The sequence below is a fragment of the Varanus komodoensis genome, unplaced genomic scaffold (assembly GCF_004798865.1).
Source record: "Varanus komodoensis strain SLA01 unplaced genomic scaffold, ASM479886v1 scaffold22, whole genome shotgun sequence".
Classification (NCBI taxonomy): domain Eukaryota; kingdom Metazoa; phylum Chordata; class Lepidosauria; order Squamata; family Varanidae; genus Varanus; species Varanus komodoensis.
Window position 1 is genome coordinate 18159418 of NW_025335606.1, and position 66766 is coordinate 18226183.

Consider the following 66766-nt stretch of genomic DNA (forward strand, 5'->3'; position numbering starts at 1 on the left):
AGATAAGAATGCCTTCTTAAATGAACAGTGCAAAGAAACAGAAGAAAACAATAGAATAGGGAGGACCAGAGATCTCTTCAAGAAAATTGGAAATATGAAGGGAACATTTCATGCAAAGATGGTCATGATAAACGACCAAAATGGCACGAACCTAACAGAGACAGAAGAGATTAAGAAGAGGTGGCAAGATTACACAGAGGAACCATACAAGAAAGAGCTTAATGTCCCTGATAACCACGATGGGGTGGTCACTGACCTCAAGCCAGACATCCTGGAATGTGAAGTCAAATGGGCCTTAGGAAGTCTGAGCAACAACAAGCTAGTGGAGGTGACAGTATTCCAGCTAAGCTATTCAAAATCTTAAAAGATGATGCAGTAAAAGTGCTACACTCAATATGCCAGCAAATTTGGAAAACTCAACAGTGGCCACAGGATTGCAAAAGGTCAGTTTACATTACATTGCCCAAACAACGGCAATGCCAAAGAATGTTCAAACTACTGCCTCATTGCATTCATTTCACAAGCTAGCAAAGTGATGCTCAAAATCCTACAAGCTAGACTCCAGCAGTATGTGGACCGAGAACTACCAGAAGTACAGGCAGGATTTCGAAGAGGGAGAGGAACTAGAGATCAAATTGCCAACATCTGCTGGATCATGGAGAAAGCTAGGGAGTTCCAGAAAAACATCTACTTTTGCTTCATTGATTATGCTAAAGTCTTTGATTGTGTGGATCACAACAGATTATGGCAAGTTCTTAAAGAGATGGGAGTATCAGACCATCTTATTTGTCTCTTGAGAAACCTATATGCGGGTCAAGAAGCAACAGTGAAAACTGGACACGGAACCACTGATTGGTTCAAAATTGAGAAAGGAGTTCAGTAAGACTGTATACTGTCTCCCTGCCTATTTAACTTATATGCAGAGCACATCATGAGAAAGGCAGGGCTAGATGAATCACAAGTTGGAATTAAGATTGTAGAGAGAGATATCAACAACCTCAGATATGCAGATGATACCACTCTCATGGCAGAAAGTGAAGAGGAACTAAAGAGCCTCTTGATGCGGGTGAAGGAGGGGAGCATAAAAGTTGGCTTGAAACTCAACATTAAGAAAACTAAGATCATAGCATCCAGTCCTATCACTTCCTGGCAAATAGATGTGGGAGAAATGGAGGTAGCAACAGATTTTATTTTCCTGGACTCCAAGATCACTGCAGATGGGGACTGCAGCCAAGAAATTAAAAGATGCTTGCTCCTGGGGAGGAAAGCTATGGCAAATCTAGACAACATACTAAAAAGCAGAGACATCACCCTGCCGACAAAAGTGCGTATAGTCAAGGCTATGGTATTCCCAGTTGCAATGTATGGCTGTGAAAGTTGGACCATAAGGAAGGTTGAGCGCCAAAGAATTGAGGTCTTTGAATTGTGGTGCTGGAGAAGACTCCTGTGAGGCCCTTGGACTGCAAGGTGATCAAACTGGTCAGTCCTAGAGGAGATCAACCCTGACTGCTCTTTAGAAGGCCAGATACTGAAGATGAAACTCAAATACTTTGGTCACCTAATGAGAAGGAAGGACTCCCTGGAGATGAGCCTAATGCTGGGAACAATAGATGGCAAGAGAAGAAGGGGACAGCAGAGGATGAGGTGGCTAGATGGAGTCACTGAAGCAGTCGGCATGAGCCTAAGTGGGCTCCGGGGGATGGTGGAGGACAGGAAGGCCTGGTGGAATGTTGTTCATGGGGTGGCGATGGATCGGACATGACTTCACGACTAACAACAACAACAAATGTTCGGAGTACAGCGGATTGACTCCTCTTTTGCATCTAGATCTCAAGTTTACCTCCACAACTTTGTGTTCTCTTGAGTTTTACAGCTGCAGTAAAAGAAAGGAAAGGGAAATGGATCATGTTGCCCCCTGCATGAAATTATCATTGGATTTGTCATACAGGAGAATGTCTGGGATTCATATTTAAATCTTGTTAGGCTACCCCCAAAAAACATTAGTTAAGATGATAGCTACGACGCTGATATACGCCAAAGATCAATGTAAGATGATGCACGCATGCCTCTCCAGTCATGATGACTCATCTCTCATTTTCAACACTTGCTGGAATCAGCCTATGCTCAGAGACATCAAATACAAGTTAAGCTCCTAAAGTGTTGAAAATCCTGTGCCAAGATAATTCAGGCAGAGAATGGAATCTTATTCAGCCTCTCTGCTATTGAATAAACAGACTATGCGGGTGGGGGGCAAGGAGATATATGTTCCCCTTCTGGAGTAAGGGAAAAAATGAATTTTCCCTGTAATCCCTTTTTGTCATGTATTTATTTCTTTATTTACCTTATTATTACTCTGCTTTTTGCCAAAACACTTGCCCAGACAGTCTTACAAAAATTAATAATGAGATACAGCTTCTGCCCTCCAGCTTATTATCTAAATGATATGACACAAAAGCCAGTGTGGTATAGTGACACAGAGTGTGGGACAGGGACTCAGGAGATCTAATCCTCACTCAGCCATGGAGCAAACTGGGTGACACTGGGCCAGTCATGGACTCTCAGCCCACCCCACCCCACCAGCTGAATGTTGTGAGGATAAAATCAAAAGGAGTTGAATTATGTAAGTTGCCTTGAGTTCCTTGGTAGGAAGAAAGGTGGGTTATAAATAAATAAATAAATAAATAAATATATATATATATATATATATATATATAAAAAATAAATGGAAAAGGGATTGGGATGGCAGAGGGAAAAAGCCAAACTCAGGCACCAGTTCTCAGATTCAAAGTTCTTACAGGTGTCCTTTCCAGCAGCAAGAACCAAATCAAGCTCCCTGCAACGGTCCCTTCTCTGGCCAGTGGAAGGGGCTATACCAGTCTTCCCCTGGTCTTCCTGAAAGACAGGAGCCCTTGTTTGTTCTGCTTAATTAATTACACCAGAGTCTGCAGTCTCAACACAGTATATTGTGTCTCCCCCTGCTCCACAGGCTCTTACACAAACTTTTTTTAAAGCATGGCACGTGAAAAGCCAAGGTCATGAAATGTCTGAACCTGCCATGGTTTTGTGTCTAAAAGAAAGTGGATGTTGACAGTAAATTCAGCTGCATCGCCCACAGGCCCTGTGGGAATACTCTCCTGTTCTCGCATTGTATCCACCCTCCTTGCTAAGTGCTGTAATTGCACGTCTCTGTTCCAGACCTACCAGGGGTTCTTTAGGTGTTAATAATACACTTGACTGGTTGTGTGTCTGCCAGGCCTGACTGTACTTTAAATTACCTCTCCTTGTGCTTTTACGGTTTCACGGAACTTAATTTTGTTTTCTTGGAGGAGGATTAGAATGAAGAGGGTAATTCTTCACATGCCAAAGGTGGGGGGGGGGGGAATGCATATCTTTGCATCATCGGCTGCAAATGGAAACCCCTCATGGCGTTCTGAATGTGGCAATCCACTTACCAGGTATATGAAGCCAGACACATCAGCATTTCAGTAGGCCAGACCTGTTTCAGGATTTATGAGAAAGTGTGTGTGTGTGCAGGTTGCTGTTTGCACGCCTTTATTGTGCATTGAGATTTATGTTTAGCTGTCTTGGCCATTCCAACCTGCAAAGACAGGACATAAGTTTAACAACTCCTAACAAAAAGCATCTGCCATTCAGGTACACACTTGTATGTATAACAGGGCATTTTTCATGTGTTCCTGAGCAAGAATTAATAATACCAACAGTAACCATGTATTTCTGCTTTTAGCAAGTCAGCTTACAGTAACTGACTATGTGGACTTATGCCAGAATAAATTGGTTAGTCTTCAAGGTGCCTGACATCTGTTGTTTTTGCTACAAACCAACTAACACAGCTACTGTTCTGGACAGTATTAGTGTATTTATACAAAATGTTCATCAAAGCAGGATTGCCTATGTGCCTGGATGCCGGCCTTCTGGCCCGCTAGCCTGCCTACTACTTGGTTTTGCAGACCCCTGGCTTTCACATCTCCTGATTTTAGGAGGCACAAGTACACGAGCTGCCTTGGAGACAGTGAGGACTGCTGCAGTGGCAGGGATTTGGGGGCAGGGGAGAGGAATTTTCTGCTCAGGCATCACCATGACAACCACACAGAAAGAACACTCAAAATCCAATTCTCTCAACTAGGCCAATCCTGGCCTTTTGCAGCCATGAAAGGTAGAGCCAGAGGTGGCGATATCTAGAGAAGAGAAGTGCAGGGCCTAAAGACAGGCTTTTTGTTTTGGCTTCGTCCTTGTCTCCAAGGACAAATTCGGCAGGCATAAGGGTAGATTTCCCCCGTCGTCCTATCCTCCACAGGGCCCTAATTTAGCTAAGTGTGTCCCACTAGATGTCGCTGCTGTCCTAATTTCATTTTATTCCTCAAGAGGGAAAGGAAATACCCCCACCAATATCTTATTTAAACCTGGCTCCATAGCCTCTGAAAAGGTGAGGCATAGGTCCTGAACATAATGTATGTTCGTCCACTGCTTGCGGCTACTTCCTTCGCTTTTATGTTCCCACCGTTTTTCTCACAGGACTTGGGCCTTCAAAAGCCACATGACAGGCAGAAATCAAACAGGTATAAGCACTAGCTCAGAGGTACTGAAATTGGGAGGTTTTTCCTGTTGAATTTCCATCAGTTGCAACAGTGAGTAAGACTCAAGAGCACCATAATGGAGCAAAGTGGGGGAGTCAGGATGCATCTAGAAGGCACGCTGACCTGCTCCGGTATATTTGATTTGTTGAGACAGGAATTTAGCTGAGATGGTCATTTTCAAAATAGCTTGCACACCATGCCCTCAGTGCTGTGTTTTTGTCTTTCCTCCCCCACTGCAACCTCCCTGCTGCATCACAATTGGGCTTAGATCAGTTGGACTGGGGCTAAGCCCGATTGCCATGTGGATGGCAGGGAGGTCATTGAGGGGTGGCAGGCTGCAGTCAGATCCAAGGACACGCTGGGCCACATTTGCCTTGTGGGCCAGAAGTTCCCCAGCCCTGCTCTATGAGCTCCCTCACATGGCTATCTACACCTGCGTCAATCTGTAGCACCACATCATTCAGTTTGTTATCCAGGGTCTGTTTGGCCATCTATACAGCCAGAAGCTTTGAACTTCTATCCCATCAGTCCCAGCCAACATGGTCAATAATCAGGAATGCTGGGATGTAGTCCAAGTGATCCAAAAGGCACAAGTTAGGATGGGGAAGACCAGAAAAATCTAAGAGCACTCTTGCATGGTTTGAATCCTTCCGGATTTATACCCAGGACCACTCCCCGAGTCCCTTCTGCATTACATATTGTTGGAGGCACTTCTTCACATGCATTTTAATCCAGATCATTTGAACAAGAGCTCCTATAATCCACAGTCAGTGGTTAGGTGCTGCAGTACAAGGCATATGGGAGGGACACAAGGTTGCCTTCTCTTATTTTTATGTGATGATTTGACATTTGCAAATGCTCTTCATAGTTAGCTGCTCTAGAAACCCTTTGAAGGTTGAATAGCAAGGTAGTATATATGTAAAGGAGTATGAATATTAATTAATTCTGCATTAGCCTTTCCAGCACTGGCTTCTGAAGCAGGGTACAATAGTAAAGGAATCATTTTCTTTTGCCAAAATTAAGAGAGAGAGATAAACAAACAGCACAAACCTATACATGTGTAGTTGGACATAAGGCCCATTGAATGTAGTCAAGGTTACTTCTAGGTTTATAAGATTGTAGTTTTAAGATTGCTTAAGCTACAGTCCTACATACCAGCCTTTCCAAACCTGATGCCTTCCAGACATTTTGGACTTCAACTCCAATAAGTCCTACTGTTATAAACACTCCTTTCCGTCAGAAAAGAAAAATATTCCAGGCTTGCAGAGAATTCTTTTTAAAACTTTATTGCAATGAAGGGAACAGAAAAGAATGGTTTTCTTCCCATTTTTCTGTTCACCTGAGCACATGTTCACACACCCCTTTTAAACCCTGCTCCCAGCTGCTTGTTCCCTCCTCCTTTCCCCTAATTGGCTAATAGGGTACTGAGAGTTTACAATCTTTCCGCCTGCCTACTCCATGCTGCTCCAACACCGGCCCTTCTTCCCAATCCAGCCCTGCCCCTGGTGGGCTACAATAGGCTCATTTTGTCATGCCCAGCTTGTCAATAAACAATCAGGAAGTATTTGGCTCTCCTGCCTACATGCCTGTTTCCCCATACCTTGTGCTATCTGATTTTAGCCCCTCCCCTCCTTTGGGCTAAGTAATTTTCTTTGTTACCTTTTTAAATCTCTTTACTCCCTTGTTTCAAATCATCCTTTCACACTTATCACTACCAGCATGTCCAATGGTATAGAATGCTAGGAGTCGTAATCCAAGGAAGCATGCTGAGAAAGTACTTCTCTGGGAGTAAGTCCCATTGAACAGAATGCTTACTTCCAGGCAAACATACATTAGACTGCTATTAAAACCACAATGGATCAGATTATGGTTCTGTATAAGCATGTCAGATTTGTCAGGATTTGCTATGTGAAATGCTGATGGTGAATGGTGTTGGGAAAATTTGGGTAAATCCTGTCTGAAAAGCATTACTTTTGTGTGTGCTTTTGAACTGTGGGATCAAATCCTGTCTTCCTTCTCAAAAACCAAACTGTCACTGTTTAAAATGGCATTCCCCGCACCTTTCTCTCACCTTTAGCTGTGGGCTACAGTAGACAGGCCATTTAGTCCAAATATATATTGTAAATAGTCATTGTTGGAATTCAAGGAAGTCTCTTCCTAGCCCAGAGGCTCCATGTGCCCTGGCCAATTCAGAATGTTTAGAGTCTAGATAGGAGTCTTGAGCTTATCATGCATAGTTTCTCAGTAGCTTGAATTTACATGTCTTAAGCAGACCTGGAGATGGGTTCAAGCTACTGAACTAAAGTGTCAATACAGGCCATTAGAAATATTGTAATCTCATTGTTACTGTGTGATTGACTGATATTTCTTTATCTGTTCTGTATGTGATGACCTCAGAATCTTATTGTAATCTCTGCATTCTGTCATCAATTGCCTTGTACCTGTGTACCTATAAATGCCCTGTAATGGTATTGAAGCTCGGCAGCAGAGTTCATCTCTGCCTGCCCGGTAATGCAGCATGCATTATTGTGAGAGTACCGCAGGAACCTTGGGGTAAATACAATAAAGCCTCAGATGGTCTAGATGCTTGGTCTTTCCCACGAAGTTTTATTCCCTCTTCTCAAACAAATTCTGGGATTCTGACAATGGGTGGAGAGGAGCTATTTATTTGCCTAGTTATATCAATGGATCATTCATTACCCTGAGAATGAATGAATAAATGAATGAATCATAATAAATACCTTGCTACTCTTCTGGTACAGCCCATCCAATACACATTTCATCACTTGGGACAGACACCCAAGCCACACCTGGGCAGTTTGTATTCAGATGTGTAAGAACCAGACTCTCAGCCCAACCTACCTCACAGGGTTGTTGTTGTGGGGATAAGATGGAGGAGAATGGTGTAAGCTGCCTTGAGCCCTTTGTAGGAAAAAGTAAGGATATAAATCGAAAAATAAATAAATAAATAAATAAATAAGATGCATTTTTCATTGCAAGGGGTGCTTTATGAGTAGACCTCTCCAGCACATGTCAAGCATATTCGCTCCTATCTTAAAAAGGCACTCTCAACTTTGTAATTGCTTTATTTTTGTGCTGTTCGATAGCTGAAGCTCTCTTGTTGGTTTACTTATCTTCAAGAAATAATATTGGAGCAGAAGGCTTACTAAAAACAAGACACCCCAACATAGGTACAACCTAGATCATATGTAATTGTTATGGAACCTCCTTCCCAAAGTATGACCTCTGGATGGGTTCACCAGATGAGCTTAGGAAGATGAGATTTATAGTCCAATTGATCTGGAGGATAGCCATTTGGAGAAGGCTGATATGGAATAAAACAAGATTTAAGTTAAGTGGCCAAGGGAATTTGCTCCTACACGTTTGATAGTTACGTAGAAGAGGGCATTTGGGCAGCAGAAGCTTGCATGACAAACTTGAGCTGCTGAAATTCTCTTTCCTACAAAAACTTTTAAAGACAGCAGATAATCCTATTTTGCATCTGAATGTTCTAGATCTACGATTGCCAACTTTATTTCTGGCATTGTTAGTGTGTTGAGAGTGCTGATAATTCTTTGGATTCCTAACATTTTTAAATAAAAGTTATACTCATGTTCAGTAATTCATAATATAATAATATTATACTAGTCAATAATTGCTTACATTGCCTCATAACTTTGCTTTGTCCTATACTTTATTATTCCAAATAAAAATAGAGCACTTAAAAAACAACTATTCCTTATTTGCCCTCTCTATGTTAATCATACTCATGAAAATCTGCTTTAAAGTACAAACAGATATCCCTCTGGTGAAACTTTTCCCAGCATGGCAAAGCAGTGGTGGGGAAACCCCCTTGCTGGATGCCTGCCCGTCACACAGCTTTCTAAGGAGACCTGGTCCTACATTGGGGAGAGGGGAGGAAAGAAGCCACCTTTAGCAATCCAAATGTGGCCCTGCTAAAAGGCAGCATCTGTCATTCCAACCAACACCTCTTCTTGCGGGTTCCCTTTTGCTTTTCGTGCTTCCACCTGGGCAGAGCCAAGGCAGGCCTCAACGCAGACCACTGGAGCACGCTCCGGGCAGGTTCCAACAGGCCCCATTTGAACTTCTGGCCCAGACACTCCAAGGCCTTCTTGCCAGATGCTCCGGCTGCATGTCTCAGCACCAGCTGCTGTGGAGAAGCTGGTAGCTGCCTCCAGGCAATGTTTGTGCATGGGGTGGGGGTCAGGGAATTTCCCTTGGTGTGGGGAGAATTCAAAGGGAGGAGTGTAGGAGACCATTGTTTTTTCCAAAGGAGGAAGCTTGTGAGAGGATAAGAGAATAGCAGACTGGCTTTCCCCTTGGGGACAGTCCCACATCCTGGGTTGGAGTCAGGCTTAGTCATGCTTACAGTAGACCCACTGGAAGCAAAGTAGCAACTTCTGCCTCCAGTCCCCTAAAGCCCAGTCTCCATTGCTGCTCCAAAATGCATTTGGAATGAAGTCTCCTCTCCACCCATATATACCCGGCCACCCCTTGAGATCTGTGGGAGAGGCTCTTCTTTGGGAACCCTCCATGAAAGAAATTAGGAGGGTAGGCACTCGGAGGAGGGCTTTCTCTGCGGTGGCGCCCAATCTATGGAATGCGCTCCCTAGAGAGGTCCGCCTGGCGCCGTCGTTATTTGTTTTTCGGCGCCAGGCAAAGACCTTTTTATTTAAACGACATTTTAATTATTAACAATATTTGCTTATTTATCTGGCCAGGGCAACTTCTTTTATATTGTTATTTATTTTATATTGTTAATTTTATATTGTTATTTTTGTATTTTATTGTATTTTATTGTGTTGTAAGCTGCCCCGAGGCTTCGGCAAGGGGCGGCATAGAAATGTTTTAAGAAAGAAAGAAAGAAAGAAAGAAAGAAAGAAAGAAAGGAAGGAAGGAAGGAAGGAAGGAAAGCTAGTGTGGTGTGGTAGCAACAGTGTTGGGAAATCCAGGTTCTAGTCCTCACTCAGCCAGGAAGATCACGGGGTGAATTGCAGCCAGTCATTCAAGCTCAGTCCAACTTAGCTTCCAGGGTTGTTGTTGTGAGAATAAGGAGTGGAGAAGGTCCATGTGACCCACCATGTGCTCCTCTCAAGAGGAAAAAAGACAGAATATAAATGCAGTGTAAGAATAATGATGATAATGTCCTTGACTCTCCCCTCTTGTTCATGTGCCAGAGCACTCCTCTCAAGAGTTCTTCCAGACTGGCCACTTGGAGCATGACCTGGAGAACTGTCAGGCAGGGGATCTGCCAGCAGAAACTGCTCTGTGTTCCATCCATATGGAAAGCAAAGAGTGGCACAGTGCTGAGAATGTCACAGGCCATATTTGGCATGACTGGATATTCCAGTGTCTCCCTCCTCTGTTATGAAAAGCTGTCCTGCTACTCACTTCATTCATAGAGTTGAGATTGTAGTCTTTTAGATGTACTTAGCCAGATAATTATTTAGAAGTAGCTTGGTTCACCCCAGAACCCTTTGCTTCATATTTGCATTTCCTGTGCTAACTGTTCACATCAGCATTAGCACCTTCTCTGAATTTATAACTCAAAGCAGGCAAAGGAGACCCAGAGACAGGACGCTTTTGAAACAAGTATTTTAAACAAGGGCTGTGATTATAAGGGGAAGGTCACATCCAGAGATTTAGGGCAGAATCTACTTAACACATTTCAGAGGTATTTTGAGTAACAGGTTACAACAACCTGGAGGTCAGAGGAGAATGTAATAGAAAAATGTTTATAGGCTTTAGCAAAGCAAATATAGATGTAAAGCAAAGAGTTCTGGGGTGAACCAAACTGCTTCTAAACTATTAAGTGTTCTAATGCCTTTAAAATTCTACAATTTAAAATTCTACAATTTTACAATTCTTTCATTTAAAGAAAAATGAAAGCAACAGAAGTAAGCAACACGAATGCTTATCATAAGGGGGGCAGAGGGGATATCCAATAAAACAAAATCTGGTCCTTGGCAAGTGTTGGGCTGAGACTCAGGAAATCTGGGTTTTAGTCCCCAGTTGGCCATAAAGTTCACTGGGTGCTTTGGGACCAGTGACTCAAAGGTTATTGTGAGTGTAAAATGGAGAGAAAGAACATGTAGCCCCCTTGAGTTCCTTACAAGAGGATTTATTAAAAAGGTAGAATATAAATAAATAAGTCATTTTTAGGAAACTCTGTGCTTGGGGAAGGGACAATTAACCTAAGCATGCCATTTCTAAAACTGTTTTTTTAATTGATTTTAACGTATTTTTAAAAGATTGATTCCATTAAAGGATCTTTTTAATTTATGTTCTATTGCACATTTACTTCAATTGTTTAATCTTTTAAAATGAGCTCGAGCAAATTAGAAAACTGAGAAACATAATAAAGTCATGCAAAAAAAGCAGTATTTACTTTGTTGGCTCAGGTGGTTGGCTCACCTTGGCTCGAAGGCTTATGCCTCACCTCAGATCTGAAGTGGGGACTTGTCTTGCTTTCCTAAGGCTTCATGTCTTCTCCCTTGGCTGCAGTGGAAAAGCAACAAAAGTCTGTAACTTCTTTATAGGTTTGCTTATTATGTGGAATTAAATGTAATTTGCAGGCAAAGTAGCTTCTTCTGAGGAATGGAGCCTGACAAATGTCAGGCAAATTAGTCCACTGGGTTTTGCATTCAGCACCTTTAAAACTGAGGTGTGTGCATTTTTTAATATAGAGAGATCTCTTTCCCTGTGGTTTTGTAGGCAATTTTCACCAACATGACAAACATAGAGGGGCTCTAATTTAGCTCCCTGAAAGCTATCAGGAGAATAAGTACAGAGATTGGAGAGTTAGCCATTAAAAAAACAGTGCCCTGCATTAGTTTCAGTCAATTCAACAGCTGCATCTCAACATGGAGCAAGTAGCTGCCACACACAGTTATCCAGTTGACTTGGCTACTGAAATGTGCTCTTCATGGAGCTGCCTTAGAAGATAGTCCAGAAGTCTCGGTGCTACAGAACTCCTCTGATCATTTCTTGTGAGGGACAGACAATTGGAGCACATAACACCAATGCTGTTTCAGCTGATCTAGTTGCCATTCTGCTTCTGACCAAATACAAAGTGTTATTTGGTGCCTTTAAAGCCCTAAATGGAGTGGTACCAAATTATTTGATGGATGGGGATGTGCCTGTTCACTAAGACTGACCAATGAAAGTCAGCCCTCAATCCCACCAGCAAGGGCCATCTCTCTAACAGCAGCAAGAAACTGGGTCTTACTAGAAAAGAAAAATCACTGGAAAATTTGCTTGCACCTTTCCTGTGTTTTAAGTGGATTTTAAAGGCCTGGCTATTTATATCTGCTAATATTAAAACTGGTTCAAATGTTTAAGTGAATGTGTTAAAATCACAGCTGCTTCCTTTTGTATTTAATAATACATTTGTATTGGTTATTTTATTATCATTGTTGTGCAAACCACTTTAGGAGGTCTGTGTGGCCCTTACCAGTGGTATCTCAGGGTTCAAAGTAAACTATAAGTGGCTTTTTAAAAAACAATTATTTTGTTTCCTGCTTGATTTGCACCAAAGTCACAGAACACGGTAGGCTGATTAAGCCAGATGTGGATGAAGGCGTAGGTCAGAAGTATCCAGAACTACAAGGAAGCACCAATCTCTACAACTACACTCTCCCATTCTCACCACAAGAGGGGTACAGGCAGAAAAAAGAAAATGCAGTACCTTTACCTGGTTTTCCATCTGTTCTTTCTGGCTAGGAACCATTCCTTGCCTGGTATTAAATTTTTCAAGTCATCAATAATTTATTACATTGTAGTGGTGGGGGGGGGAACTGGGTGGTTCAACTCTAGCTCCCATCAGCCCCATGGCATTGTCAAGGATAATAAATTTGTAGGCAACAACCTCTGGAGAGCCACTGTTTCCCCATCTCTGCATTACAAGGATGGCATAATGCACTGTTAATGTTGTGATACACACACAATACATCGATTTATTATCGTCTTCTAATGCATTATTTATGTTGACGTTCTTCAGGGAGCAACAGGAGAATGAGCTCACTCACCCACTCCATCATACCCACATTAAAAGCAAGGCTTGTTAAAGTCAGAAGAATAACATTAAATGATTTACCTCTGTGAAGATGCCGCTGCTGTCCCATTTCTTGACAAAATGTTGTAATTTCTTTGGTTTGAGATAAGAGGGAAGAACCATGGGGGAAAGGCAGGAGAGCAAAGACTGGACCACATTCTACAGATGCCCCAGAAAAAGTGAGTGAACAAAGTGTGCCTATGCCAGAAAAAACACCCAGTGTGGAAACACCCACCAACACTTGTAGTTGTAATGCCATATTGCTAACTGTCCAGGAAAAAACACAACCAGCCCGCATTGTGTTTGTGCTTGATATGAATCAGGAAGTGAAACTTCAATTCACTGACAATTCTGCTCCCAGATCAAAGAGTGCCCTGGATTTCCAGCCCATCTTTGTGGTCCCAGAAGACCATGCCTCAAATGCAGCCTATGCACATTAAAACCTACGCAAGTAGACCCAGCTCGCACAATTGGTCACCAGCTTTTATTGGGAAAACCATCAGTGCACAGTGTCTCTGTATGTTTCATCTGTTAAGCACACAGGTCATATTTGGATGCAACACACTTATGGATCTGTCAGAGGATATCCAAGGTAGGGCAGGCCCACCAAGTGACGTGGGAGGGCAAGTGCAAGCCCACTTTCCTTTGCACATTATGGACTAGATGGAGGAGACCCCTTGGGCTGGGCAGCCATTTATTTCATTTCATTTCATTTCTGTACTACCCAAGCACCAAAGTTCAGTGAGCAGTTCATAAAAATTAAAACACATCATAATGGGAACACAGGGCACATTATAACAAATGAAAACAGCGAAAAAACAGTTAACTATGTAGTACTAGGACCTGATAAACCAGCTGATATTAAACCTCCATGATGGGGCATGACCTCCCATCTAGAGGAACATCTTAAACTGGCTCCTGTTGGGAAGCCTCAATGGCAGCCGCAACAAAGATAATCAGGTTCAGTCAGGAAAGACCCCTTTCGCCTTGAACCTCAGTAGTGTTATTGAAAGATCACCCAGGACCCCTGCAGTTACTTACAACAGCATGCTACTGGTAGTGGTTCTCACCGCCAACTACAAAATCACAGCTTATGAACAGACACTAAAGCCATCCTGATATCTTTAGGCATGACATAATATTCTAAACCGATCAGAAATACTGATAACAATATTATGGAAAACATTACTGATTGCTTTATTGACTTGTCAATGGAGCAGATCTCTCTGCAGTTTGGATCCTGTTTAAACATGCAAATATATCTGATTGAGGTACCATTCAGGAAATCTGGTTTGACAACTACACTGTGCAGGCACTTGCCTCAGTGGGACTAGATGCTTAGGTGGGCCCATTCAGAAACAAATGGACACCACTTTCAGATTTTCTGCAGCTGATGAGAACACAGGTATTTCCTCACTGATCCTGTTAGTCTACAGCAGCTTCTCAGTCCAGCTAAGAATCCCATCTTCTTAAAGTAACAGCAGCACTAAACAGTGACCCGGCTTGGAATGCCAGTGCCTTCTGAGAAAGGGGTATAGGTTTGATTTATAACACAAAGGCACACATAAGCAACCCTTTTCTGCCAGGATTTATCTGAATATTCCCAACGCTCCATACAGGGAGCAATGTTGGCACCACACAGGCCTCATTAGGCAGAAGTTTCCTTAACTGGGGGCTTACCACCAAGAAGGTCCTCATCCTTGTTTTTATTTGTTTCTACACTGCCCATAGCTGGTATACAACTGGAAGGTATATAGCAACTCCCAGTCATCCTTCCAGAATCTTTTTAAGGAGGCACCCAGAGGAGGGCCTCAAATGTTGATGTTCATGCGGGGAGAGGTGATCCATCAGATGCTTGCAGTCCTATGCCTTGTAAGGCTTCCAGGTAAAGACCAGAATCTTGAACCAGGCTTGGAATATACAGGCAGGCCATGCAAGTGGTTAAAATTGGTGTTCTGTGCTCAGATCTTCTGGTTCTAGCACTCTGGCTGCTGCATTTTGCACATGCTGCAGTTTCCAAATCATCCTGGGGGCAAACCCACATGGATCAGCCACTAATGTCTTCAGATCTTTCTGCTGCTAAAGGCACAGGAGCAGGGGCCAGTAAAAAAAAGTTGGTAACCTTGAGTAGTATGGTGAGCCACTGTGCTTAACTGTTGCCCAGGAACAAAGATTGCACCGGTATATCTTCTCCACCCTTGTTGTGCCTTCACCTATATAAATCCTGCCTGGGAGCCTTCACACACGCCTGGCAGGAAATTTTGCTCCAGAAAGGGAGATGACTGTACATAATCACAGAGGGAAGCTGGACAGAAAGAATCTACACATAGCACCTCCGGGGTGAACCTGGGCAAGTCCAGGCATCCACCCTCCCAGCCCCCTCACTGTGGTTTAACCTGCTGGCTCCTATTCCCTCTTCTCGGTCCACTCAAAAGTCCAGACTTCCAGACTCCTTGCGCTCACCCACTAGGCTCTGCTTCTTCCCTTCACAACACTGAGGCAGCTGAGGCAGGATGGGGCATGCCAGGCACCCTGCGAGACAGGCCTGCCAGGGGGATCTTTCTCTCCCTCTGGCAGCTGGGGTGGAGAAGGCCCATGGAATGCAGTTCGACTGCTTTGCAGGGTGTGCGGGGAGCCAGCCCTGACACGCGCCCCCAGCCACTTGGCTCGTGGCTTTCCTCACGCCAGGACTGGGTGGTGCTGCTCCCCTTAACCTCTGCGGTGCTGGAACCTTCCAGCACTTCAGATTATCATTCCCAGGGGCCAATTCCACAGCCAGTATGAGTTAGCAGGGAAGGAACACTCGACCCCTCTCCCAGGTCTGCTAACTAGCAACACATACTTTTCTTTTTAATTTAATTAAAACATGTATATGCTGTCCTTTGCAGCAGCCTCAGGATGGCTTACAAAAATAAAAATGACAATATAAATAATAATATATTATAAATAGCATTCAAAACATTCCACAATAAAACAAATTAACAACAATATATCCTCTCCTAATTAAAGAAAAGAAAAAAATAAAAGATGCAGCATAAGGAGACAGAGCAATGAAGCAGGAGGATGTCCCCAGACAGCTATTTATTTGCCTGGCACTTACTAGATGAGTCAGCTGATCACTTTGGGTCACAATCCTGTTGGCTGTAATATGAGGACAGAGATCCTGTCCTACCTTACAGGGTTGATAGAAGAAATACAAGGTCATGCATGGGCAACATTTTAAAGATTCAGAATTACAGACTAAATATTATGTCCTCCATATTTCTTCCTGTTTGAGTCAGTGTAGCACAGTGGTGAGAGTGCTCGACCAGGGACCTGGGTGATCCCGGTTCTAGTCCCCACTCAGCCATGGAGCCAATTGGGTGACTTTGGGCCAGTCACTCACTCTCAGCCCAGCCTGTCACACAGGGTTGTTGTTGTGAGGATAAAATGGAGCCTGCAAGCCTTTCTGGATTCCTCACAAGGGGTGGGGGGGAGCTGGATATAAATGCAATAATAATACCTAGTTATACCAACTTCCCAAACTACAAGTTCCCCTTTAAGCATCCTATATGATAGCCCAGTGTCTATTACCTCCTCCACATTCTCCATTGCAGAAGCCTCCCCACTCCCTTGCCCCCTCATCAAATGGAAGCACCCCAGCCTTTTCCTCAGGGTTCAGCCCTGACCTGGAATATTTGCTCATTACATGGTTCCTCACAGCCCTCTTTAGGAGACATTCCCTTGTCCCTAGGCAAGCTCCAGAACTATTCAGATTTTGGTTTGGCAATGCTCACATCTCCTCCCCATCACATTTTCACAAACTTGATCCATCCTGAGGTTTGACCTGATGTCGACTCCCAGTCCTTCACTCATCCCGCGAGGCACTCCTAAGAGCAGACCTGGGCATGGTACGGCCCGCGGGCCACATCCGGCCCGAAGGCTGACCCTGACTGGCCCACATGAGGTCACTGGCAAATTAAAAGTCAATGCAAATATATATCATCGTAATATAGATGCTTACTATGTTAAGCGCTGGGAGAGTACATATGTTGTAAATTTGCGCTATGTAAGTAAAATTGAATTGAATTTATTGCTTTTCATGTAATGTTAATGTTTTTGTGAATATTCATTAGTGTTGTTCTGTACTCTACATTTTCATTGTATCATTGTAATGATTCATTTACTGTTTTTATAGAGATATATATTGATCAGAGCTGTAAGTGTAGTGGTCTGGCCCTTAACAACTGTCAAAGTTTCTCATGTGGCCCCATAGGAAAATTAATTACCCACCCCTGCCTAAGAGTGTCTTCGCCCCCAGCCTTTCTTCCCTCCATGCTTATAGATTTGATTAATCGGCACAACCATTTAAAAAGCTGGGTCGCTTTTCTTGCCCCATGCACTGCGATGACCTATGACCTACAAACCAGCAATAAAATGAATATAGCATGCATTTAAAAAAGACCCCGGCTCACTAAGAAGCAAATGAGAGCCCTCCCCCATTTAAGCTCAGCTCAGGCTTAAATGTCTTCCATCGACTTGCTTCCATCGTTTGCTTTCCAAACGGTCCTCGCAACGGGACCTCTAAACGCAAATCGGACCACCTTGCCATAGCACCACCCCTCCGCCCTCAGCCCCTCCCCTCTGCGCTTTCGGAGGCACTGCACGCTCCCCCCTACCCACAAGGGCGTGACGCGGCGCGCGTGCGCTCTAGCCCTAAGGGGGCTACCGGGAGAAGAGAAAGGGAGAGTTAAGATTGGCCAATCGTGGCTCCGCCCCTCCAGAGGCGCAGTCCAAAAGTTCAAGAAGGGATGCTGCAGGCGATGCACGAGCATTAAACTTCGCAAAAGAACAACCTGGTAGTGGGATCCAGGAAATTGGTGGCCCCCCACTCCTTTCTCCAGAGAAAAGGGGTGCGTTTAACGGTACGCTCGGAGTTCCCTTTCCCTGGAGCAGGGCGAGATTCCCAAGTCAGCTATTTAGATTCGGGGTGTCCCGTGGATGACCATATTTGCAGCTAATTTAATCTTCCAAGACGAATAGCGCCTGCAGCAGTCCTTCTGTGTGGACCTCTCCCCCCAGCAGTGATGGCCCTGGCTGATTTTCGCTACACCACCGGCATCAGCAGCGGATTCAAAGTCTATATCTTGGAAGGTGAGTCCCAGAAATCCTTCCCCGCTCGCCAGCCCCATAGTGCTGGCTTGCTAAGTGTCAGCGCTGCATTCAGAATTGGTAACGAGGTGGAGGCAAGGATTGCTGTCCAGGAGGTCTCAACTCCTTGGGAGGCAAAGGACAGTGACGGGTAGTGGCTCAGGTGAGTGCAGATTCTTGCACTGATTGCCCAGGCCCTGCAGATAGATCATTTCTGAAAACGAGAAGGGCCACACATGGCTCCCTAATTTTTTGCCATAGCACACCTACAGGAAACACTCTGCAACATGCCCCAGGGCACGAAAAGCCATTGCAGGCTGGGCCATGCACTAGGTCCCGAAGAGGCAGCACCCTGCCCTCCCACCAGTCCTGCTCTGCCAGCAGTGCCCAGCTAGACCAACCCAGTCCACAACCCCCTTCCACTCATATTCGGCTGAGATGTATGGGCTGCATGTGTTGTCTGATGCACTGTCCTGCTTGCCACAATTCCACAATGCCCTGATTTTGATGTTGATTTCCTGCTTCTCCCATCCCATTTGCAGTGGGACTGAATTTTAGATAGCCAACTCTCCGGGCAGAGAGCGATTCACCTGTATTTGCAAAATAGCCTATGTTTTGCTGGATTTCAGCCAGAAAATGCTATGAATCCGCTTTGGGTAGTGAAAGTGCTCTGTCTTATCAGCAGGGAAAATGGGGTTGAGGAAAGAACCCCAACATACAATTCATGTATTGAATCCAGATGTAATTCTATTTAGAGAAGATCCCATTGAAATCTTAACTGAGCTGGCAACAAAGTGTGATATCAGTGGGCCTACTCTAAGGAGTAAATTTTTATTATTTATTTTAGATTTTTATCCTGTCCCATTAGCTGTAAATCTGGATCCAATACAGTGTAAATGCACAAAGGATAGGCATGAAAATGGCAAAGGGTCTGTGACACTTGATGTATTTAATGCACCATAAGCTTTTATGGGCTAGAATGCACATTTTGACAGATTGCCTTCAGCTGGCTTCATGCATCCGATGAAGCTTTTGCTTTGGCAAACCTTTTGTCTTCAAAGTGCAACAACCGAACTTGGGCTAGTTGGTGTTCTGAGCCAAGTGAGAGCTGGCATGAATATGGCACAAGGTTCACCACTAATTAGCTAATCCTGCAAATTCTAAATTCAGGTCCAGATGTGCATCTCCTACACAAGTGGTGTCAAATACCACGCTGTACCTGTTTGAACATGAACCATTAGTCAGTGCTATTGCACCACCACCCACTTCTGTAAGGGCAGGAGGGTTCAGCCCAGAGGGCCAGTCTATCCACTCCAAAAAAAAGGGTGTAATACTGCCTGCCTCAAACTGTTTGGCTTGCTTTAGTCCTTCTTAGAATAGGTGGTGTGGGGGGCACTGTATGTTGGAACAGTCCCCCTTCTTCAAAACCTCAAAATAAGCCCTCCCTACACATAGAAAGCTAGCATGCCAAGCTTGGTTAGGCTCTTCTCAAACATATGCTGTTTTTAGTAAGTGTGTGGTGAACTATTTCAAGTGCTTCTTCTGTATCAGATATAAAACTGGGCACCCAGTCCCGATCAGTGCCCAGCCCTTGCAATTGTAGCAAATGTGAAGGAGCAGCACTGCTGTTTGAAACCCCCTTGGTCCTTGAGGGAGGGTCTCCAGTGACCTGAGAGAGCACAATGATGTCCCTAAACTTCAGCTGAGAAAACTCCTTTTTTCTTGGGGATTCACCAAAGTCTGAGCCTTGGCTGACGATGTCTAACAATGGCAATCATGAAGAAGGCACTTCTACCCAATATGATGGGACTCTCCCTTTCAGAAAAGCAGGTTTTCTGGTCCTTGAAAGATTTCTGGCAGTCTGAAACACTGCCAAGAGGAGATGAGGATGGAAAAGTTGGGTTGGGACCACACCTTTCCAGAGGCATTTCTCCAAATCCGCCTCTCTATAAAGTTCATCTGTGGTATTATCTCCAGGCACAGAAGTTGAGCAAGTGGTTGCCTTGGGCTACATATATTCAGAGCAAAGACAAGATGTGGAAGCAGGCCAGACAAGAACTTTCTAGGTCACCACTCTGCTTCTTACCAATGTGCTACACCAGCTCTTCTGAAAGTTGTGTCAGACTTTCTTATATGGCTATTTTTACCAGCTGGGTTTAAGCATGTAGGGGAAATTATAATGTCAGGTATATGCATATGCATATATGTTTCTGAATTTAAACAAGGTGATTTTTCAGGAAAACCTGCAAAATAGGGTGAATTCACATATTCAGAGTAAGGACAGGAGGCCTTGCAGAGTCAAATCAAATTGGCCATGTGGAAGCCAAGCCAAAGGAAGGGCAGTGTGTCCTGTGTGTTCCATGACTGGTTGAGCCTTTAGAACAAGCCTGTTGAAAAAGAAGTAGAAGAAAGCTCCAGAGGTTCAATGAAGACCAGACTTCAAACAAGCAAAGAACAGCACTTTGAAAAAATAAGGTTTTGTGCACTGTATTGCACTTATTTCCCTTCCCCCTTAGCCTACCAAGCCTTTGTGAGCAAGAGTTTTGTGCAGCATTCTTTCTTAAGAAAAGAATTTTTGGTCTTGAGCTGTGGTTAACTGTCTTGAGGCAGACAAGATTCAAGGAAGTCTCTGGAGAACAGCTGCTATTTGATCGATACCTGTTGAGATAGGCAAGCTGCAGAAAGAGCTCTGCATTCCTTGCCCCACAAAAGTAAATACTTGAATGAATGAAAAATTTGTACCCGTGCAATCCAGATCCTGCATCAAGAAGATATAGGATGCCACTCTATTTATTAAACCTTATTTATTCTGCAATCTTTTTACCTTTTGCATAATTTATTCTGGCTTTTCTAGTCACTGGTATTATTATTATAGAATTAGAGGTGCAGTCTTGTACCCACTTACTTGAGAGGGAATCCCACTTAATTCAATGGGACTTACATCTGAGTAGACATTTATAGATTTCTCTTTCAGCCACCTTCCAGTTTTATTGATTTCACAAGGCATCGCCCCTACCTTTTCAATAATATTTTGATTACCATAAAGTCTAGAAGCTTGCCTTTTAAATTAAAGCAAGTTTGGTGCCTAATGCCTCTTCTTTGCTTTTTCTGTGCTCTTCTGGAATCATGGAACATAGAGTGGCAAAGAGCCTCCCTGATATTTCACAGCTGAACATCAGAGACAGCTGATAAGATCAGTGGGGTCATAATGAGAATCCCAGTCTAAGCCCCCAGCCTGAACTTTCTTAGCTATTGCTCTGCTCCATGCATGGGTAACTCCTGGTCCTGGGTTATATGCAACCCTTTGCTGCTCTCAGTTCCATCTCTGAAGCCATCAAGCATCAGCTGGGTGGTAGGAAAAAGGCCACAGTTTCAATGCAGCTATTAGCAGCACCAGGGTGCTTCCAGAGGAGGCTTTTGTCCTGTAATTGCCCTGCCTCATTTCTGGCATTTTGCTGGAGACTCCCCAGATGATGCCATCTCCCAGCTCTTTTCTTAACTAGGAAAGACAGAAGAGATTCACAAGCCCTTTGCTGTAGTAGCATTAGGAGCCCTCCTTGTGGAATCAAAACAGTGGCCTCGATCAGCACCCCTTGAGGGAGGGCATGGGCTTTAAGCTGCCCCCACCACGGTGATCCCATTCTCTGATCATGTTGGCAAATGTTGCAGCTTCTGCAGTGATCCTGACCTGGACCTTTTTCTATATTGCCAAAGCCGTGACTGAAAGTGAAATGAGGAGCAAGGACAGGGCTTATGTGTGCTTACATGCATGTATGTCTATGTGCACATGTTTCACTGCCCTGCTACTTGACACTGCATGTGACCTTCAGGACCAAAAATCCTGCCTGCCTTTGCTCTAGTCTGTCTGCTGTGGGTGGGAGTGACCTTTTCTGCATTAACTTACCATCCAAGGCAGCATGGTTACATAATTAGCACAAAAACACAGTTGTTGTATGCATCAATTGTATGACATCTGCAGTCCAAAATGGACAGTTCAGCAGGGCACTGTGCATATGAAACAGCCGGCTGTGTGCCAGGCAATGCTTAACATGCCCACATGTGTGCAAGTTGTGTCCCTGCCCCTCTCAGAGACATAGGCTACAACCCTATGGGAGTTAAGCCCCATTCAACGCAGGGACATTTACTTCTGAGCAGACATGCAAGGGATTGCCGTGTTTGAAAGACCCTGATTGCTGTCCCTTTTAGAGACCCCGAGAAGGGAGACAAACCCTAAAGACTGATGATGTGTGCATCTCATGGTGCCATTTTTTTTTAATGCCATGGTTAGGCACAAATAGGAAAACAGCAGTGAAAGTTATTTTGAGCCAGAGTAGAGAAAACAGGTGCTCTTCTTGATAAATAAGCATGGTTAGGATGTATGCACAAGCACCTTATGTTACATAACCTGATCTTCACCCACTGCACCACAATATTTATTTCCGGCACAACCAATTAAACACCTAAAGTTCAAAGCAGTGAGAACAGAAAGCACAGATTGTCTTTGGCAGTGATGAAGTTAAATGTTGCATAATGTAAAATTCAGCTATATTTCAAACTCTGTGGGTTTGATACAGATCTGTTGTTTGGTTAAAGGACGCTGGTTTCTAAACAGGACTTCTGCATCCTCTCCTCCTCACAATGAGTTCCTTGTGTATTCCCCACGGGTGCTCAGGTGCCCACCGTGCAATGCTCCCAAGCAGATTTGGAGGGTGCATTGCTGGTGGGGGCTGCAAAGGGGATGTTGAAAGACCCTGAACACACACACACGCACGCACGCACGCATGCACAGCGAGAGAGTTTGAGAGAGAGAGAGAGATTTAGCCTATCTCCGCTTTCCCCCACCTAGTGCCTTCCAGATGTTCTGGACTACATTATTCACAGCTTCCCTGACCATTGGTCACACTGGTTGGAGCTCATGGGAGTTGAAGTCCAGAAGATCCTTTATGGTTCTCATGCTTTATCCTAAGCTGCAGTGTCTCCCTGAACTGGAAAACAAATCTGTTGTCTCAAACCTGCCCCCAACTCCACCCCAGCTGCCAAATTTGTATATTTAATTCCTATACCACTCAACAGCTGAAGCTCTCTAAGTAGTTCACAAAAGCATACTTAAAAAAACAATATAAAATATACCATTAAAGCATCATAAAAGTTAGGATTCAAAATTTTAAACCAGATAAATATAGAAAAACAACATTATAAGTTAAGAAGGCCTTATTAAACCTGTCCAATAACCACCAAGCCCTGGCAACTAACTGAAATGTCCTTCAGTTGAGGATGGTTATTATGAGGTAGCAAAAAAAATAGTAAGTTGGCTCCTGGCAGGCCTCAGTGGGGAGCTCATTCCATAACTGGAGGGCCACCACTGAAAAGGCTCTTTCTCCCTCAGAGAAAGGTCTGAGAACTTGACTGTAGTGTCCAGGTAGATGAAGGTCAGGAGAGGCATTCCATCAGGTATCATGGTCCCAAGCCAAGTCGCCAACATAGATATCTGATTTTCAGGTCAACCCTCTCTTGAGAATGAGCAGAGGTTCCACCGTCTCCCAACCCATCGGTTGCCTGCCTACACAGTCAGACGCAAGCTCAGCATGGATGTGAAAAGCCTGGATGCCAGCTTGGAGGGGCTGAAGATGCCCAAGATCTGGCGAGCAGCATGTGGACCTTCAGCAACGTGAGTGATGTTGAGGCACACTAGGGGGCGCTGTTCTCCAGGAAACTGTTTTAGCCTGTTTCCTTTCAGGGCAGGAGCCAGTTAAGGGGGGGGATGTTCTTGGGCAGGACCCCTCCAGTGGGGAGCCTTCATCTCATGGGATCCCCCATCTCATGGAATCCCCCATCTCATGGGATGGTTGGCACCTGCTTGCTTGACAGGCAGGGAACCAACAGGCAAATAGAAAGGGCATCAGCTGCTCCTCTTCCTCTCCACCACCTGGTGGCTTGCAGTGGTGCAGAGGAGGAGCAGGTCTGCTAGGTGCCCTGTCAGGGCCCTTGGCAGGTGCCTGGCTACACCATCCCTCGAAGCTGGCCCTGCTGCACGATGCTTCTGTGGCACACTCAGATCCTTCGTGCACACTGTGCTGTGCAACAACCATGTAAAATGGGCCAGTATCAATAACTGCAAAGGGAAACTGGCTAAGCAAGGCTGGGGAGCAGCAAAGTGAGAGTGCAGGAGAGTTCTTCACTGTTTGCTCTGTCTTTTAGCCATGATCCCAGCAGCAGCTCCACAGAAGGGAATGAAAGGTGGCATTTGGACCTGTAGTGTGCCAGGCTGGATCCTCTGTGAATGGAGGGGATGGAGACCAAGGGCTGCTCCTGGGAGTTGCAGAAGTCATTAATGGCCCCTGTTGAGCTGCTATCTACCATGCTCCAGTACCTTTACGGAATCATTGGGAACTGTGGAAACTGCCTCTATCCAGTCAGAGCCTTGGTCCATCTAGCTGACCAAGGGGCTGTCCAGGATTTCAGCCAAGAGCCAGGAATTGCATACAGCTTGAATTTAGAGATCACGATTTGCCTGCATCTCTTCCAGTGAGCTTATAAGCAAATCCTGAAAAGCCCAGTTTGTTTGTTTGTTTGTTTGTTTGTTTATTTAAAACATTTCTGTGCCACCTCCACTGCAACAAAGCCTCGGGGCGGCTCACAAAGAATACATAAATACATACATAATGATAATATAACAATTTTAAAAAATCGTTTAAAAACACCCGGTGCATTCTCGGCTAAACATTTTAAAATCCTAATTAATTCAATAATTTAACAATTAAAATAAGTTTTAAATAAAAAGGTCTTAGCCTGGCGCCGAAAAACAAATAATGATATAAATATAGGTTTATACTCATGCATCCACTTCGAAGCCCCTAGTGTTCGCACAGTAAATACTGGGGGGGGGGGGGGAATTCACAGATGAACAGGGAGCAAAAGTGGGAGAGAAAACTCACCGCTCTTATCACCTTTTCTTCAAACACAACATTTCTGACTATATTCTTAATAGAAAATGGTTTTGCAAAGTAGGCATTTGTTGATTGTCTTTAGTTAGGGTGGCCAGTTGTCCTGCTTAACAGAGAATGGTCCTCTATTTGAAGGACTAGCAGAGGACTGTCCTCAGTTTGAACAGGTTCCCTATTTGGAGGTCTGTCCAGTCCAGGACCAATTTAAAGATAAAGCACCCTAAGAAAAGCAAATGGCCTGGAGTTTTCCCTCCACAGCACCTCAGCAGCAAACTGAATGAGCTTCACAGGTTGCTTGTTGTAGTCTCCCCAGTATGGTGAGATGGTTGCATTTCTTTTTCAGCTATGATAATTAACTCTAAATTTTTATTGATACACACATATATTAGCATTTGCAAATATTTTGCAAATCTGCACACTCACTTTGTTTTCTTTCCATGGTATTACATTTCTTTTTGGGTGATGGATAAATGCCACCCAATTAAATGCACATATTTAAATGTGTGTCAGTTGTTGGAAGTTAGCCTTTCTGCTTTAAATCAATCTCTGCTCAAATGGCACAAGGTAAATTTTTAAATTTGGTGCAATACCCACGGGCAAGTCATTAATCTTTCAGTTTCAGTTTCCCTTATATAAAATGAATGAATAACTTATATAGGCTATTTTATATTCATTGCAAACTATGTTCATATATTTCAAAGCCTAGGTTAGATACAAACCACGTACTTGGCCCAGACAATCTTATTAGTGGTGCTGACTTTGAATAGAATTAAAATGTTTTACAGGGTAACAGCCACAGATTAGCCTGAATATGCACCGAGTCATATTCTGGGGTCTCATGTCCCTGTGATATTGCCCGTTTCTCCTCCTCCTCCTCTTCCTCCTCCTGCACAAAGATGCGTTCCCCTACCTCATGCCTGAAATTATGTAAAGGTCATGGGTCTCTCTCTGCGCAATCACACATTTCCTCTTTAACAACCAGGAGAAGCAGATCAGACTGTGAGGTCATGACTAGCCCAGTGAAATGGGCACCATGTGCCCAGACTGTTCCTCAGGGCAGACAAGTTCTGTGGCATCCCAGGGCCACAGTTCTCCTCTCAGCTGATTTGCAGAGTAGTCTCAAGAGGTCTAGAAGCTTGGTCAGGCCTGTTGCCTTCCATGTTGCCAGCAGGGGTTGTCCTCCAAAGGAGGAGGAATGGGGTGCAAGCTATCTTGGAAGATGTGTCACATGCACTCTGGTATCTTATGAAGAGTCCAAAAAGGGACAAAAGAGGTAGCTGATTTGCATAATATTTGCCTGTGCTCATTTATATGCATAAATGCAAATTTAGAAATGGTTATTAAAATTTAAACAGAAATGCAGTGGACCTCAGCTTACAGTGGCAAATGTGCAGGCCTGTCTGTTCAGTCTCCGAGTGCAAAACATTGAGAAGTAACGGTTCTGATGGGTCTTGATCTACAAACCAGAACTGGGACAGAAAGGCCTTCAAATAGCAGAGGCCCCTCAGGCAGCCCCAAATAGAGGACTGCCTCTGCAAAAGAGGCCACCTGTGTAATAACAGAGGCCTAGCTAGGGCTGCATCAGTGAGGAAAACATGCTTTGCATATGGCTCAGGGGCAGTCTCTCCTTTTTACAACTTGCTCTGTTCTGAGCCGGAGACCCCAGATTTGAATACAAAAACTTCAATTTGCATTCAGATTGATAATTAGGCCTTAGTAACTGGCCTCGCATTGACCTTCCTTTGTGCAGGCACATTCCATGCCTAGTCATTCATCCAGTCCTGTGCAGCATGTAAATAATCTGCCAGGTAAGTGATGGTTGCTCTCTGCGCAAATTCCAGCTCCCCTGAGCAAATGGCACCTCACGTTGCGGAAGCCCCCATTGCTGTGGCCTGCATCACCACCTCCAGAGCTGAGCCTTGCAAGGATTCTCGGGCTCTCCACCTTTCCTGCCCACACCAGTGCCCCCTGAGGAAGCCCCTGCTGGATCCAGCCCTCACCGTGTCCCAATTGCAGCAGGTGAGTTTCTGGACAAAGCAGTCCATCCCCTGCTTGCTTTGCCCGCCTCCTTCCCACCTCCCACTCATGCTCCTGTCTCTGACCTGATCATTCTAGATGCGCCCGTCAGTCATCACCTGCGCCCCACGCCGGAGCTGCCCAGAGACACCTACAAGCACCAGCCCTCCAGTAAGTTCTCCCCCTTCCCTCCATCTGTCTCTTTGCTTCCTCTCTTCAGCCTCAACTCAGTATGTTAGAGGCACATCCCCATCACAAGCTCAGATGAACTTTGTGCTGGGCATTGACACATCCCACAAAAAGAGAACAGAAGAGGGCAGAAAATGTCCAACATTTGCATTTGTTGATGTGCATGTATTGACACAAATGTAAAGAGGAGTCATCATAATTTAAATAGGCTTACAGGGTGTCTCATCCTCATGTGGAAGACTGTGAGCGGGTGACTGGTGTGCCTGCCAGCTCGGTCTGCTGTCCAAGTGCTTCCGGTAGATGAGCAACAGTTCTGAATCTTTAAACCAGAACAGAGCACTTGGCCATGGCAAAACTTTGCCTGCATGTCAGGGATGCATCTATTTGGGTTGTGGGGGAAGTGTCGCAAGTGGAAAAATGAAAGGGATTCTATGAAAGAATCCCTTCTCACAGAAAGCTAGTGTGTCAAGATAATGAGTAGGGTGGCTAGGCTAGACTTCTCTCTGTCAAGCTACCTTTCTACATGCAAGGAGCTTTTCTTAAAATAATTTGGGAGCATTTTATGGTGCTGATATTTCCCAGCCATTTGAAACTGGGGGGTGTAGTCCAGGAACTCTTTTAGCCTGTGGTCTGCAATTTGTGCGGACCAGCCACGATGCAAAGTATAAGAATGGACCCAGTAACTTTTCTATTCGGCATCTAATGCACCATGAGACCACAGAAGTGCTTAACCTAGTGTGACTAAGTAGGGCATCAGCACCTTACCAGGCTACCTGCAAGGAGTGACATAGCGTTACAGCAAGTAGAGATGTGGGAGGAAAAGGTGGTTTGCTACAAAACAGCACCGTAAAGACAAGCAAAGTCTGAAAAAAAGTTTTCATGGACTCTGACCCATTTCATCTGATGCACCTGATGATGTGTGCTATGTTGCATGAAAGTTTATGCCTGAATAAATGTGCCCATCTTTAAGGTACCACAACCCCCTTTTTTTGTATTGGCTTTGAGGCAACAAACCAGTACAGCTTTCCCTCTGGAGTGAACAACAAACTGCAGCCTTCCTTTGTGACACGTAGAACATTCAGGCAAGCTCCTTCCCAGTCTTTGCAACTATGCTTGTTGACAGAGGAAGTGTGCATATGGGCTTTACTGTCCTACAGCCATAAGCGCCAGCCCCTTTTGTGCTGCTACCTTTGATTACTTTACTAGGATGGCAGAGTGGGCCTGTTTTCCCTGGGGCTGGTGGTGGTAGGGAAAGGCACAGGACTCACTGAGCACAGACTTCCTACCTCTTGATGGAATCCCCTTTAGCTACCCTGCCATTCTCACCACCCAGGTGGGTGACCCCAAATTCTTTCAGTGCAGATGGGCAGTGTGTGGATTCCAACCTGCACGTAGTGATGAAAACACCAGGCTGTGGGGCGTGGGAGAGAAAAACAAGATGCATCCTGATGCCCACCAGGTGACTTTGGATTACAGCCTCCATTCTGCTGACTTGGGCTCATGGGAGTCATTGTCCAAACTATCTGGAGGGAAGTGGGTCTCCTACCCCTGAAGCAAGCACATGCACTCTTTTGTGAAAGCAGAACCGGGAGTCCAGATTTCCTAACCGACCCGTTCTCCATTCCTTCCCTCAGCAGATCCACCTGTCGAAGCATGAGAGTGACGGGAGCCCTGCTTCTCCCCACGCACAGAGCTGCCAAGTGTGGGCGACGGGCTCAGCAGGAGCTTCAGCACAGCTTGCTGAAGAAGCCTCTCCCAAAGAGGGATTCATGGGGGCAGAGCAGGATCTGTGCCCCAGCCCCTGATGGCCTTCAGCCCTGCCCTGGGGGAGTGGCATGCCTCCCAGCCTTCCCAGCACTGGACCCAGGTGTCTGGACTGCCCTGTCCACTTTATATCTCAGCATCTCTTCCCTTTCCCAATTTAGGGCGATCCCCCAGGCACTAAAGGGCTCTGGGGCAAGGCTCCCTGAAGGGCCCTCCTTCCCTGGTCAGCAGCTGCTCTTGCGCTTTACCCTCTTCCTCATCATGACTGCCACAGGCCTGCTTACTTGACAGAGCCAGGGAGGGAGCAGGTGGGGCATCTGCGGCTCCTCCACACACCCCACCACCATTTTCTGGGCCAGAATGAGAAGCAGGTGAAGGAGCAGGTTGTCCTGGTGATGAAGAGGAGCACCTCCATGTCAGGGGCTGGTTTGTCCCTAGGCCCCTTGCAGAGGGGCAGCAGCCCAGCCATGGCGACCTTGGGCGCAGGTCCTTGTGCCTCCCTTCCAAGCCTCTTGGCATGGTCTTGTTCCTCTTTCAATCCTATAAACAGGAGTAGGATTCCTGCCTCGAAGCTCATTAGTGTGAAAGCACCACTGGATCTAACAGAGCTGCACTTCTTAGTCAGGCTGCTGCAGCTCTGGGTGCAAAAATTCCCTTGCAAATCCACAACATCTGGAGGGCGACTGCCATTGTTCAGCAAGGTTTTGTTTAGTTATTCGATATACTAAGTCCAGTCTCAAGTTCTCTGGCCCTTGCATAGCCAACATGGCAGCATCCAAGCCCAAGAGAAGACTAGCATCAGGCTGGGGGATCCCCAAGGTTTACAAAAGTACAAAACTTGAGGGGGGTAATTATAAAGCGGGAACCAACATCAACTCAACAAGGACTTGGCAGGTTCAATAGCCACAGAATGGAGTGTCAGCTACTTGAGTGCTAGAAGGGAGGAAGCAGAGAAGTGAATGTGGGGAAATGGAGTATCCTTGATAAGGGCACGGCTGGCTGGATGCTAAACACAAGCCCTCCACTTTCTGATGTTTTGCCGCAGCTCACTCGGCAAATAGCCACTGAACAATATTCCATGGATTTGTTTGAAATCCTGTTTAAAGATGCAAGTAGATGGTAGCTCACAGGCCCATTGGCAGTCCTCTAACTACCACTTGCAGCATGCAACTACAGTGGTTGAAGTGATACAGGTGGTGTTTAAAAAGACAGAAAACCAAAGGAGTGATGGACTGGAGGATGGCCTGGCTGGCATGTGAAATCCTCTTCTTATAGTGTGCATTTGTGCTGAGTTATGAGACTACAGAAGTATTTCTAATTACACACATCTGCACAGTTCATATGCACTCCTATAGGATAGATCTAAGTCACAAAGCTCACATGTGCACTCCAGCAGATGGGGAAGATAGGAGTGCCACTCTTAGCTTCTTGCTGCCAGCATGGTAAGGTCTTCTCTAAAGTTTCTGTCATGTTCAGATGCCTCTTGGAAGTGCTGGATGGTGCTGGGGAATCACTGAGAGTCTTCATTCTTCTTATTTGAGTATCCTTCCCTTTAATAGGAAATTCTGATTCCCAGTGGGAGTGGAATTGTAGACAAGGAAGGGCCACTGGAAAACAGGAGGGAGGTGCCAGCACTGATGAGGAGAACTCAAAAATTTGCAGAAGTACAAATAAAAATGTCCATAGAAAAACAACAGATGAGGTGTGAAAACAAACTCCCAAAGTGGTCCAATGCAGAATGAGCATGCATTGAACCAGAGACTGCCTGTTTAGGGTTAAAGCAGGGTTTAAAGAATGGAGACAGCCTGGAACAAGGCCTGGCTGGCATACTTAACACATTCACTTTATACTGTATTATTTTGTGGCAGGTCTCATTTGTAGAATCAAAATACACAACCACAGTGAATTGACTCCACTTCCATACAAATACTCTAGACAGAGCCTAAGATTTCAAGCGGCAACTCATTGCCAAAAAGAAAGTTATAATCAACAGTAATCTAGCCCATGTGTAGGAATGACTGATGCAGCTCAGCACTGAGATTAAAACCGAGAAGTCAACCCTAAAGCAGGCTCTCGCTGTACACTGAGACTGGAAGTAGAACTGAGAACTGAAAAGCAGAAAGCCTAATTCATCATGAGCGGCACTGACAACAGAACAGAGATGACAGGGAAATTTTCTGTTTTGATTTCTGGAGAAGGGAAAGGGGAAATTGTGGCTCACCAAATACACATGTAGAAGCAAAATCTTTGAGTAGCCTCTGAGACAAGAACCGATGGAGGAGGAACTTTAGGCCTGTGTTAACAAACCCAAACCGAAAACAATCCCTCCTATGTGAGATTCCCTTGACCCCAAAGGAGCCTTTTTTATATATTTGTCTTTGTTTTGTTTGTAACTCAAAAGTGTCAATAAAGTAGCACTGGATTGTTTGTGCACAGTAAGAATTGTGCCAATAGCATTTTTTGGGGAGCTCAGGGTACTGTGGGGAAACTGAGGCCAAGTCTGTATTAGCTTTGTGGAACAAAATAACAAAGAACAATTGTGCTCCACTGGCCATGCTGGCTAGGAATGATGGGAGCTGTAGTCTAATTTCTCTGAGAGTCACCAGGCTAGGGAAGGTTGTTTAGAAACTCTTGGAGCTAACCCAAAGTCTAAAGAGTACAAATGCAAATTCATGCCTCTTCCACTTCTGAAGAGCTGAGTGGAACAACTTTGCTTCCTTTCAACTTAGAGCTGGAGACCTCAGCATCTGTTTCCCCTCTCCTTCCCTGGAAAGAAAGGAGGAGGATGGTAAAATTATTTGCTTTTTCTCTTTCCTGGACTTGAGGTCTGACATGCAGCAAAATGAAGCATTAAAATCATCTCATATGGGAGCCAGGCTGGTCTCTGATTAAGAGTGCAAGACTGGGATGCAGGAGATGTGGGTTCCAGTTCCCACTCAGCCAAGGAGCTTACTGGGTGACTTTGAGCCAGCCCCAGACTCCCAGCCCAACTGACCTCACAGGGTTGTCATTGTGAGGATAAGATAAGATAGGAGGATTATGTAAACTGCCTTGGATTCCTTGGGGGGAAAAAGGGGGTGGGATGTAAGCATGTCAAAACAGGATGGAGTGTGGGGGGGTCAGACTAGATGGCCTGGGAAGTCCCTTCTGACTCTGTTTCTCTGTAAGTAAATAACTAAATAAATAGGCTCCCCCACCCAGTTTAACTCAGAATGTTCGTAAGCGTTCTGTGACATCAAAGAATGACCTCAAGCCAAGAGAGCTTGTACAGATTAGAGTAGCTTTAGGTCCTTGTTGGCAAGCTCCTGTGATCTATTCAACAAGCTGACAATCTAGTATTTTTCAGCAAATCTACATGTTCAGTGCGTTCAATGCCCTGTTCACCAATTCCCCAAGCACCTTAAAATGTTCAGAAGCTGAGTTTGCTCTTATGCTAAAAAAATAGTAAATATTCCAAGAAGAACACACTGACTTGATACACTACACACTATTTTCATTGCAAAATTAACAATCATACAAAAACAACAATCGTAATGAAGAAATAAACTGTGGGTAGGGAAAACCACTATAAACATTAAAAACTCTCTTCTGTTATTTAAGATCCTCATCACAGTGTAAAAATAACAAAGCAAACAATACACTGTATTAGGCTGATTATCCTCTGATTTCCAGGGTCATCTTTTCAATGAGAGGAAGTAAGTGATGAGGCACTGCAAAGTTACTGGAAGCATATGAGAGTCAGCACAGCTTCACACGCTCAGTCTGCTCTAGCATCCAGCTCTGATGCTCAGAGCAGTTGCTTCTGCAAGATCATCCTGAGAAAAAATAAAGCAGAGTTGGAGTAAAAAAAAGGAAATTAAGTTCAGGAAAATGATGAAAGATCCTCTGGTTCATGCAACCTCTTGTACTCTTGGTCAGATGTCAGGCTTGCAGGATCTCCTGGTTTTTACTAGCCTTCTCCAGGGTCCACCAAAGGCAGAACAAGGGGGCAATAACCTCTTGGAGTTAGGGAACAAGGGTGCCTCTGAACACACGTTCAGTCCCAGAACTGGTTTTGTAGTCCTTTCACATCAAATCCTTCGTTCCCTATGAAGTCTTCCATCTCACCACCCAATTTGGAAGCAGGGTGGGGTGGGGGAAGCCTTTTCATTGCTGCCATTATTAAACAGTGGTACTGCTCTGAAACTCACACCGAAGTCTATCAGTAAATCCCTTCTCTAGTCCTGAGTAGCCAACCAGATGCTTTCCAGAAGTATGGACTGGCAGCTCCCATTATTCCCAGCCAGCATGGCCAATGGTTAGGGACTGTAGAAACATGTAGTCCAAACCTGTGGAGTGCACCAGTTTGGCTACCCCAGGTAATTCTGGCAGCAAACAGGCCTTACCCAGTGATGGTAAATTTCTGGCTTGGCCTAAGCCAGCATGCACTTCCCCAAGCTACTCTGTGCCCACCCCCTCCAAGCCGCACTCCAGGGAAGGGAGATTACAAGGGGATTGCCCTGCACACCCGGCCATCTGGAATGCCAGTGGTACCCAATGCAGGCATTGGACTTGGCAAACTCCTGCAGCAGCAGATTCTGCAAACAGCTGCCCAAGCCCTTTCTCTGAGCACAGAGAGATCAGGAGTACACCACAGGTCTGGATATCATGGGAGAGGCTTCAGGGGGCGGGGGCACATCTGTCCTGCTGTCTTTGTCCAGGGGGACAATCTGACCCTGGGAGCAGAAGAGGCTGCTTGGCCCTGCCTCACCCAATCAAGATGCAAGGATGGAGTAATGCCCACATACCACACCCTTTATAAGCATCCATGTGCTGCCAGCCAAAACACCACCTTTTAAATAGGAACCAGAGATTAGGGCTATGAGCCACCCTACAAGTTCTTTAGCCCTATTGCCCCAAATCTTTCTGGGATCCTCCATTCCAGCCTCCACAGCTGCTGAGTCTTCTTCCAGCAAGGAGACAGACAGGCTGACATAACTCATTGAGGCAGGTGGTCATTTCAGGGATGAGAAGCTGTATTTCCACACTCTCAACCACTGCAGGTCAACAGCTGCAGCCACAACAGCCCCTGCCACCTTCAGGACCACTGGTTTCCTGTACTCAGTGCAAACTTACTTAGGATCCTTCCCCAAGTTCACTTTTTTGGCTAGGCCCAGAAGTCAGAGCACTGTTTCCGTGCCTCTCCCTGACCCTGCTCCAAATGATTGCACACATGTACAAAGCTTTCCCCCTCCTGAGCAGGGATAACCGTTGCAACCACCTCACCTTCACAAGGCAGCAGATTTTGACATGGTACTTTTTCTACCACCTTCAGCTTCTCGTTCTCCAGGGGTTCACACATGGGTGTTGGACGCCCCCAAAAAGTGACGTTTTGCAACTTTCCATTCTCTCCTTCCACTATCAACCTGCAACCAAGGAAAGAAAATCAGGACCAAGGGCCTAGTTGACTTGGAGGGTGCACATTTCTTTCCCTTCCTTTAGGGCAATTTTATTTTGATGTTTTTACAAGTTAGTGACAATAGCTGTTTTTTTGTTTTGTTTTTTGGAAGGACTGGATGCGATTTGCAGGGCAAAATGTCCCTTCTGAGGTTGCAGATCATTACAGTTGTGTAAGAACAGTGTTTACAATTTGAGGTTTTCTAAAAGAAAACAAAAAGTGCTTATCCTCCTATGTTTCATTTCAGCAATTGTTATGTAAATGACACATAAAGAAAGGGTCTTATTTAAGAAACCTGTAAAATTTGAAAACATTCTTTCTGTGGAAGGGGTTGATTTCAACTTCCAGCATTTTCCAAGCAGGTGTGTAATATTATACCCTCCCAGATCCCACAAAGGCTTTTAACATTCCTGCTCCTGAGAGACAGAACTAGAATTCTACCCCCAAAGCCCTGGGATTAGAGAGCACTTTACTGCAGCTGGAAGCTAAAACAGCTGGCTACCCTTTCCCTGCTCTCCTCCCCCGTGTGTTTTCCTGATATGGAGAGCTTGTACTCTCTGAAACCAAGTTATTAACAAATCTTCAGGAGTACACAGATTTGGACCTCTTTGGAAGAGCCCTGCTTTGATTCAGACCTTTGCTGAATCTATCTAAATCAGCCCAAGCTGGTTTGGGATTCAGTCAAGCCTGAAGGGCACTTCTGGAAACTGGCAGAGCTGGGGCAGAATCTGCAGCCACTTGGGGCAAGTGCTTATTCTCCCTCACACTGATTCATTGGTTCAGCTAAGTGTTCTTAGTTTTTAGGATTTGCTATTTATAGGATAAAGACATGATGCTCTTATTCATGAAGGCTCCAGAGCATGCGTCAATCTTATTCAGAGCTCAGAACTGGGCAGAGTGACACCTGCTAGGCAAACTTTTAACAGGTAAAGCTTTCCCTGTCTTGGGAACAAGAACAATGTGAAAAGTTTAGCTTCAAGGCACAGGATGAGAGGGTTTCAATAAAAGTAGATGGCATTTCTAGTCCTCAGGGTGACTTGTTTCTAGTCCTCAAGGGTCTAGCATGCTGCAACTAAGGGGAACTGCAGGGCTGCACCAAGCCACTTCCCATCTTAGGCTGACAGGCAAAATGCTCTCCCTGGACTCCTTGGTCCAGAAGCCAACAACATTAGCAGCTCAGGTTTACTCCAACTCTGGCAACCAGTTACCTTCTTCCCCTGAGGACAACACAAAGCAAGCATACATGGTTGTCCTCCAATACCCCCTTCCATACCCCACCACCCCACACCACCATGCAATCTCTGATCCCTGCTGGGGCTGCCCCACTCTGGCTAAGGAAGAGGAACGCAAGCCTCTTGTGCTTCATTATTAACAGCTGCAATTGGGTCAGTTGCCGACTCTCAGCTTAAGCTACCTCACAGGGCTGTTGTGAGGATAACATGAAGGTAGGCGGTATCATGCACACAGCTTTGGGCTCCTTGGAGGAAAAGGCAGGGTATAAATGTATAAATGCTGAACTTCCTCCTATTGAAACCCCCGCTTGTCCAGGACTGGAAGGCCAAACTCAGAACATTTATATGATGATGGAAAAGGGATTTCTCCTGAGTTGTGCTGGGTTGCCACACCAACCTCATAGCATCTATTCAGGATCACCAGCTCATGGCCACAGTTAAACAATCAGCAGCTAAGTGACTTCAAAGTGGGATTGAATACAACAGCTCCACCTTTCCCTTCCCAGGCCCACCCCACTTGCTTCATTTCAGACTCACGAGTAGTTGGGAAGTGTGGGCTTGCAGTCCCTCTGTCGAGATTTCATGGGGTTCGGCCCACATGGCGGTTCACAGAGACTCCAGGGACTCCAGTTGGTCCAGGTTCCTTTCACTGAGAGAAACAACATACATCAAGTAACCCTCTTTGTGCCCCGCACCCTGTTTAACCATTGCAACACCAAATTTTGGAAAGTGACTGCAGATGAGTAGGGCTGGGAAGCCACTTTCGGCCTGAGGGCAAATTCCAGCGGCCACATCCAAACTGGGGGTGTGGGGGCAGGCCAAAGGAAAGAGGAGAGGTGCAAAAACTAAGAAAAACATAAAACACGCCAGCATATTGTAATCTTACTGCCAGTCACTAAGGACATAAGAAGAGCCCTGCTGGGTCTACCGAGACCAACATCCCTGTTCACACAACAGCTGGCCAGCTGCCTGCAGGATCCCACACATAGGGCATGACTGCAACAGCACCCTCCCACCCATGTTCCCCAGCAACTGGCACTCAGGAAACAGAAAGGTTCAGGCACTGGAGGCCACCAGGGCTAGTAGCCAGGATAGCCTTACCCACGAATTTGTCTTTTTAAAATTATCCAAACTGGTGGCCATCATGACATCTTGTGATATAGAATAGGACTTAGCAAGAGGCTCCCTTTCAGCTGTCCTGACTCTCCCACGAACCAGCTTCAAGGGCTGAGCCCTTTGGCTTCTAGTATTGTGGGGGGGGGGGAGTCTCCCTATCCAATTTCTCCACATCAGACATAATTCTGCACATCTGTGTCATGCCTTCCCTTGCTCATCCTTTTTTCAAACTCAGGCATTGTAGCCCTTCTTCATAGGGAGGTTTGTTTGTTTATTATTTGGCTGCTCCAGGTTGTTCCAGCCCCTTGATTATCTGTGCTGTACTTAGAATAACCTTAGGGTTAACCTATGCCTTTTTGGGGGACCAGAGAGAACCTTTCTCAAGAGGCACCTGAGAAGGAAAGCAACAGAAGAGAAGGCTTTTGAAGAACAGCTTGGTTCAGCAACCACTGTGAGGCCTGGGTGAGCTTTAGGGACTTCCCTAGGGGTCACTGAGGCACCAAATGCCCCACAAAAACTGCTCCCAGGCTCCAGAGAGTCCTCTGAACTGTGTTAATTTGGGGAAAGTACTCTGAAAGCAGGTAATCCACAAACCTTGGTCTTAGTAGGAATTGCTTCACTAGAGACAACCACCTATACCTTGTATTCTGTTTCCACTGGTGGTCAGCAAGATGCCTTTAGGCACTCACAAGAAAATAGCCTTCTCCTGCATTCATCTTCAGCATTCAAAGATACATTGCTGCCGTTCATGGAGCTTCCTTATAATTATAGTTTTTTGTATATCTGTCTTCTAGAGAGCTTAATCCATTTTTCCTAAAGTCATCCAGGCTGATAGCCATCACAATACCTGACTCAAAAAGCCCACATCTCAGAACTACTTGGAATGGGCTGCTAGAAATCAACCATCCAGTCACTGATTAAGCCCACTTGCAGCACTTAAAGGGTGTTTCGGAAGTTTAACCTTCCAGATCTTCTCTTGTGCTTAGCAGTTCTGCCCTCTTTGTTTTACCCCCAGTTACTCACAAGGGCACCACTGGATATTGTAGCAGCTTCTCATTTCATTATAACCTCCTGGACAGCGCTTGCCATCATGTTTCCGCCCAGCACACGTCCTGGTCCTCGACTGAAGCCCAGAGATCTCTTCGCAGTTGAGCTTGATGTTTGTGCCATGCCGGACACAGCTGTTCCAAGTGCTCCACTCAGTCCACTGTCCATCCACTGTAAGGAGTGCAAAGAGGAAGGGGCAATCAACGATACAGAACCGTTGAGGGCAATCTGCCCTGTGAGCAGATTCACTAGGAGAGGATCTTGATGTCACTGCTGTCCCTGGGACTAAGGCCACAAATTTTTCTTTTTGGGAGGTTGCAAACCACTGAAATTATACCCCCCTCCTTTCAGCCTTTGCCCCCAATCCACAGTTCTTGCATATAACACTCTAAAGCCACCTTCCCCAAGCTGGTGTGCTCCAGCTGTGTTGATACTTGGAGTTGCAATCTGGCACATCTGCAGGGCACCCAGGTTGTGGAAGGCTGTGGGGAGGGGGTCACTCCCCTTATTTCCCACCTTTTGGCCACCCCCCTTCCTTTGTCACCCACCCCCACACTGCCAGTCAAGCAAACCAAAAAGCGGAAAATGACCAGCACTTTAAAAAATAACTTTTGATGGATACAGGTGGGCCAAGTCAGGATTTGCATTAATCGCCATAGGACATGTTTACCAAGTTTAGTTGGGGTCCTACTGATTTCAATTGGCAGCCAGAGGCAGACAACCTGTCGCCCTCCAGATGTTGCCGCCAATTGTGATCTGCCCTCACCATTGACTGCACTGCCCGGGACTGGGAGAAGTTGCAAGCCAATGGAGGGCTACCATTTGCCCTTGCCCTCAGACTAAAACATAACTATATGTTTGGCCATAACTTTGGCCATAACTCAGGAGTAAGTCCCACTGTGTTCAACAGTGCTTACTCCCAGGGAAGTGTGCGTAAGACTGCAGCATTAAGGTGGATTCAGCCCTTGGAAATAGCAGCATTTTAGGCAATTTTCCCTCATGCTCTGCTTTCACACCTGACAAACTTACATCACACGGGTTTAGCATTTCAAAACAAATGCTCCCTACCCTGGTGGCTACTGATGCTCAAAGGCACTGCCTGTGGCAAAGACTTCCTCTGGGAGGAAAAAAAATCACTAGGGGAGGTACAAATTGGAAATTGTTGGGGGGAACCCCTTCTTGGGCAGGACCTGGCACCATGGCTTTTCCTTCAAAACACAAGAGCCATGCGCAGGTCTGTCCAGAAAAGGATAGAGGCAGAGGCAGAGGCAGTCTTGCCTGGTGCTGGTGGTACAGAAATCCAACCCCTTGAGCACCAGCCCTCCAGCACTTCATTCAGCTGCGGAGAACATGCAGCCCTCCGGAGAGTTTGGCCTACAACTCCCATCAGTCCACACAGTGCTCAGTGGACATTGTCATCAGAGCACTCATTTGCACTGGTGACTTGTATGTTTCCAAGCCCAATTCAACATGCTCTTTTTCACCGATTGAGCTCTAGATGGCTCAGGACTGCAGTACCTGATGGAGTACTTCTGCTGGCTTGAACCTACCACACGCTACAATCATAATCTAAGATCCTCCTGCAAACAGCAGTGAGGGAGAAGGCCTTCTCAGTGGGGCCCCCCAATTATGGAATGAGGTCGCCTTGCCAGTGTTGTCCTCTTTTTGGTGCCAGGTTGAAACCTCCTCCTTCTCTCAGGCAACTCTCAGGAACATATGATGAGGTCTGAATCAGGTCCTGAATTGTTCTTGCTATTGATTCTTTATAATTGTTTATAAGGATCTCCCTCCCCCCCTGCTCCCTCTCTCCCTCTGTGTAGGGGGGTATGGTTATATGTGTATATGGAAGTATAACTATATAACATATTTTAAGACTATTATCTTTGTAAACTGCCAAGGCAGTTTCAGTTATTGGGCTGCACAGAAATGCAATAGCATGAAATGATTGACTACAATGTCCATAAGCACCAGCTGGCCTAGCCAATAGTCTAGGATGATGGTGTTTCATGAGCAGAGCCTGGGGTCAGACTAGATGGCTCAGGAGGACCCTTCTGACTCACTCTGTTTCTGACTCAGGCCTGCAAATCCCATCTGCTCCAGACATGGCAACCAATGGCCCGGTGGGCTATACATAACTCCCCTGATTGAGCCCCGTATCCGCCTCCAAGCCCTGTTTCCCAGGAGTTCCCCACATGCCCCCAACTCATTCCTTACTACCTGGGCAGGGCTTGTCAGTCTTGCAGATGGACATGCGGGTGTTTGACCCCGGGCAGCTCTTCCCTCCATGCCGAGGTGCAGGGTTGTCGCACAGACGGTTCTCCGTCACCCGGCCAACCCCGCAGCTCACTGAGCAGGGGCTAACAGATCTCCAGCTACCCCAGCTGCCATCACCTGTGGGAAAAAATGCCGAGCAAGGAAGCACAGAATGAGTGGATGCTTAGAGACCCTTGGGGCCACCGGACCATGTGCTTAAACTGGGGGGCTCAAAGGAAGGGCCCTGAAGGCCTCCCCCAGGTATGAAAAGGGGCAGCTGCCTGCTCAGCTACCAACAACCTGGTGCCCTCCAGATGCTGTAGAGCAGACTTCCCCAACCTGGTGGCCTTCAGAGGCATTTGGACTACAATTCCCAGAATTCCCAGCCATCAGGACCATTGACTGGGGATTCTGGGTGTTGTAGTCCAAATGTGTCTAGGAGGTGCAAGGCTGGGGAAGGCTGCCATAGAGCCCCTTCCCAGCCAGGATGGCCAGGGGTTGGGAATGATGTGTTTAGGACTACAAATCCCATCCACTCCAACCACCAGGGACAATGAGAGGGCACCAGGCTGCTTGACCATTGTGGCACAGAACTAAATCCTCTGGTGTCAGTAGTGGCGTTTGACTGGGAACTTCACAGGGCTGTCTGTTGCGGACTGAGCCAGTCTTGGACCTCAGTAAATGGGGTCTCTGGCAGTTTTCTCTTTGAGGTTGTCACCCACCTGATTAAAAATGGCAGGGAATCAGGGCCAGCCCAAGATATTTCCCTGCCTGAAGTCCCCTCCCGCCTCCCCTGTGCACAAAACCCAACAGGCTCAAAAGAGGACTCCGCCTTCCAGTGCAGACCATGAGCCATGGCACCCAAAGGCAGCAGGTGAGCAGAGGCGGCACAGGTCTCCCCCCCACGCCCCGCCCCAAGTTTGCTGCCACCCCAGCATCAGAGATGCTGGCTTCGCCCTGCTGAACAGTAAGGCTGGCCCTGCAAGAAACGGAGCCCCAACCCATTGCCCTTGTGAGAGCAGAGTCAGTGGCGGCCACGGCTTGCTAGCAGAGAAGCAGAGTTCATTCTCTGGGGGCTGCTTACTTGGGCAGAAGGGCAGTCCTGCACAGTTCTGGTACTCCCGGTCAGACCCTGGGCATGGGTTGCCCCGAGGGGAAACAGAAGGCTGTGGGTTGTTGCACTGGCGCTGCCGCTGCTGGCGGGGCTTCTGGCTGCCACTTTCAGGGGTGCAGGTTGCAGAGCAGGGCCCCCAGTTCCCCCAGTTCCCCCAGTTTCCATGGGCTGCATGAGAAAAGGAGAAAGGGGTCAATGGAAAGGGGGTGGGAGGCAAGAGGGCAGGCACAGTCTGCTTCGGTCATGCTCATCCCCATTCATTCCAAGGAGATCGCTCCGTCCGCTCACAGCACCTCCCTTCCATTGTGGCTCCATCCATCTGCAGCACTGCTAGGCCATCCGCTTTTCCCATAATGGACTCCCCATCCAACCACCTTCCCCTCTCACTCCTCTGTTCTCAGAGGCCTTTTATGTTGGGCAACAGAGAAAATACAAGAACTTAACATGCAATGAAGTAAAGCCACTTCTCCTTGTAAGAAGGAAATACTGATTTAAAATTGTCATTCCACACTGCAGTACTGCAGTCTCTTAAAAAGGGCATACCCTTATTTTGCATTCTCAGGCACTTATCAGTCTATCAATCAACTAAAGCTGCAATGTATTCCTCTACTACCTCTCTGTGTCCTCCAGTTCCTCCTTCCCTAAGGTCTTGTTCCATCAAGCCATTCTCCCACCCAGCAATTCTGACACTCCTCTTGCCGCCTGGACTTACTTGGGCAAATCTGACGCGTGTCACACGGCTGTGTTTCTGTGCTGGGTCCGTTGCAGCTCCCCCCGCAGCTCGGTGCTGGATTGGTGCAGGTTCTCTTCCTCGTCTGTACCCCTTTGAGGCAGGTCACTGAGCAAGGAGACCAGGCTCCCCATTCAGACCAGCCTCCCTGAACTGCAGGATGAGAAAGGCTGGTGTTAACAGACAGGCCTGTGGGAAATCCCCAGACCCCATGACAGGACATGAATCATTCCACACCCTCTCAGGAATGCACAGAAGCCATTTCCTCATGAGGTGATTTCTGAAGGGGATATGCAAGAGGAAAAGAAAGTAATTAGATAACATCTCACATTATATGCTCATAATTTCAAACATGGACTGGAATCATAAAACCACACATTAAAATGAAGATGTGGGGAGCCAGTCTACCCTAGTTCTAACTCCCCTGATTGCACCTAGTCCAGGGTGGTTGCACCAAAAAGCAAAATCCATTCAGAGGATGGGTCCATATCCATGGGTCACAGAGGCAGGGTTGCCAACTTTCCCACTGGCCACTGCAGCTATGCCTTTAAGAATAGGGCTTCTGGAAACACTTGGTTATTGTAGCGTATTATTTATTTTCTTTGTATCCTGTTCAGTAAGTGAAGCTCTCAGGGCAGTTTTCAACAAATGCCTCAATGGAGGATAAGTGGAGGCGCACAGCATGAAGTCTCTGAGCAGACAGCAACGCTACTGCTTCAGGTCAAACAGCCGGAACGCATCTCCAGGCACCTTCAGCTCAGGGCACAGGGGCAGTGTGGCTCCCTGTCAGCCACCTGTCCAGAATTGCTTCTCTGATTTGCACCAACTCCTTATATCAGCCCCACACCCTTGGCTGGACAGAAGGAGAGTCACCCTACAATGCAACTTCTCCCATCCAAAACATGCTCTTACACCACCTGGAGTGGGGACTTTCCAACCACTAGCTGAAAAGGGGGTTGTGCAACTCCAGGAGGTCTGAGAACCACTTTTGCCCCAGGAATGTCTGCCCCACAGGCTGCACCCTCCTTGTGGGAGCTGGTAAATAAAAATCTAAAAAATTAAACGGCATCTATACAACTAACGTTTGATCCTCTGGGGGCTCCAGGGGCATTACAGATGCCATTTTCCATCCTATAATAACAACAATAACAATAATCTGAACATGAGGAGCGACAGGAGGGTGCATGTGCCCTATGGACCATCCTCTGCACACCAGTAAGGGAAAACTAGCCCATTTAGCTTCCACTGCCTTTTTCTTTCCTGGCACACTATCTAGAATTATCTCCACTTTTATTAATATCAAATACTGCCTTATTTCTTGCTACTTCTGCTTCTACTACCAAGAAATCTGTGTACTTCACTCAAGGACTGAACAACCTTGAGCAAATAGCATTGCTTTTTTCAGAATTGGGGGACCTGCTATGGCTCGTTTCTTCTTCCCAGCAGCACTTGGAAGGGTTCCAAGTAAATGCTGAAATCCTCTTAGCAGAGCAGAGGTGGGCCATCTGTAGCCTTTCAGCTGCTTCTCCCTGCAGCTCCAACCATCCCTCACCATTGGCTGTGCTGGCTGCGGTGGATGGGAGCTGTAAGCCAAAACTGTCGGAGGGCCACAAGTTGCTCACTCCTATCATAGAATAGTAGAGTTGGAAGGGGCCATTAAGGCCATCAAGTCCAACCCCCTGCTGTTGCAGGACACCACATTATACCATCCCACTCAGATGGCTGTCCAGTTTCTTTTTGGATTCTCTAGTGTGGGAGAGGCCACCACCTCTCTAGGGCAAGAAGCCTCCTCACAGTCTCCATCTTAAGGCTGTACACAAACACAGACCCCATGGCTGATTGTTCTTCTCTCTCTGCTTCCCAAAACCACCAGCATTAAGGGATTCCTCTGAGCTGCCAGCCCAGGACAACCTCTGTCCACAAGCTTAAATTCTCCGCCCAAAGTCAGTCTTCCCTGGCGCAAGCAACGTACACTCCCCAAACCTTAGTGCTACACCAAGCTCTGTAACTGGGAGTTTTTGTGCAGACTGCATTTTCATGTGTGTGTCAGTATTGTGACCCCAATGAGGAGGCCTAACCTTCTTGGTTGGTGTAATCAGTGAGCCATATTAGTCAATAATATGATCACACGAGTGTGTTTGGATATTGCCTGACTTTACACAATATGCTGGTACTTCATCAAAAGAGAGAGAGAGAGAGCTATTTCCTGAACATGAAACCCAAGGAGCTGGTTCTTATTTTCAAAAGATGGAGAACTGTGGTTATTAGTAAAGGTGAAAGCTAAAGATTTGGCTCATATATTAAAATCAAAGTAATGTGGGCTGGAGCAGTCAGAAATTCATCCATTACAAGAATCTGCAGCAACTGGAAATCAGAGAAGATTGGATATGCAGATACAACTGCAATCAGAGAACTGAGATACTGAGCATTTAGCTTAATGAGAGCTTGGGAATCCCAAGTATTGTGAGCAAAAGGAGAGATTAATTTCTGTGCTAAGTCAGTTTTGTTCTACAGTTGACTGAATGTGATGCCATCGGGCAGTTTTGGCCTTCAGGCTCCTCTCAGCAGAACCAAGCACCCCCACCATTGGGAGCTGTGGGCCATATCTCATTTATATGAGTCACAAACAAAAAGGAATTCAGAGAAGGGAGCATACAATGCTGCTAAACCAGATGCAAGAGACCAGAAGCCCAATTCATGCTGACATTTACTGTTATAGCCCCAAGAGCCTGGGATGCAAATGCCTGGAAGAGCACTCCTTCCCTTCCTATCAGCCAGACCATATCAATCATCAGAAGATCTTCCATTGACACCCTACTCCAGCCTTCCTCAACCTGGTGCTCTCCAGATGTTTTGGACTACATCCGCTTTGGCTAGCAGAAGGGGGCAATTTATCCCCAAAGACGGCTTTTTTCGTGGTGGCACTCCAGCTTTGCAGAGACCTCCCTTTTACAATCTTTTCAGCACCAGGTTAACACTTCTATTACACAAACATTTTGATTAATAATATGCAGGTACAAGACTGTAGCCTTAGAATCTAGTTTCTGCCAAGGGAAGAAGACATCACTCTGCACCTGCTAAGACCAAAGACAGGCATAGGATCTGTAGAGCCATGCCCTGGAAATACCTGCATGTGTACCTTCTTCCTTACAGAGCTGAGCTATGAAAAGAAATAATGAAAAGTTCTGCAATTGCCAGTTGTGAATAGCACTGACCAGCTAACTTCCGTGACACCAGACAAAAGTGTGGCTCCTTGGAAAGAAAAAGGTGAAAAAAAGGTTGACAAATAAGAAGGATTTTGATGATATTTGGGGCTTGTTTACTGAACACATATTAATAAAAGGGAAGGCTATTAAATCCTTGAATGATTCAATGCAATTTTGGATGGAAGGAGGTATTCCTGAAAGGGCAGGAATTTGGAAGAAGTAGTAAGAAAGAAGAAGAAAATGAATGAATGAATGAATGAATGAATGAATGAATGACTATGTAGAGATGAATGAATAATTACTATGTAGCCAAGGTCCCAGTGGAGGGGTGCACTAGTTGCGCTTTTAAAATTTTGTGTTGTTCTTTTTTCTTTAATTCAGATGTATTTTTATTTTTGCACTGATGTATTTAGTACTGTATTTTGTATTTTTAAATGAAAAATAAAAAAGGAAAGACAAAAGTAAAAATACAAAATGGGGTGATCCACTTCATGCAGAATGGGGGAACAGGCAAGACCAGCTCCTGACCTAGTAGGCAGCTTGACTGAATGCTTGCCAAGCCCAAAGCCAACTGGGAATCAGGTTCACATCAAGGGCAAAGCAATCACTGTGACATCCATGAAGTCCAAGGCACAGAATGGTACAGCACAGCCAGGTACTTACCAGGACAACAGCCCTTCTGAGAGCAGGGCTGCATCTGCCATTCCTTTGCGTGCTCCTCACAGCTGCCACTGGACCAGCCGTGGCAGATCCGTTTGCGCTGCTGGACCCCTTCCGTGCAAGAAACAGAGCAGGGACTCCATGGGGTCCATTCACTCCATGAAGCTGCACTGTGGGAAGGGACAGCAAAAGGGAGGTGAGTCAAAGGGACAGCAGAGAGGGAGGTGTGCTTCCCTTCCATAGGGATTAATAAATTTCCCCATGGAAATTCTCCATAGACCCACCTTACCCCCTGCCAAAATGGGAAAATGCTAGGTGAAAAATGAATTTATGCTAAGGTGATTTCAAGTGTGTTCGTTCAAGGGTGGGCAACCCGCCTGCTTCCAGGTGATTTTCAATTTACACCTGCCTGCCTACAATTTGTGTTTTCCCTCATGAATGCCTGGTTAAGGTTGATGGGAATTGTAGGGGTGAACATCTGGAGGGCTACAAGTTGCCCATCTGGATACAAGAAGGGCATTTGGCTAAGTCTGGCAATTCATAAGCCATCACCTTGGGGTTTGCATATCCAACGGCTTCTTTTAAATTAATGCGCAAACATGTACATATTCCTATGAGCAACATTCCAAAATTCACACCACAGCAATCCCTTTATTAGGACCTACCAACATGTCAGAAAATAATGGGTACATTTTGGAGTTCTGCAGAAATCTTCCATTAGGTTGGATGTTGAGTAAAAACAAGTGGTAGGGCAGAGGAGTGGGAGAGAAAAGTTTAAAAAGCTAAGTTGATGTTATAGCCACTTTGACCTGGTTTGCATATAATGACAACTCAGTGAATGGGTTGAGTATAGCTTGCTGTTGAACTATGAGTTGTTATTCAATGTGAACCCTGCATTATGGTTTAAGTAGGTTTTTAACTAGGAAATCCCAGAGTTCACAACTAAACAACAAAGCATAGTCTCTCCTCCAGGGTTGTTTGTGGTTAAAAATAACCACTTAAACCAAAGTGCAGGTTTGTGCATAAAAACAATCCATGATTCAAAATAACCTGTGCACAACCCATTCTCTGGGTTGTTGCTACATGCAAACCAGGTCTGTCTGCATGAAGTCAAAAAGTCAAAAGTAACCTCATGGCACATAGCTGGAAATCATTAATGCCTCCACACCAATTCATAATTTACTATGATTTTTGAAAGTAGATGGCAGGGTAATGGTGGGCAAAGACAGAACAATATCAGAGGTTATCAAGCAAGAACTGGATTGGTCACTGAGTGGAGGAGAGGTGCAGCAGTCAGCAAGATCAAGGCGGTGCGTCGCTCACCCGCAGGACTGGCACGGCGCATCTGTGTTCAGCCGGAAACCATACTGATGATTTAGACAGCATTCCTCTGCTGTTGCTCCATCACCCAGCAGGTCATTGCAGGTTCCTGTGGTCCGATCAAATGTTGCGTAGCACAGAACATTCTCTGCCTCTGAAACAAAGAACCCAGCTGAGACCCAGCCAGCCACAAGCGGAAAGACGGGTATTCCCTTCTGTACACACACGCACCACTTCCTGGGGGAGAAGCCCCCTTTTTATGCAACACCAGACTTCGTATCTCTTTGCCCCAAAGCAGCAAACCCCCACTCAGGAGGCACAAGTTGGAGTGTCTATTTTATCGAGATGTTTGCATTCAAAAGAGAGGAGGAAATTTCCTGTATCTTGCCCCCTTCCAGCATCCTGCAGCAGCTTGCCAGTCACAAGTTTTTCTTGCAGGAAAAGGAAGAAACGGGGCTGGGCAGACCTCTTTTTTTAATAAAGGGCTGATATAGAGAAACACACAGGGGACAGTGCCAAGAGAGTTCGCTGCTGAGGAGAAACATACCAAAGCCGACCAGATCAGCAGCTGAATCTTACTTGATTCTGGGCAGGGTGTATGGAGTGCACAATCATCTGCTCCAAAAGAGCGGGGTAGGCAGTGAGTTCATGACCAATGGCTGCTCCGTATTTGCCCAGCTACCCACCGTTGGAGGGGACGGCTTTCTTCTACTTAACAGCAGGACAGTCATGGAAAGTGCGCTTTTGCATGGTGTAGAAGCAGAGATTACTGCCTGCTCTTCAATTGTGGCAGCTTTGGGCCTGCAGATGTTTTGGACTCTGATGCCAGTCAGCCTTAATCTGCCTAGTCTAGGGTGAAGGATAATGGGAATTGTAGGTCCAAACATCTACAGGGCTACAAATGGTCCACCACTGTTTTAAGGAGCCAGCTGTTCAGGTTGGCTGTTGCTTCACAAACATAAAGGTCTGAGCTATACTGGAACGTCCTGATGACATGGGAGACTGTGGCATGGGGGCTTTTCCACCTTATCCCCCATCCTGCCAGGGTTGGCTGCAGCTTCAAGAGGTGTCTGAGAAAGTGTGCTTTAGTGTCCCTTTGGGAGGGTCTGCAGCTTGGTGACAGAGCGCAGGGTTTGGGGGTAGGGAGGCAGAGATGACATGCTTTGAAGCAAGGGGCACCCCTGAAAAGTAGGGAACTGCTGCCAGTCACTACCAATGCAGTGGCCAATGGGCTGGATGGATGGACCAATGGACTGGATGGTCCAATGGTTAGAACATAGGAAGTTTGCTTCCATTGGTGGGTTAGGGTGGGCTTCTTGGGAGGGGGCATCAATCGCATTCAAGAGCAGCAGCAGCAGCAGCAGGTGACTGGGATGCCACCATTCTCCCTGGCATAATGTTGCTCTGGTATATTTTGGGAATTTTCAATGGCAGCCATAGCCCTGCATTCCTCAGAGTGCTGGGTGGCCCTTTGTCTGAAAGGAAAGCCCAGGGCAAGTATCAGTGGTGACCTACCTATGTCCACCTGGCAGAACTTTGATTATTTGCAAATCTGACCACAGAACACTTTCAGCTAGGAGGCATTCCTAATATTTAGATTACAATCCATGCTAAGCATCCATTATATTATGCATGGAAATGAAGAATGCAACAATTCTTCAACTATCCCACTCCATACAAATGAGTTGGGAACTGGATTAGTCTCTGCAAAACTCGCCCTCCTTTGCAGCAACCACAATCCCACAGACCCTTTGTATTCTCTCCTTTCTGCTAGCTTCTGAAGACAGGCAGCCCCCTTTGTATGGTTGTTTTAGCTGGCTTTTGAGAGTCAGACTTCAGTTTCCCTGATATCTGTTGGAAGAGCAATTCTTGCAAACATGGCCTCTCTGAGAGATTCCTCAGATGTGTTGCTGATCATTTTCTCCAACAGAAAATGGAGGAAGGAACAAGAGGAACAGTTAGAGAAGACCTAGTAGAAAAAGTAGCAGCTACAGGAACTGGGGGAAAGTAACCACGCCATACTTGAATTCTTGATTCTAAAGGAAGCAAAAGCCAAATGTAGCCAAACGTATACCCTGGACTTCAAGAAAGCCGATTTTAATAAATTCAGAACAATGATCAGTAAAGTCCCATGGCAAGTGACCCTAATGGCAAGAAGGGTGGTAAGTTTTTAAAAAAGCAAAATCTAAAGGCACAATTACAAACAATTCCAACAAGGAAAGGGGGTAGAAGACAACAGATGAAGCCCGCATGGCTTCACAAAAAGTGTAGAGATGATCTGAAAACAAAAATGGACATGGAAGGAAGCGGAAGGAAGGCCAGACTACAAGGGAAGAATATGGGCAGGTAGCACAGAATTACAGGGAAGGGATCAGGAAGACTAAAGCTAGGAATGAACTGAGGCTAGTGAGGGATGCTAAAAGCAAAAAAAGAAAAAAAAAAAGCTTCTTCAAACAGAGAAAAGAAATGGGAGTTCAATTACTCACTGTGGATGGTAAAATGATAACAGATGACAGAGAAAAGGCAGAAACACTAAATTCCTACTTTTACTCAGTCTTATCCCAAAGAAGGTCTATGACCTTCCTGAAGAAGGGGAAGTACAAGCTGATGGAGCAGGTTGCCAGCTCAAGATTGATAGGCAAATGATCAAGAATCTTCTAGTTGCACTGAATGAGTTCAAATCTCCAGGGCCTGAGAATCATAAAGGAGCTAGCAGAAGAACTCTAGGAACCACTGTCTGATATCTTGCAGGATGGAAGATAACTGGAGAAGGACTAAAGTCCCTATCTTTCAAGAAGAAAAAGAAGAACCTAGGAACTACAGATCAGTCAGTCTGATATCAATCCCTGGGAAAATTCTGGAGCAGATTATAAAGCAGTCAGTCTGCAAACACCTTAAAAACAATGCATGATTACTAGAAGCCAACATGGATTTCTCAAGAACAAATCCTGCCAGACTAATCTGATTTCATTTTTTCTTCTGATTGGGCAATCTCCTTGGTGGACTGTGGGAATGCTGTGGACATAATATATCTTGACTTCAGCAAAGCTTTTGACAAAGTGCCCCATGATATCACGATTAGCAAACTAGCAAAAAATGGGCTACATGGAACAACTATCAGGTGGATCCAAAGCTGGATACAGAATCAGACTGAAAGAGTGCTCATTAATGGCTCCTTCTCCAGCTGGGGAGAGGTAACAAGTGGGATATTGCAAGGTTCAGTTCTGGGCCCAGTGCTCTTCAGCATTTTCATTAATGATTGGGATGAGGAAGTCCAGGGTATGATTATCAGATTTGCAAAGGACACAAAACTGGGTGAGATAGCTAATACCCTGAAAGATAGAGATAAGATTCAAGGTGAAGTTGATAGGATGGAGCACTGGGCTGAAAACAAAATGAAATTCAATAGGGACAAATGCCAAGTTGTGAACCTAGGAAAAAGAAACCAAATGCATCCTCACAAGATGGGGAATACTTGGCTCAACAATACTGCATGTGAGAAGGATCTTGCAATTGTTGTAGATCACAAGCTGAATATGAGTCCACAATGTGATGTGGCTGCAAAAAGGGTTAATGCTATCTTAGGCTGGATTAACAGAAGTATCACTTCCAAATCTCATAAAGTACTAGTTCCCCTTTTACTCAGCACTGGTTAGGCCTCACCTGGGCACCCCCATTTAAGAAAGATACGAACCAGCTAGAAAGGGTTCAGAGGAAGGCAACAAGGATGATCCAAGGACTGGAAACAAAGCTCTATGTGGAGGGATTGAAAGAGCTGGGCATATTTAGCCTTGAGAAGAAAAGACTGAGGGGAGATATAACACCCTACAAGTACTTGAAAGGCTGTCACAAAGAGGAAGGACTTGATCTCTTCTCGATGATCCCAGAATGTAGGACATGTAATAATGGGCTCAAGTTACAGAAAGCTAGACATCAAGAATTTTTTTTCCTGTTAGAGCAGAATGACAATGGAACCAATTACCTAAGGAGGTTGTGGGCTTTCCCACACTAGAGGCATTCAAAATGCAACTGGGCAGCCATCTGAGAGGGATGGTTTAACTGGGAATCCTGTACTGAGCAGGGAGTTGGACCCAATGGCCATCCACCCCTTTCCAATTCTACTATTCTATGATTCTATGTTTGGGTCAGTATTTTTTTTTAAGTTAGAGATCCTCATGTCTTCTGATTCATAGGTAAGGGCTGACACCTTTGTACACCAGGGATGGCCAGAACATAGACCTCCAGATGTTTGGGACTTCAGTTCCCAAGTTTTCCAGACCACTGACTACACTTGACAAGACCTTCTGAGAGCTAGAGTCCCAAACATCTGGAAATCTTTCCACCTACCTATGATATAGACAAAAGAAACCACACCACCCAGCACAAAAGGAAAATTTCAGCAGACCTGGGCAAAACCCTAAGTATTTCAGATGCTCACAAAATCTTTAGGAAAACATCTTAAGGGAAAGAACTGCACTCACCCAAACAGCCTGCCAAGGAGCTTATTGACCACTGAATAGAAAGAAGGGACAGGAAACCTGATGGTTTTTTGTTTTTTTGGAAGGGGGAATGAAGTATTCTGAACAGGAGCATTCCCCACTGCAACATTTTGTTGCAGTTTCTGCAGGTTATTCTAATTCTGTAAACTACTGTGAATAATGAAATGCAAATATTTTAAGTAAACATCTCCGATTATAAGGGGGCTTTCTGTACTGACCTTTCTGAATGGCAAGTAATCCTTTGATGAAACCACATGAGAGTTCAAGCTCTTCTCATGTAAGATGTAACACAGACCAAAAAATACATTCCATACCCGTGAGAATCCCTGATCACATAACAGGCCATAATACTTAGCTTTGCCATCTCAGGTTGCATGCCCAAATCTCTCTGTTCCTCAGTCCACTCCAGCAGACTGGCATCACAGTCTCCCAAGTGTCCTCTGCACATCTGCTAAATATGCTGCCCTCCCAGCTGTCCCATGCCACGGGGCTCCCGTGCTTAATCTCTCTGCAGGACAGGCAGAAATTCAACAAAGAAAGCAATTTCCTAACTTCCATGGTAGAATAAACATGCCCCTCATTGAAACCCAGCTTGCCGTGCAGTTGTTAAGAAGCACAGCAGCTTCGCTATGGAAATATAAGAAATCGCAACCAAACGTCACCTGTTATTGAGGTTCTTAGCTCTTAAAAACTGGCCTTGTCCATGTAGCTTTAAGGCTTGTCCCTTTAAGGAACTCAACACGTCAGGTTTCCCCCAGCAAAAAGGTCAACCGAGCGAGCTGCATTCTTGCCTTAATTTCTGCCAGTGTTAAAGGCACAGGCGCCTCCCCAGGGGAAAACAGTTGGCAACTCCGTCTCCCTTTACCTGCAGCGGGGTGCAAGCCCCCAAACCACCAGGACACCACCAGTAGGAGCGGGAACCGCGTCACCCAAGGGATCTCCATAGCTCCCTCTGTGTGCAAACAGAAGGAATGAATGGCCAGGCAGAGATAGGAAGGTTTTGAGCAGGGGGGGCGGGGGGGAAATCCCGGAATGCTCAGCCCCTGTGACTCAGCCGATGGGTGGGGCACCTCCGGGTTTTGCAACTTCTCCTTTGGGAAGCCTCTGCAGGCAGGGGCCAAAAGCATGCAGCAGGCTTATGGGGGCAATCATGCCATGCCTGGAAGCAAGGGGCGCCACTGCCAAGTGTCCCAGGTTTGCACTCATGTCAGCCGGGTGCATGCATAATAAGGGGCCAGGGATGCTTTTTCCTGCTCATGGGTGACACTGGTCCTAGTGGAATATATGGGGAAAGCAAAGAAGTGGTGGATGAGGTCACACCACGCTTCCTTTCTCTTTTACTTTCACACACACAAACAGGAATCACTTGCTCATGTCCTGTTCCCGGCTCCCCCAGTCAGCTGCCTGCCCACCGTGGGAACAGCATGCAGGGCCTCCTTGTTCAGATCTAGAATGGCTCCTCTTAGGTTCACCCATACAAGGGCTTCTCTTTGTGGCCCTTGTGACTCTCTCAAGCATTCTCCCCACCCTGTGAAATCTTTAACCCTCACAAATCCTGTGACTTCAGTAAATTTATTCCCACCTCCTCAAATTGACACCTATTTAGAAATCACTCCAAATCACGTTTCTCCCACTCCAGACTGATTGGCTGCCTGGAGGGTGGGGGTGGGGAGTCCCCAGCATCAGTACCTGAGTGGGAGCAACAACTCAGAAAGGACTTCTTCCACCTTCGGTTTTGAACGGCATCACGAGGCTATCTGAACTAGACAAACAGATTGGCCAGCAGATAAACAGGTACTGAGACACAAGGCAGAGTGTCCTCTAGGTGTTTTGCTCTTCAGCTCCCATCAGCCCCAGCCAGCATGGTGTTGGGGTTGAGGTCCCAAACATCCCGAGGGCAACAGGTTGCAGTAGGCAGAGATATTCCAGCAGCCTTTCCCGGTGCCCTCCAGATGTGTTGCAGTGGCAGGAGTTGTGTCCTCCAGATGTTTTGGTGGAGGCTTTCCTAGGAGTTCAGTACAAACAGAATTGGATGGCATATTAACCTTTGCTGGGATATGTTCTCATGCTCCAGGACCTGCTTCATTCAGTGCAACCAAAGAAAAGGAAGCACTTGCTTTCCACTCCTGGCTTAAGCTCCTCCTAAGAAAAACCCTGCCAGATCACTCCCAGACCTCCATTTTGTCCTGCAGGATCATGCAGGTATGGTTGGCTAGGTGGCTTTGGAAGGCTGGGGAGCAGCAGATGCCCACACTTCCTTGTTCCTACATATCCCACAAGCAGTGGGATCCATGATGAGAAAGGAGCAGGTGACCAGGGTGGTGAGAAAGTGGGCTCAGGGAGGAGGGGGCCCTGCAAGGCCTGGATCCAGCACTGCCCTGGTCACCCCCATTTTGCCCAGCCTCTCATAAGAACTAAGTCCCTGCAGAGAAACTGTTGAAGCCCCACCTTGCAAACAGATGTGTCATCTGGCCAGCCTGATAAACTGACCACATGCAAAACAGGGCTGACAGCAGCACATAAATGCAGTGCTCTGATTGTTTTGGCATAGGTCTCATCCTTGGCTTGAGAGAAAGAGAGAGAGAATGTTGTGGGGGGGGGGGGTTAACCCTTTTTTACCCAGTCATTTAATTGCTCAAAACTGATTTTCTAAGGTTGTCAATTGCCCAGAAAGGTGGTTGTGCCTTTAAAATCAACTTGACCTGCAAACATTAGCAGATGAAAGGGGTGTTTTATGGCCTAGAGGGAAATGGAATCCCCTGCAGATTGCACTGGCTCAAAGCAGGGCTGCTGCAAAAGGCAGAGCATTGTTATATCTCCACTTACCCCTCCAGCTATTTCCTCCCTGAGAGATAAAAGGGTGCAGGAGCCCAAGGGTTCATAAATCTGCTCATCCTTATAGTACCACAAGCCTTTTCTCTCTTTCTCTTCCCCACTCCACCACCATGGGTCCATTTTTTCATTACTGTGGTTCACCAGAGGGAAGATGCCATCAGCAGCCCAGCACTAGGAGAGAGCACTTTGCACTCAGGGGCTGTTTTTTAAAAGATGCAGTCTTGCAGCTCCAACCGAGCCTTTGCATTTCTGGGTTGCATAAAAGTAGGGTTTGCCAACTCACCAAAATTTCATTCTCCTTTCCAATTGAAAGGGTAGAAGGAAGTAAACTAAAGGAGGTGGGGTGGTAAGTTGTGCAATCTTTTAAAAAACATACTCTCTAAGATGCATATTTGGTAGCAGGCAGATATACCGTTTACCACTCTAACACATTTTAACAACTTCATGTCAGAAAGGAAAAACACTCTGTATAGGCTTGTCATTCAAGCCTTTAAAAAATATTTCACTTTGGGAACAGATACTTAGCACATGCTCAGAGGCACTCCTCCTGTGTTAGTCATATAGTTCCTCTGCCTAAGAATTCTTGAAAACAAGAAGTTCAAAAATTCCATCACATTTACACATAGTGCTCATCCATGGTCTATTTAACACATGGTTTGTTGTCCTATCCAGGGTTTGGCTAGCGGAGGATCAAGCAAATCACAGTTCCTTTTCTCAGTCCTTGGTTTCTTTTTCTCTCCTCTCTATCCCAAAAGCCTTCACAGAGCTGTAGTACAGCTGTTGGGGTTTTTTGGCCTGCTCTTGCCCTCTGTAGCCTGCTGAAATAACCCAGGAACAACCCATACACAAAAAAAGTTTTACAACTCCCAGCATTCCCTAGCCCATTTCAGATCATCCAAATAAAGCTTTTTAAAGCAGCCCATGAGCAATAGGAGGTAAAACATTTTCTCTGTGCTGCATCATAGAGTAAATATATTTATGCCATATGGTTCTGTGCTCCTTTCTGCTTTAATATTTCTAGGGTGCAATCTGATTCATGTTTAGACCAAAAAAAGTCCTACAATTCTCAGCATTCCCCAGCAGCCTGGGTGACTGGGGCATGCTTGTGGGGGAGGGGGGAGCGGTTCTAGGACTTTTTCTGTATAATTGAACATAAGACTGCATGTTTATTCCATTTTTCCATTAGTAGTGCTCATGTCCAAACTTGAGCTTTCTTTCCATTGTGCCAAATTTATTTTTGCTTCCAATTTAGTAGCACCATAAACGTAAGTTAACAGCCCTGTGTATTGAAGATTTGTGTTCTTGACAGTATACAAATTTAGCAGCCCCAGTCCTGGGGCAAGTATAATCATTTGTCTGATTACCAATTCAGCCTCTTTAAACACCTCTTGCAGCACATGATCCCACATATGTAAGTATATCCTTATACCTGGACAGCATCTCTAACACAAATGGGTATGGCAGATTTTTAAAGATCCTACTTGCCATTTTTCTCTGTATTTGTGAAAGGCCCTGGGAACACAGCATGTGGCAAAGCAACAATTTACCTTTCTTTTCAGAAATAGCTATATAAAGGGCAGAAGCACTTATTGTCAAAAATGGGTTAAGAATGTCATAAGACCTGCATTTGGGGAAGTGTCCCCTTGCCTTCTGTGTTTTATTCTCTTGCACAATCGCTTCTGGGAAGAGAACCAAGACACTAATCTAAAATTAAGAGGCGAGATCTGGATATGAAGTCAGCTGCAATTGCAGCTGTTTATATATGCTTTTCTTTAGAATTCCACTTCATCCTTGGGAGTTAGCAAAGGGCAAGGAGAAGCAGTCAAATCAAGAAAAGCCAACCAGACAGTAGATGCTGAATTGCTCGGACTTGGTAATCAAATGACAAAGATTGTCAGGGGATGAGAAAGGGACATTTGATCACAGCCAGAAGCAACTAAAAGAAAAAAAAAGTGGGGATGGGGTGGGACTGGAAAGGCAGTACTTGTTTTTTAGAAAGAGAGGAGCTTAGGTAGCCGGTAGCCTGTGACCTGGAGCCTGGAAGAGAGCCAAGTGAGCAGGGAAAGCCAACAGTCTCACCTCCTGCTGTGCCTTCAGCAGCCACTGATCTGCAAAAAAGCAGCAGGGTTTCACCTGGAGGAGATTAGTGCATTATATAACCAGCCACTGCAGTCAGTCCTGCTGGCTGGCTGAGTAGTAGTTCCACACCCCTGGAGAGCATCAGCTTGGGGAAAGCAAGGCCAGGTTTTGTGCTTCAAGCTGTAGCTGAAGGACCCCGGGCTGATAAAACCAGAATGTTAAAGTTTGGCAACTCTTGCTTACCTGAGGAATACACCTTTGCATTTGGGAGTGCCGGTCTTGTAAGAGAAGGTGCTCCCCACTTTTTCCTTTCCAGGTCCCCCCCCTCCCCGTGGCCATCTCTGATGGGGAGCAAATTGGCGGTCCTGCTAGTTTCAGCAGACCCAGAAAAGCACAAGAGCAAACGACCTGCAGGCAGCAAATGCAGATGCCCCTTTTGTGCCTCCATTCTTTCTTCAAATTTGTTTGCTTCCACTAACTCTCCTTCTTCCAGCAGGCTTGTCTTTGCCAAAGAGAACACTAAAAGGCAAGGCATGGACCAAAAGTGGGGTGTGGGAGGGGGAGACTGGCAGGAATATCTGAGCCCTCATCTCAGGTTCAGCTGCCCTCCCTGAAAAAGAATGTAGCCCGGTCTGCTTCTTCTGTAGTGAGAGGTGGACAGATTACCCTGTCAATGGGAAGGACAGGAATAATGAAAACATCAAAAACAGACCGGAAGAGGTGAGGCGTGTTTCTGCCTGGGAGATGCAATTAAATAGAAATTAGACATGGAGGAGACTCGGCCTGCCTCAAATTCTTAGCAGTTCAGCCCCAGTCTAAACATATTGTACTGTATCAAACTGCTGCACTTTGAGTGCTCCCTTCATGCAGAAAACTAGCGCAGGGAAGAACAGACTGGACCAGAAAAGTTTTCCTGGAAGTGCAAGTTGGTGTATTTACTTTGATCTTTTTATTTGCAGCTAAGGTGTTGATCTGTTTGTTTTAATGTCCGGAAGAATTCAAAAACTGTTATCTTCCCCACCTGTGGTCTGAAGTGATATGGTGATGGCAGGACTGAGCAGAAAGTATATCTCTAGATGTTCTGAACTTTCACCTTCAGCTCTCAGCATTGCTGACCATTGGCTATGCTGGCAGAGGCTTCCAGGCACAGAAGTTCAAAACATCTAGAGATCTGTCCCCTGACGGTCTCTGACCAGCCTGACCATCTTGGAGTTCTGCCAGTGCTCTGTTTCAACCAGGCTTTTTGTGGCTGCAGAATGCTAGCAAGCAGCTTAGATTCTGAGGCCATCACAGCCACGAGTTCATGCCGTTCTCCAAGCCCAGGTCTTTTTCATGCTAGAGCCCTTTGGCCTGCTGGGATATTGAAGTTCTGCAATTATTGGATGGCAGAATTACAGCCTTGATTCCTTACAGCACTATATTCTTTTTATGATCCTGCCACATGCATCCCTATGGGCAGGTTATGTTTTTTTAGTTTGTTTTTTTTTTAAGAACACAGTTCTACTCCAGCATGCATATGCAAATAGTATAATAAAATGACTGAAGTGCGCACACAACAATGGGGTCTTTAAAGGTAGAGAAGTGGACATGACACTGGGGTAACTTTTAAATATTTATAAAGTGCATTCTTCTCTGCTCCACTGAAAAGTAAATTTTGCTTTGTTCAACTATCCCCATGCTGGAACTTGGAGAAAGATATGTTGGGGATGGGACTTCTTGCTGAGCAAGAGAGTCTCCCAAAGCATCCCAAAGATTGATTGATTGATTGATTGATTGATTTAGGAGACTTCTATGCCGCCCCATTCGCCGAAGCCTCAGGGCAGCTCACAACCATAAGAAGTAAGGAGTCCTTCACACAGTGTGTGCTGCAGAATTCATGTCCACAAAACATGGCAACCGCTACCAATTTGGACAAGGTATGAAAGGGGATTGGCGTTCATGGAAGAGGAAGCCATCCGGGCTATTACCTCTAATGTCAGGGAAGTATGCCTGTGAGCATCAGTTGCTGGGGAACATGGATGGGCAGGAGGGTGCTGTTGCACTCATGCCTTGCTTGTGAATTTTCCATGTGGGTGGCTGTTTGGCCACTGTGTCAACAGAATGCCAGACAAGATGGACCGCAATCTGATCTAGCAGTGCTCTTCCTATGTTCCTAGATCAGTAGTTCATTGCTTGTTAGTCTTGTTCATTGAAGAGAATTTTAAAATGAATGTCTCGTTACTCACTTGTGCTTCAGTACAACAACAAAGTGATGGAAATTAGATCAAAGCCAGTGCAAACCCTCAGTTCAAATAGGAGAGATACAGAAATCCATGTGAGGTGAAGCCATAATGCTTTGTCCGACCTACCCATAGAAGTCTAGCTCCAGCTAAGGACTGGAGCCCAAGGCAAGCATCTGGGGAACCACAGCTCTGGGATCTCCAGAAAACTGCTGAGACCAAAGAGGTCAGTACTTGGGCTGGCAAACCCTGCTTTACCTCTGCAGTCAATTTTAATGTGTTTAAAATGCAAAACTGCACATGCTCAGAATATGTGACACTGGAAAGATTGTCTCCTCCCAGATACACCCACACAAACCCTAAGACAGTCTTTTTAGGTCCTTCTCCAGGTGGGCACACCAAATGAACTCATACAGAGAGCTAAGAGTATACTTAGAGTATACTAAGAAGAGGGTATTTTTCATTGTAGCATGCCACTTGCAGAATAACATTTACATTACAAAGGTGCCAGGCTCTGATGGATTACACCCGAGAGTACTTAGACAGTTAGCAGGGGTTCTCTCACGCCCACTGGCCTTCATTTTTGAGGCCTCGTGGAGAACGGGTGAAGTTCCAGAGGATTGGAGGGTGGCATCAGTAGCCCCAATTTTCAAAAAGGGTAGTAGAAGAGACATGGGGAATTACAGACCAGTTGGCCTTACGTCCATTGTAGGAAAAACAATGGAAAGGCTCATAACAGAGAGAAATCTAATGATGCTAGATAGGGAAGGGAGGCTGGCAGCCACACAACATGGCTTCCGCAATAACAGGTCCTGCCAGACAAACCTTGTGGAATTCTATGACAAGGTTTCGAGATGGCTAGATGGAGGGGATGCAGTGGATGTGGTATACCTGGACTTCAGCAAGGTCTTTAACAAAATGCCCCATGATATCCTGGTGGAGAAACTGAGGAGTTTTGGGATACACCAAAGCACTGTCTGGTGGATTAGGGCATGGTTGACTGACTGAAAGCAGAAGGCAACCATTAGCGGGGAATCATCGGGATGGCGGCAAGTAACAAGCGGGGTCCCCCAGGGCTCTGTCTTGGGGCCGATCCTATTTAATCTTTTAATTAATGACATGGAAGAAGGGGTGGGCAGTCTGCTGATCAGATTCGCAGACGATACAAAACTGGAGCAGTGACCACAGCTGAGGAGCAGGTACTCCAGATCCAAAAGGATCTGGACAGATTATGGAAGTTGGCTGGAGACAACAGGATGGCAATCAATGTGGATAAGTGCAAGGTCTTGCACTTGGGCCATAGGAATAGGTGTCATAAGTTGTCATGCCTAACGGCTTGACAGAGGTGTTGGCACGTGAGAGAGGGCCAGAAGCTCACAGTGAGAGTCAGGCATTGGAACAAGGGGATTTATACTTGGTGCCCAGGGCCCAAACAGCCCCTCTGCAGCCCAACTCTGAGGCTTCCGAGTGAGTAGCCTCCCCACACCCTAGCTCTGAGTTGTTTGAGCAAGCATCTTCCCTTCCTCTAGACTCTGAGGTGTTTGAACAAGTTGCCCCCCCCCCCGCCCCACCTCCTGACTCTGAAGTTGCTGGGCAGAGTCCTGGAGAACAGGAAGACATAACGGGAAATTTATGGAACGCTCAGCTCTGGAGAAGATTGCGGTGATTAGACCAATTGGGACGGCAGCAGATAAGTTTGTCCCACCCACGGACGGAAAGACGTGAGAGGAGATTGAGATCCACGTGACTTTTCCCCTCAGATTTCAGAAAGGAGGGGGCAACTGAGCTCATTGCCAGAGCTTATCTGTTGCATCGTAAATCTTGTACCGAACAGCAATAAAAGTCTTTAGTTTTATTGCCGACTGCTGTGTGAGTTAATTGGAGACATGAGTTACGGCCTCACGACATAAGTACAGGTTAGGGGACAAGCGGCTGGAGAGCAGCACTTGTGAAAGGGATCTTGGGGTGCTGGTTGACCGCAGGCTAAACATGAGTCAGCAGTGTGATGTGGTAGTCAAGATGGCGAACGCCTCCCTTGGTTGCATAGCCAGAAGTGTGGCTTCTAGATTGAGAGAGGTATTACTACCACTCTATACGACTCTGGTGCACCCACAACTGCAATATTGTGCTCAGTTTTGGACCCCTCATTACAGTAAGGATATAGCCAGGTTAGAGTCAGTGCAGCATAGGGCCACAAGGTTGGTGGCCGGTTTGCAGGGGATGCAATATGAGGCGAGACTGAGGGAACTGGGTCTCTTCAGCCTGGAGAAGAAGAGACTCAGAGGGGATATGTTGGCGACATACAGGTATGTGAGGGGATGTCACACGGAGATGGGCAGAGACCTGTTCTCCCCTGCAGAGGAAGGTAGGACGCGCTCCAATGGAGCAAAGCTCAGGGAGCCAAGGTTCCATTTGGATGCCAGGAAGCACTTCCTGACAGTCAGGACCCCGAGGGTGTGGAATGGGCTTCCACGAGAGGTCGTTGAGGCCCCATCGGTGCGGGTGTTCAAGGATAGGCTGGACGTCCACATGGTGGGCATGTCGTGAGCGGAGCTGGCTGGAACTGGGGGTCAGACAAGATGGCCCAGAAGGCTCCTTCTGACTCGCTCTGTTTCTATAACCTCCCCAGAGAGGTTCCACTTGTGTTTACACCAAGATCAGATGAAGACCTTTCAATTTCCCAGGCATTTTATTCTTTCATTTTCAGATGTCTTACAATCTGCTACTGTATTTTAAACCTTTGTACTGCTTTTGGTTTTTATTTTTATTTGGTTTGATATTGTAAACATTTCTATTCTGTTTTTTCATGGTGTGTTTTAGGGTTTTAATTGTTGTGGGCTTTCCGGAGAGTTTTCACTATTATGCAGTAGAGAGGTGTGATAATTTTTTTTTTCTTTCTCTTTCACCAAAGCTGGCAAACATTTTTGTTATTCTTTTGCTCCAACATATCACAGGTGTAGAAGCAGTTATACAGCATGGATTTGTGGTGTGAAGTTGGGAGATACACTAATGGTGTGCTTCACAAATGAAGCAATTCGTATAGCCCTTTAAAGTGCATAGCTCTCTAAAGCCCCATTAGGTCCAGGATCCATTACCTGGCTACACCATCAGTGTGGCACTGCAGTTCAGTTCAAAGAAGAAAAACCAGCTCCAAACTCTTTTCTTCAAACAGACAGGAGAGCAGCAGGGAGAAATTGCCTTCATTGTAAAAGTAACTGGAGGAAGCAGCTAGTGCAATAGCAACCCTGAACTTTTATCTCACTGAACTTATAAACTTCATTGTTTTCTCTGCTACATTTCCTGCACTTGCCATCTTTTGGTATCTTCTGAGCATGTTATCAATTTCCTGTGTATGTGCTGACATAAGATTTACATTCCCTATGTGTCATTATAATAAAAAAGGAGAGAAAACATAAATCAAATGGATTCTTTGTTAACCAGGTAAGGTAGTTTTGCTCTCTCAAAGCAAGCTTTCAAACGGTGTGCTGTTTCAAAAAACTGTCTGGAGTGCAGAGAGAGATTAAAACAGTCTGTTGAGTATACAAAAATTAATGGTGCTTCTGTCATGCCAATTTCAACTCTCTAAGGTTTTTTTCCAGCTGGACAGCTGCTGGCATTACTAATCAAAAGCCACTAGACAGCTTTGCTGTCTTTTTCTCTTTAACTTTGAGATGTTGAGGTTTTCTCTATAACGGATTTATTGTGTACTCATCATTCCCTATTCATAGTTCTTTATGGAGTGTTTAGACAATGTCACAACCATCCTGTTTTGCATCCATGTCTAACCAGCACTTTCAGGTAAGTGTTTTAAGAGCAGGGAAAATGCAGCATTGAACTGTGAAAGTGAAAAAAGTATAGTATCCTCTTGTGCATTTGTGCTCTTCTATTATAGCACAGTGCTACCTAAAGGTTACATAATGGGAACACAGGAAAGGAAATACTCTTCAAGTAGTGGTCAGATCTCAGTTCTGTGATGAAACCAAAAACAGATGAAGCAAATGAACAGCCTCATGTAAAAAAGCTCTTAATGTAATAAAAATCATGACAGAAGCAGCAGCAAAAAATCCCGGGAGGGATTACTAGTGGAAGGTGACACCATTTAAATTCCCTCTAAAATTTAGTGCATGAGGCAGAGCAACTGCACAATAAAATCCTCGGCTAGATGCTTCGTGGGATGCTTCCACATGTGCATTTAGTGTGAAATTTTCATGCTTTTGTTAATTTATTTTTTACAGAGCATATGCAGGTACATCCAGACAGAGGACTCCTAGTGATTCATTCAATTCTATACATCCAGAAAAAAGATGGTAGACATGATAAAAGCCTTGCCTGGGAACACCCCAGTACTGAACCCTGCAAAAGCAAATTTCTTACAAAAGGAAATTGCATATACAGGGGAAACCCAGGCTCAGGCTGACCCTCCCAGTGCTGGCAAAAGTTGCTCTTCCTTCCCCACAGCACGTGGCTAGACCAGGGCAAAGTTGTGAGGCAGTTTTTGTGGTTGAAGAACCAGCACCCACTTCTGTTTTAATGAGGGAAGCAAAGTGGATAACTTTGAAAGAAAGAACATGCCAACCACAACAACATCAGGAAATAAAGGTCACACAAAGCTAATGCTACTTAGCTTAGCAGTTTTCACGTTTGCCTGGCCTCTGAGGGTCTTTTCTCCCTTAATGGATTTTCTGCAGTATGAAAAAAGAAAAGAGCAGAAAGAGCAGTGAGAAAACACAGGGGAGTCATGAGTAGAGGGCAATGTCATATGGATCCTCAAAACTTTTGTGGATGAAGCAGGGCTATTGCAAATCAAAATCCTCCTCTGAAAACATTCTCCATTTATGCTCTGGTTCTTCCAAATCTTCCCAGTCTGAAGAATAGCACAATCTCCACAGGTTTCGATGTCCTTAGCCTTACCAATCTAACTTTTTAAATGGCAGTGTTACTGGCCAGATGAACCTATCACAAGTCATCACGAGTTTGGTATAATTTCTGCAGTGGTGGACACTATTTTATCACCCCTTTAAAATATTTTTAATTAGTGAAAAAACAGTCCCCCAGCTATCTTTAAACATATCTAAATATTAGTAAAAAGCCACTTCAGTAAAAGAGCATTTCACATAATAGCACTGTAATGTCACAGTGTGATAAGGGGGGAGAATATTTCTGGTCACCACCACCATGAACCATTGCTAAAATATTGGTGAATATTGGAGGCCTGTTTGTTTCTTTTAATTAGCATTGCAGCAGTGTAACAGTAGAGAGGAACAATTCTGTCCTGGAGGAGAGAAGATTGTGTGATGGAACACCTTCTTAGCACTTCCCATTCGCTGCAGCCCAGTCAGGAGAAGGGAGCTAGCAGCAAAATTGATCATTCCCTTTTCCATTAACTACAGTGGGAGTGAAAGAACCATTCTTGCACCAAGGCTGCCTTATTTTATGGCCAGTTTTGTAGATATGAGAGGAAATAAGGGGGTTTGGGGTCCTGAGGCTCCAACATGCCCCCAGGAAAAACCAATTTCCCCTACAAGACTATAAGAATACTATTGTCAGGACATCCATGGTAAGGAAGCCATCTGTGGACATGCCAAGGACAGAATACCTTCTTCTGCAGGTGTCTTGTTCTCAGACAACATAGCAGAATATGCAGTATTTTCTTGGGCCCCTTATCTGGCTGCTCAATGCAGCCTAAAGCTAATTTGGAAAAAACTAATAAATCCTCCTGTCCAGTCACTGCCATTTTAGCAATGCAATTAAAGGTGGTGATCAGAAAGGCCTCTTTTCCTATCTTTTTAAATAGCATGGTATTATAGGATTTTGTTCTACATGAGGCATTTATTGAAAACTTGCAATTCCAGACTCAGGGTAGTTTAAGTGATGTCAGCTTCTTTCAGGTGTTCCTATGGTTCTAAGCATTTCCATGGCTGTTTTCAGATTAAGGAAAGTGTGGTATTACCTGGCAAAGACTGGATTAACTGGAAAGGGAAGCTTGTATATTTTTGTTGTTCTACAGTCCACATTCTATTTGTTTAATGGAACATATAGCAAGGCAGAGAAAGAAAACCTGGGCAGGGGCATACATGTAAAAGAGTGGATCTTAATCCCACAAAGAATACAGAAGCAAAAGCCTCAGTAAAGGCGTGAGTGTCTTTCATTTAAGCCAGACATGTCCAAAGTCCGGCCCGGGGGCCAATTGCGGCCCGTTTTCAAATTTCGAGCGGCCCGCAGCCTCTTCTCCCCACCAGCTTAGCCTGTCACTCATCCCCGCTGGCCAGCGTTTTTCCCTTCACTGCACAGCGGTTCCCACAGCTGTCCCCTGCTGCCTCCTGCTCCTTCAAGGCTGGGGGTTATATTTCACCAGAAGATGGCAGTAGACTTGAGTCAGCACTCTCGCCGCGTGCCCCTTGTGACACCAGGCTTGTGTGCCCATTTCTAAAATGGCGACTTTAACTAAAAAAAGGAAAGTTGACAGTGAGGGCCGCCACTTTCAGGACAAGTGGAAATTGGAGTATTTTTTCACTGAAATATGAAACAACTGTGTCTCTTGCCTAATTTGCCAAGAGACTGTGGCTGTTTTCAAGGAATTCAAGAGGCACTACCAGATGAAACATGCTAACTACAACAAGCTAACTGGGAACAAACGCAGTGAAAAATTGAAGGAACTGGAAGCTGCTTTAATGGCACAGCAGTGCTTTTTCACAAGAGCCCGTGAGTCAAATGAAAATGCCACAAAGGCGAGCTATGAGGTGGCAACACTGATTGCCAAGCACTGCAAACCTTTTACTGAGGGTGAATTTATTAAAGACTGCGTGATGAAAATGGTGGAGAAAATTTGTCCTGAGAAGAAGCAAGAGTTTGCCAATGTTTGCCTGGCTTGTAACACTGTGGTACGGAGAACTGAAGACGTTTCATCTGATATTAAGAGACTGTTAGAGGCAAAAAGAGTGGAGTTTGACTTTTTTTCGTTAGCCTGTGACGAAAGCACGGATGCATCTGACACCGCTCAGTTATTGATTTTTTTGAGAGGAGTGGACAATGACATGAATGTGAGTGAAGAGCTACTTGACCTCCAGAGCCTTAAGGGCCAAACAAGAGGAACAGATTTATTTGTTTCTGTTTGTTCCGCCGTAGATGACATGAAACTACCGTGGAATAAAGTCACTGGGATTATTACGGATGGCGCACCTGCCGTGGCTGGCGAGCGAAGTGGATTATCAACCCTAATCTAACAAAGTCACCGAAGAAGGAGGCAAAGCTATAAAACTCCACTGTATTATTCACCAACAAGTTCTCTGTGCCAAACATCTGAAATATGATCATGTTATGAAACCGGTGATGAAGGCTATTAATTATATTCGCTCCAAAGCCCTGTGCCACCGCCAGTTTCAACAGTTTCTACTCGACATCCAGGCTGAATACGGAGATGTTGTGTATCACAGTGAGGTAAGATGGCTCAGTCGGGGGTCTGCACTGCAGCACTTCTACAGTCTTAGGGAGGAAATCAGACAATTCTTGGCAAAAAAGGGACAACCGATGCCAGAGCTATCTGATCTTGTTTGGCTGGCTGATTTTGGATTTTTAGTTGACATAACACGACATCTGAACGTGCTGAAGACGAGCCTTCAGGGGCAAAATGCAGTGGTAAGCCAACTGTATTCACATATCAAAGCCTTTGGGACCAAGCTGCTACTTTTCCAAAGGCACCTGTCACAAATGCAGCCCAATACCACACATTTCCCATCGCTGCAGGGAATAATGACCAGTTTTCCACAGAACAATATGAGTGTGCAAATAAGGAGGTATGAAGCAGACATCTCATCTCTGGCTGAGGAGTTTCAACAGTGCTTTCGGGATTTTGCAGATATTGAAAAGGAGATCACGCTTTTTTCATCTCCTTTCTCTGTGGACCCTGATGACGCTCCAGACCACCTGCAGCTGGAGCTCATTGAGCTGCAATGTGACACCGAGTGTCGCAATCGGAACCAACAGCTCCCTCTTGTCAACTTTTACCGCCAGCTGGATAAAGACAGGTTCCAAGAGATTTGAACATTTGCTAAGAAAATACTGAGCTTGTTTGGTTCAACATACTTGTGCGAGAAGACATTCTCGGTTATGAACATTAACAAGAACTGCGTGAGGACGAGACTAAGTGACTTTCACCTGCGTGACATCTTGAGCATCAAAACCACTGTTTTTGAGCCAGACCTGGCCTATATAATGCAGTCGAGATCTCAGTATCACCCTTCACATTAGTGCAGTTATTTGTTTAGTCTTTCATAAAATAGTTCATTTGCATTTAATGTTAATGGTTCA

At 45.6% G+C, this 66766-nt stretch overlaps 3 protein-coding genes across 3 annotated transcripts in view; 1 reads left to right on the forward strand and 2 right to left on the reverse strand.

Moving 5' to 3' along the window:
• Window positions 1-17686: 17686 nt before the first annotated feature.
• Window positions 17687-28753, forward strand: LOC123023927. Its single transcript, XM_044431064.1, has 5 exons — window positions 17687-17802; window positions 23299-23467; window positions 26585-26762; window positions 26859-26930; window positions 28583-28753. The coding sequence occupies exons 1-5, from the start codon at window positions 17736-17738 to the stop codon at window positions 28751-28753; spliced, it is 657 nt and encodes a 218-aa protein (XP_044286999.1). The 5' UTR covers window positions 17687-17735.
• Window positions 28754-32184: 3431 nt separating this feature from the next.
• On the reverse strand, window positions 32185-52294 carry LOC123024146 (complement factor properdin). Its single transcript, XM_044431541.1, has 10 exons — window positions 52192-52294; window positions 46831-46981; window positions 45511-45677; window positions 41624-41794; window positions 40882-41079; window positions 39762-39935; window positions 37521-37715; window positions 35919-36030; window positions 33978-34117; window positions 32185-32527 (listed from the first exon to the last, which is right to left on the reverse strand). The coding sequence occupies exons 1-10, from the start codon at window positions 52268-52270 to the stop codon at window positions 32523-32525; spliced, it is 1392 nt and encodes a 463-aa protein (XP_044287476.1). The 5' UTR covers window positions 52271-52294; the 3' UTR covers window positions 32185-32522.
• Window positions 52295-60995: 8701 nt separating this feature from the next.
• ELK1 (ETS transcription factor ELK1) overlaps window positions 60996-66766 on the reverse strand; it is a 71013-nt gene continuing 65242 nt past the window's right edge. Inside the window, exon 6 of the mRNA XM_044431196.1 lies at window positions 60996-63141. Within this exon, the coding sequence (XP_044287131.1) occupies window positions 63130-63141 (12 nt within the window). The 3' untranslated portion in view covers window positions 60996-63129. The remainder of the gene's footprint in view (window positions 63142-66766) is intronic.

Excerpts from the sequence above, each read along its gene's own strand:
- LOC123023927 (XM_044431064.1), top strand. The coding sequence starts at position 17,736 with ATGGCCCTGGCTGATTTTCGCTACACCACCGGCATCAGCAGCGGATTC. Across the intron at positions 17,803-23,298 it reads CAAAGTCTATATCTTGGAAG|GTCAACCCTCTCTTGAGAAT; the intron begins GTGAGTCCCAGA and ends TCTGATTTTCAG. Across the intron at positions 26,931-28,582 it reads CTACAAGCACCAGCCCTCCA|CAGATCCACCTGTCGAAGCA; the intron begins GTAAGTTCTCCC and ends TCCTTCCCTCAG.
- LOC123024146 (XM_044431541.1), bottom strand. The coding sequence starts at position 52,270 with ATGGAGATCCCTTGGGTGACGCGGTTCCCGCTCCTACTGGTGGTGTCC. Across the intron at positions 37,716-39,761 it reads GACTGACAAGCCCTGCCCAG|TGGATGGACAGTGGACTGAG; the intron begins GTAGTAAGGAAT and ends CACTCCTTACAG. Across the intron at positions 34,118-35,918 it reads CCCACACTTCCCAACTACTC|GTTGATAGTGGAAGGAGAGA; the intron begins GTGAGTCTGAAA and ends CCTTGGTTGCAG.